General features: G+C 41.0%; 2 protein-coding genes across 2 annotated transcripts; one reads left to right on the top strand and one right to left on the bottom strand.

Moving 5' to 3' along the window:
- Positions 1 to 24,452: 24,452 nt before the first annotated feature.
- Positions 24,453 to 28,013, bottom strand: hsbp1l1 (heat shock factor binding protein 1 like 1). Its single transcript, XM_085347058.1, has 3 exons — positions 27,969 to 28,013; positions 27,804 to 27,870; positions 24,453 to 24,594 (listed from the first exon to the last, which is right to left on the bottom strand). The coding sequence occupies exons 1-3, from the start codon at positions 28,011 to 28,013 to the stop codon at positions 24,500 to 24,502; spliced, it is 207 nt and encodes a 68-aa protein (XP_085203184.1). The 3' UTR covers positions 24,453 to 24,499.
- Positions 28,014 to 31,691: 3,678 nt separating this feature from the next.
- On the top strand, positions 31,692 to 67,223 carry slc66a2 (solute carrier family 66 member 2). Its single transcript, XM_085346090.1, has 5 exons — positions 31,692 to 32,371; positions 34,108 to 34,241; positions 37,235 to 37,285; positions 48,055 to 48,271; positions 66,152 to 67,223. The coding sequence occupies exons 1-5, from the start codon at positions 32,169 to 32,171 to the stop codon at positions 66,360 to 66,362; spliced, it is 816 nt and encodes a 271-aa protein (XP_085202216.1). The 5' UTR covers positions 31,692 to 32,168; the 3' UTR covers positions 66,363 to 67,223.
- The last annotated feature ends 4,866 nt before the right edge of the window (positions 67,224 to 72,089 follow it).

Below are 72,089 nucleotides of genomic sequence, written 5' to 3'. Positions count from 1 at the left end.
GCAAAGAAAACATTCGAGTTTTAGTCGATCAGAGGGATAAAATTTTCCACCAGCTTTGATTTTTTTTAGGGTTAAGTATTAAGTCAGGGTTTAGAATATGAGTTTGTGGTGGTTAAACTTGGGGAATTCATGTCAATCTGTGTCCTCACAAAGATAAAAACTAATATTTTGGTTACTATCTATCCCCTACACATGGTGGGTAGTTGTAAGACTGCACACCTTTGGAGCAGGAGACGCAAGTTCAATACATGCCCGGCAGCAGTATCCAGTAAGGATCCTGGATAGACCCCCATGCTAAAACCAAGCCCTGAGATGGTCACGTCTGCAGCCTCGGACACAAGCATTTCACTGCATGTTGTTCTCTGTATGATTGTGTATGTGACGAATAAAGACAGCAGTCTTTCTTTTCTATTCAAAAATGTAAAAAAGCTATAGAAAGCATGTCTTTGTAATAAAGTGTGGCTCACTGATATACTTTCATTTTTCTTTTATTAATACTTTTATTCAGAGAGGTTTGGTAAACACATGGAGTGATTTGATCAAGCAGTAAGAACTTTTTAAATTTCTTGAAACTAACCCAAACACACAGATTCGTCCCAAGTACCAAAAATTACACTCTTCCAAATACAGACATGAGGTTAGCTCCAAAAGCAACGTTTTTAGTTTAATAGCTAATTTAAGTTAATGGACCAGATTCTTTAAAGCACACAGACTGAAACTTTTAACTTATTAAAGCTTAAAATTCACAGTGTGACAGCTTCGATGGACAAACTGATACCAACAGACGTGTCAATAGCTGGCTGGTGTCTGCCACTTCCAAATGCCGTGCAGCGTTTGTCCTGGCAGGCTATCTAAGAAGTCCGAGCTCCAGTTTTGTTAAATAAAATTCGATCATTTTCGTTGAAAGTCCTTTATTGCTAAATTAGTGCCTGTGTCTGTGAGATGCTCCTATAGAGTTGATGAATGCAACTTGCTTACTAAGTTTGTGAGCATTAGCTAATAATTTAGCACCCCAGCCTCTCATCCATGGGGGCTCAAAAAGAAACTGTCACGATGGCTGCTTCCATGACAGAGATCAGTGCTCAGGCTGATCTGTGTGATCAAACTGACTCAGAAATCACATCATGCTAATAGCTTGTTGCTGTCTGTCTGTTGTTACATAATAAATTCACTGGAGCTTTTCCTCCCTGGGTCTCAGTCCAGAGAGAATAACGACTAATTTCAATGTCAACTTGCGTCGTCACTGGGGACAGGCCCTGTTGAGGCTATTTCTGCACACTTTCACTTGAATGATGCGTCGCAGCTTTTTACCATATGGAGAGAATCCATGTCAGTTGGCTCAGTCACATTTCAGTCTCAAATACTTGTAAGAGATGTCGCGTCACTGATCTATTCAAGTCTACACTTAACCACTGAGTAACATATGACAAAATAGTAATTGTAGATGACATTATAACTTTGGTTTTTCTGCATAAGATCCATATTTCTTATTCATCCTCTCTCATTGCCTTTCCTTCTTTCCTCCTTCTTCTTTTTAATCCCCTTCTTACAAACTCTCAAGGGTGACAATGAGGGTGTGCGAGAGGGAGATGATGAGTGTCTAGGAGACATAGCAGCTAATTACCAGCACTGATGATTAAACACAGCCTTGAACACTTGGTGTGTGCGAGCGTGTGTATGTGTGTTTCAGTTTTTTATGGACTGACGGGGCAAAGTCATTGTACTTCACACAGCGCTCGACAACTTTTACTGTCACTTTTTCATGATTCAAACCTACCGCTGTGTCTGCAACAGGCTCCACTGAGACGAGAGAAATCAGATTTCTCTCGTCTCCTCTTTAGACGACCCTCGGTTTTTTGCTCCTTGTTCTCCTCCTTCCTTTTTTGTTTTTGCTTCTCCTCTCCCGCCTGTGGCGATGTAAAGAGATTACGGAAAATGTCTTGAGATGGCCTCTCCATCGCAGGTCAACTTCTGCCATTTCATTTGGCTCTTTAGACAGAAACTGTCTGCCGCAGGCAAAATGACTTCAGACCAATAAAAATGCACTCTGTGTGCAGAAATGCACAACATCTACAGAAAAGGGGGTATGTAAATAAAACATTATTATTATTACTACTTATTTTTATTTATTTATCTTAGTTCAGCCTTAACATTCCAGATAGTCATGAAGTGTGTCGGAGTTTTTTTAAAATGAGCTGACTGAGAGGAAAGCTAGAGATAGATAATGAGACAAATCGTCTCATCGTGGAAGTATATTCATTCAGCCCACAGTAAAACCTGAACGTCTGATCTGCTAATCCAGCATATTCCTCTGATATGCTAAAACCACTGGCTGCATATAAAAGATCGCCATAGTTTCCAGGTATAATAAGCAAAGCTAACGTCTATGTGCTTCTGTAATCTGTGACTGTCCTGATCAGTTTATGGTCTCAATAAAATCTCACAAAGACTGTATAAATGGTGGACATAGCCACCATGACATCACCCACTGATTTGGCGCACCACATTACCAAGTCTCAATTTTAGGGTTTTGGCTAGGGTTGCCAACTCCCTGAAAAATAAATAAGGGACACCTCGTGGCCAGGGCCGGGCGACCCAGTTGTCTTCACCCTTCCCAGTGTGGTGAATTTTCTAGCTCTTTTTTTGTGTGTGAAATTATTTTTTTTAACTATTTGACTTGAAGTTGATTTAAGTAGATGCATATTCTATTCTTTGTGATATGAACACATGTGAAACAAATGATCATTTAGCCATTTATTTTTAGCTCAAAATGACAACATTAACACAATAAAACAGGTCTCTTTCTTAAACAGAAGCCTGTCATGCTTAACTTTTGAGAATATAAGTAAATCTTTCTTTAAAAGCACTCTGTCCTGCTTAACTTAAAATAATAGAAAACAATAGAAAGAAAAATATTCTTGTAACAGTGCACATTTAGTGCATTTAGTACAATTGGCTTCAGCTGAGGTATTATTTCAGCTTTTCTAATGCTAATCAGCTGCTCCTGTTTGTAAACCCGCTTGTTCCCATGATTACGCATCTTAACTCATCATCATTATTCATCTATGTATTACTTTTATGTATTAGTCATCAATTTGTTGTAATCATCTATCCTTGCAGTTGTTTATTACACAAAATAAATTATATTATCACACTTCTGGCCACATAGCGCTGATATTCACTGCACATGCCCATATTAACTTTTTCCAGCCAGGTGTTTTCCTTTTCCCATTCTTCCCTTTCTCTGAGGGGAACAAACATTGCTGCTCTAATGCTGGGCTCACACTGTGCGATTTTTGGCCCATTTTGAGACGATTTTTGAGTGATCGGACCGATTTTGGCCTTCATCGTGCGTCGTGTAGTATACGTGGGGTAACGAGAAGTGATTAACACCTCACGACCAGCTCCTGATCATCAATCGCTCGTGAGGGTGTCACCACAGGCGCTCACACTGCTCACGCGCAAACGTAAACGTTGGTGAAAAAGACGGCGCAGCACGGCTGTGCAGCGTGTGATCTGGACACAAGCGATGGAGGCACAACTTGTAGAACTTTGGAAAGCTCATCCGAGCCTTTTCGATGTGGCATCACAAAATTATCACGACCACAACAACCGTGAAAATAGTTGGATCTACACTGCTGCTCAATCACAGCTGCCTGATCAATGTTTTTCATTAGCAATTTAGCAAAGTTGATGGTAGTGGTGTGTCTGTGTGAGTGAAAGACAGAGAGAGAGAGCGACAGATTTTCTGTTATAACCTTCATGTTATGGAGGCACAGTGTGAGCACTCAGGTCGCATCAGAGCATCGGGCGGTATAGTGTGAGAGTACATCGTGACATACGAACTTCTAACCCCTGCGAGTCAATCGTGCAGTTTGAAAATCGCACAGTGTCTGCCCAGCTTTAGGTGTACTGTCATCCGAGACTTGCACCACAGAGTCGGCGTTTGTTCCCCTGTTGGCCATGCTTCTTGTTGTGGTCATCTGTTGTCTTCCGGTATTTTCTCCGCAAGCGACCTTTCCTCGACCAATGAGATGAGCGGTAATCTGAATTGTCATACTCGAATTGTCATAAGTGTGCTGTCAGCTCATTGGTCACAAAGCAGGAGAGGGGCTGGGAATTATGTTTTCAAACAAAGTGTTAATTCCATAAACATTTATAGACTACTTTTGATTCTCACTGTATTACGGGACAAAGTGCGTCCCTTATTAGCTCAATACGGGACGTGTACTTTTGTTTCGAAATACGGGACGATTCCGTATTTTAAGGGACGGTTGGCAACCCTAGTTTTGGCCATCACCATGTTTGCATTTTTACGGGGTGGTGCTAAGTTTTAAGCTAACACTAGCAAGCTTGACTAAGATTGTATAAAGCTGGAATTGCTACTGCCTCTTTTGCAGGTTACAATCACAGAGTGTATATAAAACACGGACAAAGCCACCATGATGGCACCAACTGGTATGCAAAGGACCTAAAGCATCAAGCAAAGTGTTTCTGGCATCACCGTGTTTTTGTTTTGAAACCAGATGAGACAAGCGGTGGGTTAATGTCACAGAGAGGGACGCTGCACGGTCATAGGCTAGTGGCTCAATCACCTAATAAGGCATACCCTGATTTAGTTGTGTTTAAACTCTAATGGGGGCCATAGTGTCAAAAAACAATCATGTATATTCAACAAGACTTGAAATTTTGGCACCAAGGTTAAAAATCATCATACTGTAAAGACCGGATGCCAACCTCCTTCTGACGAGGAAAAATCAGTGATTGCATTACCTTTTTTGCTGTTGGAGACTGATTTCAAGTAGTTGCAGCAGCCAGTTGGTGACCCAGAGGTTGAGCAATTAATTGCCATCCAAATTTATGCAGACAGGTTAAGAACATGCTGCAATCAGTCTGTGCCGAAGAGCACAACTCATCTGTGATGTGTCTCTTTACAACAGGGGCTTGACTGAACCGGCTGCCAGCTGCTTGCATTCAGGTTATATTCCTATATGAAGCAAGGTTGCCAGGTAACTATGTTACATATACTGCAGTCCTGCAGCAATGACATCGCTGTTTGTGGAGGAAATTCTGAATTTTTGTTTCAAATCTGAATACAAGAAGTTAAAGTAATTTCTGCGTAAATAGACAGCAACAGATTTGTGATGTTATCATAGTAAACTGACATATTATCTCAAACAGATTGCATTCAATTGTCAACTTGGCCTCATTCAATCACAGACTGACTCCATCTTGTTGCTGTTTTTGCCATTTTATTGCCATCTTGATGCATCAAAGTTGCTGTGAAGATGGCAGCTGGCTGTGAGTGGTTGCAGACTGGGTCCCAACCCTCGAAATAACCGTTTCAGAGGCAACAAGATTGCAAATTCACTGCAACAGTTTGCAACCACTGTTTTCCCTGAAGTAGGAAAAAAGGCTACCAAGGACATCTTTTGTGTCCCCTGTTGGCAAAGTTATTGCCTGCATGAAAATTAAATGTATCCATGAGTGTATTATAGTAAGATTCCTTAAAAATATGTACTAGCACTGGTCTTAAAGTCCACATTCAGTTCTTTCACTGAAACTTTCATCTTGGCTCTCTTTTTTAACAGAAAGCTAACGACTCTCACCTCTCAAGACCTCTCTCTGTTGTTAATGACTCTGTCTTTAAGCCGACCAATGGATGTACCACCTTGGGCACTCAATCGTTAATCATGAGGGGACAAAAAGGGAGCAGACAGAGAGAGATGAATGAGGGGAGAACGCGTGGCCATGGGGGTGGGTGGGTGATGATTGGACAATGACTCCACTCCAGTGACTTAACATGGAAAGAGGAAAAAGGCATGATCAGAGAAAAAAAAAGAAGGAAGAGAGCAGAAGGTAGTCTGACAGATCCTTAATTAGCTGTGGGATGGAGCAGGGGAGGAAAAAAGAAGAGGGAAGGAGGGAGGAAGTAGCGTTATCACTGATCAGACATGACATTAAAACTACATGCTTAATATTGCGTAGCTAGGTAAGGTGCAGGTTTGCATTATGCCACCTGAAAAGCTCTGACTTGTAGGGGCATGGACTCTACAAGACCTCTGACTGTGTTGTTTGCTTACAGAAGCTTCGTAATGTGAAACTCGGGGGAATCTGGAGGTCAAGTGAGTCACAAGCCGTGAGCACATGCTTTCTGAATCTCAAAATGATAAATAATAAAGTACAAAATGACCTGAAGGTGATCACTGTCCCCATAACCTCTTCAGAAAAGTGTTTAGTGAGCTCACTTTACAAAGAATGCAGGTTTAAGGCACTACTGCATTGGCTTCACCACATCCTATACACTGTCCACGGTTGTATGTGGAAAAAGTTACTAACAGGCAGCTAGCATGAAAATGGTAAATAGAGTGGTACTTAAAAGGAGCATTCATGCACTCCTAGACAGTATTACAGCACTTTATTCTATGCCTTTTAGTACTACTTCAAGCCGATGCACTGGGGACTTTATCTGGTCTTTAAGTCTGATGTCATTAGCCAATTCTGGGCCCAAACTCCGCTGCAGGTCCCTAAATCAAATGATGCCGCACGGCATCACTGAGAGTTAAAAACTGTCTAAATTCTTTCATCTGTAATAAAATGATCAGCGTTCTGCTCTACCAGGTGTAACAATTAAGTTTAACATCCAGGCATCCATGAAAACAGAATTTATGTAATTTAACGGAGTCAGAAGTTAGCAGGGAGTTAGGTCACTAGTTTCCATCTAAATATAATATACCGTGTTCTGACTGAGGGATTTCCGAAACAAATTAAAACGTACAGCTCTGCTATCACTTCCGACATAAATGTAGACAGGAAACTAAACAGCAGTGACGTTTGTAGGGTTACTGAAGTTTGGCTAGCTGGTATATAATGATGTGCTACGTGATCGCTAGCGACACAGCTATATTAGCATAATTAAAACAGTGAATCTGGAGAATGAGCGCTAACCTTTTTCCAGTCAATAAAAGTTAACGTGAGGGTTCCCGAAGGGAAGTGAATGAATAGTGGCATTGTAAAGCGCTTTGGGTGCCTTGAAAAGCGCTATATAAATCCAATCCATTATTATTATAAAAACACAACAGCCTTATTAAACGCAAAGTAGTTTGGGCCCGGAAGCAGGATTCATCACGTCATCACTTAAAGACTGGATAGGTTTCGGTAGTTTGCCCAAGGATTCTTCAGCATAGAGATTTTCCCAGACTGGCTCTGGTAATTGTTTGTCATTATGACGATAAAACTAGCTAATGTCACCGTCCCAAACGTCAGGCACTGACGCAACTCCTACGTAACGCAGTTACAGTTTAGACTTAGCAGGTAAACTTTTATCCTGTTGCTTCAACCACTTGTAGCAGATGGCTGTCCCTCCCTGAGCCTGGTTCTCCCAGAAGCTTCTTCCTATTAAAATTGAGTTTTTCCTTCCCACTGTCGCCAAGTGCTTTCTTAAATTGCCATTATTGGGATTTTCTCTGTAGTATTGTAGGGTCTCTACCTTACAACATAAAGCACCTTGTTGTGACTACTGTTGTGATTTTGCACTATATAAATAAAACATAATTGAACTGCTTGAACAGAGAAGGAGATGAGCCACTGAGAGGTCTGAGGAGAAACACTAACCAGGCCATCCTTAACTCCTGACTCTTTTTTTTCTTCTGATAACAGATTTGTGTAATGAATAATATACGCTATGGTGACTTTGACATGCACTATGGACTGGTTCAGATTTACAGTACAGATTTCAAACAGCACTTCACAGTGACTGACACACTATAGGGCATTACAAATTTTCTAAGTTGACTGTTTGAACACAGCCATTCACATGAATGCCAGGGTCCAGGTTTCCCATCAGTTAGTCCACTGGGGACAAGGCTGGGATTGGGGCCATCTTCACTGGCAATCACACTGTTGTCAATTATCTGTTTCTAGTGCTTGTTAACGTTATTTACAATTACACTCATGAACTATAAGTAAAAGACGGGCGTAGCTTCCCGGCCCAAGAATTAAACCCAATGCAGGCGCCCTTAAACCTGCATATTTTTACAGCTGACATTAACATGGCTGACACTTCTCTGGTAAGTTTATGGGCTCAAGTCATTAGTTTCAAGTCTGTTTGAACACCACGTGAAGATAAATTTTTAGAGTCATAGATGATAATATAATAATAATAATAATAATAATATAATATAATATAATATAATATATATATATATATATATATATAATATAATATAATATAATAGTCATAGAGTCATAAATGAGGATTGACCAGGCTGTGTTCATTGGCTAATAACTCATTCACTAATGAGCACGCAGTGTTCCTCACACATTATTAGGTATTAGGTATTAGTTCCTCCTACGCCGAGCGGCGCATCGGGCAGCTAGTGATCTCCATCGATGTCGGTCAGCAGCGACTGCTTCAGCTTCGTCCCAGGCAATGTCGACAGTTCTCAGGTCGTCCATAAATGTTCGACGCCATGTGGTCTTTGGTCGGCCTTGCTTTCGCTTGCCAGTTCGTGGACGCCATGTCATGGCAATCTTAGCTGGGCGATGAGGGGGTAGGCGTAAAATATGTCCCGCAAAGCGAAAGCGTCTTTCTGCAACAACATCGGCTAATGGGCGGGTGCCTGCTCTTCGTAGGACCTCCTCATTTGTTATTCGGTCCCGGTAGGAAATTCTCAGGATTCGCCGCAAGCCACGTTGTTGAAGCACGTTCAGGTGTTGAATAGTTGCACTTGTTGAGCGCCAGGTTTCACTAGCGTAAAGTGCAGTAGGGAAGACGATAGAGTTCAGTAGTCTGATCTTGACCCTCACATTCAGGGAAGTCGAGTTCCAAATAGGTTGGAGACGTCGCAGGACACCAACTGCCTTCCCTACTCTGGCGTCGACATCCCGATCAGAGACCCCGTCATTCGAGATGATGCTGCCAAGATATGTAAAATTCTCCACCTCTTCAGCACGTTGTTGGTTGATCATGACAGGAATGCGGGCACATGCATAGCCAACTCGGAGTACCTTGGTTTTTTTGGCGCTGATTCTTAATCCAACTTTCGTTGCCTCCCTCTGCAGGGCCACGGTCAACTTTTGGAGGTCTTCCTGAGTCGAGCCCAGCAGGGCGATGTCATCTGCGAAGTCCAAGTCAGTGAGATTACGCGCTTCGTGCCAGGGCACACCGATGCCAGCTTGGTCAACTGATCGTCGCATGATGAAGTCAATTACCAACAGGAAGAGGAAAGGGGATAGCACGCATCCTTGTCGGACGCCAGTATTGATCTTGAAGAAGGCTGTGCAGCCGTCATCCGTCCGGACGCAGCAACGGGAGTTGGAGTAGAGACAACGAAAGGCATCTACAAACTGCTGAGGGACTCCATAGTGGCGTAGGATAGCCCATAGAGTCGGCCGGTGGACGCTGTCAAAAGCCTTCTCGAAGTCAATGAAATTAATAGAAATCTTCTTTTGGTATTCCAATGTTTGTTCAATGATCATGCGGAGGGTGAAGATTTGCTCGACGCATGACGGGCCACTCCGAAACCCAGCCTGCTCTTCTCGCAATCGTTCGTTCACAGCGTATCGTAGCCGATTCAAAAGAGCGAGGCAAAACACTTTCCCGGGTACCGACAGCAACGTGATGCCCCGCCAGTTGTTACAGTCACCCAAATCACCTTTTTTTGGAAGTTTGATAATGGTGCCTTTTGTCCAATCATCGGGTACATGTGATGTTGACCAGCAGGCGTTTAGGAGTCTTGTAAGGGCGGCTTCAAGATGGGGTCCACCATGCTTCAGCATTTCGGCGAGGATTTCGTCCAGGCCTGCGGCCTTTCCACTCTTGAGGAGTCGGATCCCTGTCTTGACTTCAGTGATGCTGATTTGTCCGATATCGACAGGAAGAAGAGTATTTTTTTTTTTTTTTTTTTTTTTTTCCTCACACATAAAAAATACTTTTTTTTCCTACTACAGTGGGGCAAAAAAGTATTGTCAGCCACCGATTGTGCAAGTTCCCCCACTTAAAATGATGACAGAGGTCAGTAATTTGCACCAGAGGTACACTTCAACTGTGAGAGACAGAATGTGAAAAAAAAAATCCATGAATCCACATGGTAGGATTTGTAAAGAATTTATTCGTAAATTAGGGTGGAAAATAAGTATTTGGTCACCTCAAACAAGGAAAATCTCTGGCTCTCACAGACCTGTAACGTCTTCTGTAAGAAGCTTTTCTGTCCCCCACTCGTTACCTGTATGAATGGCACCTGTTTGAACTCATCATCTGTATAAAAGACACCTGTCCACAGCCTCAAACAGTCAGACTCCAAACTCCGCCAATGCCAAGACCAAAGAGCTTTCGAAGGACACCAGGACAAGTATTGTAGACCTGCACCAGACTGGGAAGAGTGAATCTACAATAGGCAAGCAGCTTGGTGTGAAAAAATCAACTGTGGGAGCAATCATCAGAAAATGGAAGACATACAAGACCACTGATAATCTCCCTCGATCTGGGGCTCCACGCAAGATCTCATCCCGTGGGGTCAAAATGATCATGAGAACGGTGAGCAAAGATCCCAGAACCACACGGGGGGACCTGGTGAATGACCTGCAGAGCGCTGGGACCAAAGTAACAAAGGTCACCATCAGTAACACACTACAACGGCAGGGAATCAAATCCCGCAGTGCCAGACGTGTTCTGCTGCTGAAGCCAGTGCATGTCCAGGCCCGTCTGAAGTTTGCCAGAGAGCACATGGATGATACAGCAGAGGATTGGGAGAATGTCATGTGGTCAGATGAAACCAAAGTAGAACTTTTTGGTATAAACTCAACTCGTCATGTTTGGAGGAAGACGAATACTGAGTTGCATCCCAAGAACACCATACCTACTGTGAAGCATGGGGGTGGAAACATCATGCTATGGGGCTGTTTTTCTGCCAAGGGGACAGGACGACTGATCCGTGTTAAGGACAGAATGAATGGGGCCATGTATCGTGAGATTTTGAGCCAAAACCTCCTTCCATCAGTGAGAACTTTGAAGATGAAACGAGGCTGGGTCTTCCAACATGACAATGATCCAAAACACACCGCCCGGGCAACAAAGGAGTGGCTCCGTAAGAAGCATTTGAAAGTACTGGAGTGGCCTAGCCAGTCTCCAGACCTCAACCCCATAGAAAATCTGTGGCGGGAGTTGAAAGTCCGTGTTGCTCGGCGACAGCCCCAAAACATCACTGCTCTCGAGAAGATCTGCATGGAGGAATGGGCCAAAATACCAGCTACTGTGTGTGCAAACCTCTGTTTGACCTCTGTTATTGCCAACAAAGGTTATGTTACAAAGTATTGAGTTGTATTTTTGTTATTGACCAAATACTTATTTTCCACCCTGATTTAAGAATAAATTCTTTACAAATCCTACCATGTGGATTCATGGATTTTTTTTCAGATTCTGTCTCTCACAGTTGAAGTGTACCTCTGGTGCAAATTACTGACCTCTGTCATCATTTTAAGTGGGGGAACTTGCACAATCGGTGGCTGACTAAATACTTTTTGCCCCACTGTATATCAAATGTATATTCTTTTTTTCTGTCATAACCTGTGTTCTTACCTGTTTTTATACCTCAATTTCAAATCTCCTGAATGCAGAGGAGACCGTGCCTTTGCCGTTGCTGCACCCAGGCTATGGAATACTCTCCCTCTTCATATTCGCGCGTCAGATTCCATTCAGTCTTTTAAATCACGTTTAAAAACATATTTGTTTGATCTGGCATTTAAGGCGAATTAGGGAAATTTACATCTGGCTCTGTATTTAGATTATGTAATTATCTTATATTTTATATATTTGTAATTTATATTTTAGTGTGATTTTATTTGTACTGCGATTTTACTGGAAAGCACTTTGGTGTACTTCGGTCTTAAAAATGTGCTATATAAATAAATTTTGATTGATTGATTGATTGATTTTTTCCCATATGTTCAACTTAGAACACACTCAGCCTGTTTTTCAAATTGCTTTTCAAGTGTCTCCACTCTCAATTTCCCTCAATTCTCCATCTAGTCAGCTTTGATCGCCACACCTTTCTCTGATTCTTTTGTCGTTTCGTTTTTCCATCTTCTCTCCACATGTTCCCATCTTATTTCCAATCGCTTCATCCCTCTCTATCTCTTTGTGTCAGTGAGACATGGGCGTGTCCAGGGATTGGCAGCTGGCAACCGACCCCATCTCTGTCACCATGGAAACTGGGTCAATTTCTCGGTAGCCATGGCATTGAAGCAGCAGTGTGTTTCCCTGCAACAGGTGTGGATGTGTGTGTGTGTGTGTGTGCGTGCGTGCGTGCGTGCGTGCGTGCGTGCGTGTGTGTGTGCGTGTGTGTGTGTGTGTGTGTGTGTGTGCGTGCGTGTGTGTGTGTGCGTGCGTGCGTGCGTGCGTGTGTGTGTGTGTGTGTGTGTGTGTGTGCGTGTGTGTGTGTGTGTGTGTGTGTCTCCGATTCAGTGACATGACTGTGCAAGTTGGGGGGATTCTGGGAATAGACAGGCCCAGGAGATGAAAAGCACACATGTGAACAGGTGTGTGTACACATGCACGTTTTTTGCTTGAAGTTGTTAAATGTGTTAAAACATACTAGTTATTATTATTAACAGTTATTAATTTTATTAGTAATAGTAGCACATCTTTATTAATGATCATCAGCTTTTTCTTTGAACACTAAAATTCAGCCTGACTTTTAACTCAGTATCGTGTCAACAGTTCAGTCTGCTGGTGGTGGTGTAATAGAGTGGGGGATATTTTCTTGGCACACTTTGGACCTCTTAGTACCAGTTGACTTTGAGTATTATTGTTGACCATGTCCATCCTTTAATAGCTATGGTATTATCTTCTGATGATAATGGTCACTTCACAAAGCTCAAACCACCTTAAACTGGTTTCCTGTGAGGTCACTGCAGTCAAACGTTCTCCACAGGCACCAGATCTCAGTTCGTGACCAAAATATCTGATGAATTTTTCAAGCACACTGTGAAAACTGGGCCATGAAGAATGAAGGCAGTTGTGTTGTTGTACCTAACAAAGTGTCCAGTGAGTGTATACACGATAATTACCCAATTTACTTAATGGCTTTAGGACCTCATTAAATACTTTCCCAATGGTTAATGATCTTAAATGCTAGTTCCAAACTCATTTGATACATTTTGATGTTTCTATTTTAAATTATATCTTAAATATTACTTAGAGTAAAATAGATAAATTTGTGGGATCAAACGGTGAGGGTGTGCACCAATAAAAAAGAAAAAACTTGATCGCACCCTGAACTTGCTGTCTTTTAAGCATTGATTCTGTTATTGCAATAACAATCAAAAAGCACAAGTACATTGTAACAGCTCTTTCATAAGCGCTTCTCCAGAGTCCAGAGAACAATCTGGTTCATCAACCAAATCTTGTTCATCTACAACACTGTTTTATCCATTAGGCAGGAGGCAGGAGGCAGGAGGCTCCGGTCCATTCGCACCAGAACCTCTCGCCATAAGAACAGTTTCTTCCCCTCTGCTGTTGGACACATGAACAATAAACGTACGACTGTTCCCACCACTAACACATGACCCTATGCTGTGTTCACTGCATCATTCCATGTTTGGCACTGATCACCACCTGCACTCATGTATATATCTTTCTACGTAGCACTTTAATTCTTATTCTCATGTATATATCTCATGTATATCTCATGCATATATCTTTCTACGTAGCACTTTTAATTCTTATTCTTGCTTCTATTTTTTCATGCCTATTTAAGCGCAATTTATGACAGTATGTTTGCACTGAAGCACCGCAGCAATTTCCTAATGTTGTTAACCTGCTCAACATTTGGCAATAAAACCCTTTCTGATTTCTGATTTCTGATTAGTGCTGATGATGATAATTCCCCAGCAATCCAAGTCTTTTTAATGCTTCTTTGATGCAAATGAAGAGAACAGAGTCATACTTGAGAAGCATTCTTTGTATCTCTGTGCCCAAATTTCATTAGTGTGATGAGTACCACCCACCGAAACACTGCAGCAGGCCGAGCACACCTCCATTGCAGGAGTAATCCCCGGTGACGGCAGCATCTTCCGAAAAGACAGAGTACACCTCCACACATCCAAACAGCTTAGAAAAGACTTGAAGAACACAACAGGGAGCCAAAGGCACTGACCCAACCTCCAAACTCCCCAAATCCCAATCCAATCAAGCTTTCGCAAGATGCGCTGAGATTAGCTCGCTCCACTGAGGCCCCATCCCAAAACCTACAACATCCTAGTGCCAGACACAACAGGACCCACATCTGTGTCGCAACAGGTAAGAGCACAGGGGCGACCTACGCAGTATTAGCAAGCTGGTTGTAATGTTGAGGTCAATCACGTGGCTAAATGTCAAACATGCAGACTACTGGGGCACGCTACAATTTACTGATGTTCCCTGGATGCCTCACAAGCTGGCTATTTGTAAATTACTATTGAAATGAGCTGCACTGTTGGACTGAAAGAGCAGCAGGTGATAGGGAAACACCACTGCTACCGCTAATGTTGCAGTCCAACAATGGTAACTCACACTGTCACCAGTTCTCTGCTTTTCACACTTGCCTCAGAGTGGTAAATGTACAAAATAAACCTCTGACTCTTACCTTTTGATAAGGTAAACTTTAACATCCAAACAGAGAGATGTACTTTTTGATAGAAATAGACTATTAACACCTACAATGATTGTATTTGTATGTTAGACTGCTTCTTTAGAACCATTAATGGCCTTTCTTGTAACAAAAGCTAGAAATATTAAAAAATGCTTTTTTTTTTCAGTTCCTGAACTAATGTTACAGCACCATTAGCTCAACTAGCTAGCTTTTTAGCTAACCTTGCAGAAGAAAACCCCCCACAGTTCTCTGCTGACAAACTTAAATCTCTAGCACACATTATTACTTTAAAGAGCTTTAGTGCTCTATGTTTTACATTCCTTTAACAGCATCATTGACAATACAAATAACTGAGCATTAGCAGTGTAATTAAACCATGGCAGAAACTCCACTGTGTGTGTAAGAAGCAGCAAGTTGTGGTGGCTAAAGGTGACTGCTATCAGGAGGCTACCGGGCTACGGCTAGAATCAAAATGTTGGATGCCTTAAAGGGGATCACGATGCAGGAAGGTATTTTATTACAATAGAATCATGTGATTTAAAAATCCTAAATTAAACTGTATCTATTATTTCAAACACTTCTATGGAAAAAAAATGTGGAAACGTGCAAGAAGATCATTTTAATTTCCTATCCAGCATATAGAAGTTTTCTCCCCTTCTGTACTGAAGCCCTTTCCGCTTTCTGGTGCTCTTTACGCCATCCACTGCCCCTTCTTTGTTCCAGCCATGAATTGACTTTTGTCCCAGAACAAAGTTGGAAGTCTGTTTCTATTCCTGTGGATAGAAATGTATTACGGCAGACAGGGAGTGATGTATGTTATAAAGACCCTAAAATAACTGCCGGGGTAAATTTAGCTCACTGTTGGCACAGTAGAACAGAACATACATGGGCCAACATATGTGACTGTGAGTTAGGCTCCTAAATGAGCTGCGACTCTGAAATTACAATGACAAAGATAACAGGTGGTCATTTGTGGTTTGTTTGCATGTGTGTGTGCAGAGAATGAGGGCGAATGTGGCCGAGCCAGAGGCGAAGGTGACAGGGATTTTCACTTCAAAGGCAGGCAAGAGCACAGCACAGATTAAAGCACGGCAGGAATCAAAGAGCCTCAGGCGACCGGCAACACACAGGTGTCTTCCGTATGCATGTGTGTAAGCTTGTTTGTCGTGTCGTAGAAGAGGGACCCGTCCTATTATTTACCTCGGATCTTAGAACAACCTCTCTTGGTTCATGCACTCTTTGTTTTCCTGTGAAATTTAAGACTTTCAGGAGAGGAGAGCAGAGGTGATCCTCTGTGGATGTTCACAGGTGAAGCAACATTCAAGCATCCTTTATGAAACTGTTCCATTTTCCACAACTGCAAGGGAGATTTTGGTCATCCGAGGGATTACGGCTGTTGGTTGAGTACCTTCCATTTTGTGGTGATCTGACAGACAGCAGTGCCACAACGCCACAGGGGCGCTCAGTGCTCTCGTGTTATCCAAGTGGTATCAGTACAGACTAAAACAGTATAACACAAAGAACAAGGTGTCGGAACTGAAGCTGCCCACGTGCAATCCTGGCACTGACATGTGAACTAGTGCTTTTTGCACAAAAAGTAAAAAGAATATCCTGCTGCTCAACGTTTTTTAACATTATACTAATGCATTTACACAGAGCAGATGGCACGGTAAAAACTCATTAGAAATTTGTTCTGGTTCTGCCAACTTGTTGGATTTTGGGAAGTTTAACAAGCTTAAACTTCCCAAAATCAGGGCTGACCATAATATTTTGGGGCTTTCTTAATATGACCAATTATAATATAACCATTGTGGTAATTAATTTATCGATATCTTTTAACTAAGGGGACAAATTAATAGCACAAAAACTGTCAAAGGAGACATTTCCACTTGATTGTATAAAGTGACAAAACAATCAGAAACAAACAAAACACAAAGGGATGTTAATATTGATATGTCACGTTTATACTGTTAGCTTACAGACACACAGCTGTATACTTCTTACAGAGGGAAATGATTTATTACATTTAGATTCATGCTGCATGGTCACTGCACAATAAACTAAACCTGCCAAGTTACTGTTACAATAACCCAAACAGGCGCATTTCTCTATCATTGTGTCTGCAGCACTGCTGTGATGAGGTCAGAGTGGAAATTACAACACTTCTGTATCTAATTTCAACTCAACAAACAGCTCAGTGCAAGTTATCAAGTACCTAATGCTAAAACACGAACTGTCTGTATGTTAGATAAAAGTGCAAGAAGACCAGATGAATATAAACACACTTACTATTTATTGTGTGCTGGCTTACTGTGGAGATACTGTAAAAAACAAAAGCATGCAATTTCTATAGTAAATGGTGAAAAAACAGGAACTTTTCTCCCTTTTAACTGTTTCTCTCTTATAATGACTTTGGTGTAGTATGAGAGGCCATGGGGGAGATCTTAATCAACTGTAAAATCCATAAAAATACAAACTCCACAATTTAAGCCCTCCACATTTTAAAATCCAGTTTGCCGGATTGGACTCCTTGCCGGGCCAATTCTAGCCCCCGAGCCTTATGTTTGACACCCCTGCTCTAAAGGGCTGCTACTCCCATCAGGTCAGAGTGAGCACTACTGCTACTTAACCCTTTCATGCATAGTGGTCACTACAGTGGACAGCTATTCAAAGGCTGTTTTCTTGTATTTGTGTCAGCGTTGATGTATACTTGCACATAAACACAACACAGTGTAAATTATTTATTCATTTGTCAAATTCATAAGTTAAAAAGTATGCTGTCCACCTAAGTGGACACGTAAAAAAACTATTTTAAAAGTACATGTTTAAAAAAATGAAGTTCAAAAATCTTTTTTCATGCCTAAAGATGAATAAAAATACTTAAGAAAGAATCCTGATTGAGGTTGTCATAATTCATGCATGAAGGGGTTAAGGGCAACATCAGGAAGACGGGGCTGAAAAAGGTGACTGGGTTCGTAGTGATGGAGAGATAAACAGCTGGATCGTAGCTTCTGCTCCACTGCATGAGGAAATCAGAGGGAGGAAAACCTCAGGCACACGTGGGCATTTGTCCTGGATGGAAAGACGTTAAGAGAAAAGAGAGGAAACCACTTTGGATTATTGACATTTACCTTGTTTCTCACATATTAAGTGAAGTGTGCAAAAGTGGCATTACGGAGAGGGAGAAATAGGGCGAGCAATTGTACACACACTCTCTGAAGTGCCTTACCCTAACCTGAGTGCTAACCATGTACAGCCATTAAAGCCCCCCTCCCCTACCGCCCACCCGCCCAGCGTGGGCCACAGGGCTGAACCTCTCAGCCTCCAATCGCTGCCGGTCACCGCTCTCCACACACCCACTCACCACTCCACCGCTGAGGAGAAAAGTGTGTGAACTCCATTTACTGCCCCAACCGCTAAAGTAGTATCATGCAATGCTCAAAGTGTCTCATGCTCACAATGTGCCGGGAGCAGAATCCATCAGCGTGACACCCTCCCCTCTCCCCTGCCTTTGGCTGTTTCCCAAGTACACATAGCCATGCGCATGGGTAAACACACACGCACACAAATACACTTACATAGGCTGGCAAATGTCTGCTTTAGCACAGGCAGCCATAGCAACACGGTCAGCAGCGTTCTTGCTCTTTGGCTTCGGTGAGCATCACAACGAGGCCTGGCGGCATTCGAGGCGCACTCACGCACAGGCACACATGTACCCACCTCTACACACACACACACACATGCAGCCAGTGTTGTTTGATTTCTGTGTAATATTTCTGCTGGTCTCAAAGGGGATTTGGTGTCTGTCTCAAGAGGAGGAGAGAAAAGTCATGCAAAATAAAAGGGATTTATACCACTGCCATCTACAGGTGAAACACTGCAAATGCAGCTTTGTGGTTTGCTGTTTTTTGGATTCGCATGGAAAAATAGAAAGGCAAAGCTTACTCTGTGTCTGTTATGCTTACTTTTTGATCATGCATGATTAAAATGTCCAAATGTACTGTTGTGCCATTGGGTTGAACAGCTGACAACTATCATGGAAAACTACAAAAGCACAAACACCACAATACTGTTTAAGAAAGCACATCTGATCAGAGTTTTAGTCTGTTTCTATGAATTATCTCAAATATCAGCAGGAAAACTAATGCATTAAAAAAATAATGCACTGCACTGATGGTCAGAGTAACACCTGGCACGCTGTCTGTGTTCCAGTTCTTGCTAAAAAAGCTTCCAAAACAAATCATAAAAACTGTTTGTTTTTGCTCTGTGTGCAGGATTGTGGTGAAACAGCAAAAGGAACAAAACAGCAAATTCCAATAACATCATCACATGATGCTGCCAGAAGATTTCTGAGTCTGATCTAACAATTGATGTTTTTCAAATTTCATTACTATGCAGGCTAGGGCTGAACGATATATCGCATTTGCGATAATATCGCGACATGATCAAGTGCAATTTTCTAACCGCAAAGGCTGCGATTATACTGCGATTATATTATACAATTCATGGGCTGCATCCTCCTGAGGCCGCATTTGTAGACCGATTACGTCACAGCGACGCGCCGAAGGCTGTCCAAATTACTACCATATCCCAGAATTCATAGCGCGGCCCAGCCAAACTCCAGTTTCCAACAATGGCGGCCGCTACTAAGTTTTAAAATTACTCATACTAATCTTTCTGGGTCACAAAATAAACTTTTAACATATTTTCAGGCGAGAAAGTAGTTGTGTAAACATCAAATATCTGCTCGGTTTATCAAGATATCCCATATTTGCAAAAGTGCTTCGACGTTTTCAGAGGCGTCTGCTACCCACCAGCTCGACAGCTAGCCGGGAGCTCGAGGGTTACTGATGCGGCCGAGAACGGCACAACTCCCGGCACATCATTTTCAGATCACCGCGGAGTTTCGCTGCTCGGGTTAAACGTAATATATAAGTCACTTAGACAACCTAAAAATGTTATTGTTGGGCTTTTTTCAGTGTTTTGTTTGTTCGTGAGTAAATCGGTTTGGCTGAGATTAAAGTTATTAGATTAGATAAAATAAAACTTTATTAATCCCCCGGGTGGGTTCCTCCTTGGTTTTCACACAGCTGACTAAACGTCAAACAGAAAACTGATTAAACAGAAGTATGAGACAGTCGAGAATTTACACCAGTGTCTGGTTATATTTTAGATAGCAAGAAGCAGACGGCCGAGTTTATTAAACTCCACCGAGACAGCGGTGACGCTATTCAGAAGGCTAGACCGTCCAATTTCACGCCTTTAAACTTTAAAGGCGTGTTTGTGTGTGTGTTTATACAATTGCTATTATGTTTGCACTTTATGTGTAATGTTACTGACTGCAGAGATCAGTAAGATGTGTGTATTTTTTATTTATTAGTTTTATTTATTTAATATTATTTTTTAATTGAATGACTGTCTAGTAGTTCACAGATGTCGAAAAACTGAGTGTGGTAAAGCCACTGATTTTTTTTATGTATATTTCTGCAATCTGCACATTGTACTGACTTTCATTTTAATGTTTACACCAGGGTTCCTTGTCAGCACTTTATGCTCAGATGTTTGTAAGCTAAAAATAAACTATTGTGTATGTTCAAATATACTGTTGTGATTGAAGAAGTTAAATAAAAATGTCAGTCATCAATTCATGCATCACCTCATGTCATCATAACAGAGGTCTGTCTTCCAGGAAAGAACAGTTTAAAATTAATGTAATATAGTATTGGCCATACTATATTGCTTGTCTTTGTTTAATAATACAGAAGACAAATACCTTAAAAAATAATCGCATCGCAATCGCAATATTGGGGCAAAAAATCGCAATTAGATTATTTTCCATAATCGTTCAGCCCTAATGCAGGCACATGCTGCTGGACACTTTCAGCACCACAGTCAGCAACAAGAAAATGCACTGCAATGAGCACATGTGACCACTAGAGGGGAGTGTGAGTTCATTTTAGGAGCATTTAGACTTTTTAATCCCACACTTGGGATACAGCAACACAAGGGACACAAGAAACTGGGCCCAGTCCCATTCACAAACTGACCCCCTCTGAGGCTTTCCCAATGTCAAACCATCAAGTGCATGAGAGCACTGTGACTGCGATTAAGCATGGAGTGGCAGTAGACACCTTACCAAAAAACCAAAAACAAAACGTGTGTAGCAATGTGCAAGTGAAAGCTGCACGAAAAAGTCTTAGTCTGTCCATTTTTTATCCTAGTTTAAATTTTAAACATCCAATATGGAAACTTCCTCTTTTTGGGGGAGGGGGGACTTTTTATTTAGTACTTTTTTTGGTAATAAACAACCAAACAAGCAACATATCAACATTCTCTGACATAAGACCATTTAAGAGAAAAACAAAAAAGAAAAACAAAACAATAAAATGCATGTGCTGGCATTTCTCCTGCGGTGTTGCTATCAGTGTGTGAAGAGTGGGAGAAGTAGGGTTGCATTGACAATCCAACACAATGGGCAGCACATTGAACACATTTTATAAGTGGTCAGAAACTTGTAAATAACTTATGAAAGAATAAAGTTAGGTTGAAACCAAGCACACCATTGTTTTTCTTGTGACATTACCAATAAGTTTGATGTGTCACATGGCTCTCTTCCTATTGAAAAAACAAAAGTTGTATCCCAGATGGCCGACTTCTAAATGGCCACCATGGTCACCACCCATCTTGAGGAGTTTGCCCCCTCACATATACTAATGTGCCACAAACAGGACTTTAATATCACCAACCATTCCCATTTTATTACGGTGTATCCATATAAATGGCCCACCCTGTATATTGTCTCTCACTAGCATGGCTCTCGAGATGGACAAAGGGCCCCCCATTTTTTTTTCCTTATTGTTGTCCACATCTTCAGAGTATGTTTTCTCCAGTCATTCTCTATTTTTAGGGTTTTAATCAATTTTGAATTAATAAAGGGTAATGTTAATAAGGATACGTTCTTAGCTGTGCTTTGTTCCATCTGAACCCATCCAGTTTCCTGGTCATTTCTAATCCTCTTAAAAATAAAAGTTTAATCTCCACAAGGGGGCAGTGTTTTACCAGAAAAGTGATTCATCTATTTAGGTATAAACAAAGAAATGCACAGTACCTCCTAAATGTGTGTGGTCTCCACATTCTTACCCTCTAAGCTCAAGCTAATTTTAATACTCACAGTCAGTGGATTCAATAATGTGATTAAAATAATCACAAAAGCTTTTCCTTTTCTTCCTTCGCAGGATCAGGATGCTGGTAAGATTTCTATCAACTTGCTGTTCACAGCATACAACATAACTGAAAACCACATTCAGTAATTAGAGGGCACTTTTTTAAGAATATGAGTCAGATCCGGAGCAGATTTAAAGGGGTTTTCTCTTTTCCCATGTTCCACCTCTCCACACAGGTTTATGGAATTTGGATTGGTAGCAGTCGACATGTTTCTGTGGCAGTTTTGACCTTAAATCCACTGGTCCGTCCCTGGTGGGAGCCAGGGACCAGTCAAAGTTCTTAAAGACCCAATATCTGGAGTCTTCTTTGCTAATATTTAGAAACAGCTACTCTCCAAATACAACACACCACAGTTCACATTTTTACCTGCATTTCTTGCTAACTTGTTGCCTTTATAGTCCACATATTGCAAAGCAATGTAGAAAGTGTTAGCGCTACACATTCAGTTAAAGCCCCTCCTCCTCACAGGGCAGTCCGGCCCTTGTTCACTACTACAGGTTTAATTCATTTTATTTTCCTAATTTCCTCAATACACTGGATGCTGTACGTGAAACAAAGTTACACTGACAAAGAGAACATGTAGAAAAATTTAATGAGGGTGGACACGCTGATGTTGCACATTAAATGATATTAAAGGTCACAAAAAACTGCATAGATATTAAACAGCATCATCTCCCAGAAATGTTACATTTAAACTGATAATTACATTTTTATTTTATGCATAGATACAAAGTTAACAAGTGCCTTTCAGGATTTAGACTCAATGTTATAATCACAATATTTCAACAAAAAATGGAAATAAATACTTGCAGTAAATAAATGAAAAACATTTTCCTTATTTTCCCCAATGAGCTACTGTCACTGATGACACGCGTCTTAATTTGACGTGTGAATGTACTGAACAGCCTGTAAGCACTGCAGTAATGTTTCCCTGGTCATTTTAAGCATAGAGTAAATATTGTTAGTTTAACAATAACTAAAGTATCTTCACCTTGTAACTCGCCAGGAGCTGGACTATAGTCCACCAATAAAACAAAAATATTTTCTAGCTGTGATGTTTTTATCTCAGGTTGAGCTTTTTAACCAGCTCAACCACTTGTTGTGCAAGAGCACGTGTGTTGTGGACAAGCAGAACTGAATGCACTGCTGACTATTCACTGATATTTGTGTCACACTGTGATAAAGCAGTCAGAATGTTCAACACACAGCCATCAGAGCAGACCAAACCTGCCCAATTCTGATAAGTGCCACAGATATATAACAGCCATCGTACTAATAGGTGGGAACCTGCCCAGGTGCATCACTGTTGCAGTTCAGTGCAGAGCACCATGTTCCTCTGCCTCGATGTTCAGCTGCTTTGTGAGAGAGGATCTTTTCAGTCAGGTGGACATACTGCAACCATGCTGGACTGCAGATCTGCTGCAACATTCAGAGCTACCAGAACCGCAGCAGGTAAACAGCTGGTTCATGTGCCGCTAAGTGTCAGAGACTGTAGAGCAGAACGCAGACTGCTGTCAGCAGTGCTGTCCATGAAGGTGGCCCTCTTCATCCACACGATGAGACACTTGTTGAAGAGCAGCTGGTTTATTGCTCACTGAGTACTTTCTCATAAAGTACTCAGTACCAAAGTAAAACATTTACAGACGAGAAACTTAGAAATCTCACTATTAACTGATTTGGGGGTTTTTTTCCTATTTGGGTGTTCAGCCACATGTGTGAGTGCATGTAACCCCAAACTGATGCTACAAATAGAATCAAAATCTCTAGAAACCAGTGAACCAGCACAAAAATTAAAAATTCCAACATAAACATTGTGCACCTACACATTACAAACACTACAACTGTGTAATTTGTGCATTTGTCATATGGAGAACCTGCAATTAGCATTAAGACATCAAAACTTTGAGAACTCCTGGTCTCCACATCAGTACAACTCAAGGATCCAGAATTCACATCCACAGACGTTACTGAGGTGAAGGTTGTTAGAGATTAAGGGTAGTGATGTGCCAGTTAAAGTAAAGACAACCACCGAAACAAGCAAACAATGGTGTTTTAAGACGTTAATAAAGCCTTTATAAATGCACCATGCTGTTGCTTTATTAGACTTCACTGTAGATGCATTTCTGCATAACAGCTTAGCCATCAACCCAGCCTTGAATAAGACAGGCTTGCTTGTAACTGGCTGAGGTTCAGAGAGGTATTTCATTAATTACATGTTTAAAGCCAACACAGACGGTCCTGAGGAGAAGCACACAGCTGAAGTAAGACTTCTGTGAACGCTTCCAGTCACAATGAGAGAGGTCAGCTTTGTCATGCTGGAGTATAAGGCAGAACTGTTGGAACTGATTGCCCAGATTGTACAGGTGTACCTAATGAAGTGGTAAGAGGCTGTATTTTATGAGTTGGAAAAGTGGAAAATAAAACCGTCTGATTGGAGGACATTGCTTCCAATAAATCTCCGAGGTAACCCTGATTGGATATGATCTGAACAGCACATCATAGCAGCTGGAAAAATAAGGATATGTTAACATGAGATTCACTACTTCAGGTGGGACTTCACCATCTGAAGTCCCGCTTCAAGACCGATGAAGTGTGAGGTCACAACAGGAAACAGCTCATTGGACAGATGAGGTGTCAGCCTGGCGTCACTTTGAAGATGCCTGCGCCTCCATACCAGCCTGCGTCATGAGCTCAGTGACGTTTCTCTCAAGGTCGTTGATGCGGGTTCCCATCTGATCAAGTGTGAGCATTAAGAAACAAACAAGTCTGCATTCATGAAGCTAACTACATCTACAATATGTTCATTTTTTCCCAGACGTTTGAATAACACCACCTCTGAGACCAGGAGCGGAGGTCAGAGGACACATTTGTCAAAACTGCCAGTTATGAACAAAAACACTGATAACGCAACAGCAGCAGTGATGATGACGCTGGCACAGAGTCTGTTTACACACTGCAAAGAGGCAGCGCTGTTACTGACACTGTGAGCTCAGGTAGAGTGAAAGAAAACTTGCTTCTAGTGCCTAAAACAGCAGCGCTGTTCCTGTGATCGCCATTAAAACCTTTACAGGGAAAAAGCAAGCGTCAGTCATCAAAGCACCTGACCAGCAAACTCCAACATGAATAAGAGCAAACTTTGTAGCTGCCCCATCCTCGCTGATTGTTTGACACTCAGAAAAATCTGCAGTAAGGCTCCAGAAGTTGTGTTAAAACCTGCAAATGGACTCTTCACTTTATTCATTCATTATACAGCTCGCTGAAGCAAACAGGGGTGAGTCTAAAGGGGGGCATGGGGTGTACTAGACCATATTTATTTCAAGGCTTTTGTAACATTTTTCTGATTGAAAATGAAATAATATAAAATATTGTGTTAATTAAAACCATGTTAATATTTAAAAATATAAAAATAAAAGCTTTTTTCATAGCTAATAAAACATACAAGAGCCATTAAACTGAGAGCCACTGACCTGAGGGTTGTTCGGTTGGACACTGAATTATAAATAATATTACATAATGTCTACACCATCATTGGCTCCTGTTAACATCAGAAAGTCTTCCAAGAAGTAAAGGTACATTTTTATGCTGTTGTTTAAATACTTGAGATTAATATATATTTATAGGATTTAAGAAAATATTTTCTTTTAAAATTACATTTCAACATGGCACATAAATACAATTAAAGGGCTTGTTTGGGGTTTTTGACAGATGTTGTATGCAGTTAAACTTTAAAACACTGCAATTTCTAAAATAGAAACCACTGAGCATTTTATTGTGACAGACCCATGTTTTCTCTTTTGTCTTATTAATTAGCGATTATAAATATTCAACAGTATTTCTTATCCAATTGCACGATCTGATATCCTTGTGTCTGTGTTGTTCCCACATCATCAGAATAATAAATGTTGTTCCAGGTTCAACATTGCAAGTGAGCAATCACATTGTTGTGACATCATACTTTTGTGACTTTGGAAAAAAACGTCTTCTTAACGTGCGAGAAACCACCGCTGTCCGCCAATCCAGCAATTTGAATTCGTTGCATTTCAGGATACTGTTCTTTAATAAACGGTAAGCATTATACATATCGTTCTTGCAACATTGGAATTTCATAAATGAATGAATCGCTTGGTTTGCAAAAGTATGACGTCACAACAATGTGATTGGTCACTTGCAATGTTGAACCTGGAACAACATTTATTTTGATGATGTGGGAACAACACCAACACGAGGATATCAGATCATCCTATCCAATTAGTCAATTAATCGATGGAACAATTGACAGATTACTCCGTTACTAAAATAATCAATAGCTGCAGCTCTGTTAGCTTTTAATAACTATTTGATCCCCTGCTGTAAATTTGTAAGTTTGTTCATTTAGTTGTAAGTGAACAATCTTTTATTTTTATGAAATAATATCAATCAAAAATCCAGGAAAACACATTAAATAAACGTTAGAAATGATTTGCATGTCACTGAATTCAAACATAATATGACTCAGTGCTCGGTGGAGAAGCCCTTGTTGGCGATTTTACCCATTTAGAATTAATGCATCTCACAGCATACAGAGTGTTCAGAGCACAAGTGACCCGCATATTGCAGCAGGGCACTTACATCCAAACTTCTCAGGGCGCTTTTGTTTATTTTTGTCTGAGCTTCGATTTTATTGAAATTGCTTTTCAATAAATGATTTACTGCAATTTGAAGCTGCATCTTTATTTCTGTGTGTATTTTCTGACTACATCAGCAACAGCTTGAGTGTTTAGTTTTGGGTCACTGCCATGCTGTAAGACCCTTCTTCGGTGTTTTTGCTGAGAGAAGGGGTTTATATGTGGAACATGGCTCTGTCCTTTGGCCCCTCTATCTCAAAGTCGTCCTGTGCCCTCAACAGAAAAACACCCCCAAAGCATAATGTCTCCACCTCTGTGCTTGACTGTGGGGATGGTGTTCTTCAGGTCATATGCAGCATTTCTGTTCCTCCAAACACAAAGAGCTCGACTTTGGTTTAATCTGACCACAGGTTAGATGTTCAGTGGTAAACTTAAGACAGGCCTGTACATGTGTACATGCTGGTCCATACCCTCCTCAGGATAATCCTCATCCAATGATGCAAGATCTTACATGCAGCTCCAGACCCAGGGTGAACAGCTGTCACCTCCTCACCAAACTTCTTGCTGTTGGTCTTGGGCAGGTCTACAAACTTGTCATCGATGTCCTTTGACAGGACAGCTCTGGTCTTGCCAATGGTGGCGGAGAGGTTAGAATGGAGGACACTGATTTTGTGTGCGTTATACACTGAAATAGCTGAGACCAGGAGTATCTGTAACTGACTGACTGAGGTGTGCACCACATTTATAACCACTCATTTCTTCGTGAGTGAGCAAACTTACAAAGGATCAAATAATGATTTCTCCAACCACATATCAAAATCACCCCTCGTCACTGACACATTTTCTAGTAGACAAAGCTTAATTTCTGAGTATATTCCCATCTTTTAACACACATTTCACTGTTGACTCTTTTACAGGAAGAAATCTCATTACTGGGTGCCAATGTGCCTTAAATAGATAATTATTATTTAAACATATACAGTAGCAGAAGTCACAGGCAGAATGTCACATTTGACAGAGGTTTGTCTCATTTGATTTTCTTCATACTGCACTTTTAAGTGATTGTTGTATGAAAACCAAAAACGACGTGATTTTTAAAGAAGACTTATTTTACCTTCAGTAGCAGTGGCGCTAAACTTGTACAACAGTTGAACAGTTCAAGAGTCTCGGTAGCGGTCGGTCGCCCTCTAGTGGCCACGTGTTCATTGACAGGAGTCAAAGTGAAAGTCTCATTAGTGAGCTCATTGCTCTCAGGTGTGTCTTCGCAAGCAGAACTTTGAGCTGACTGACTGCGTGGATAAAACGCGCCTGAAATGGAAGAAAACACGGCTGGAAAAAAGGATATGTTTGGACTCCAGCTGTTCAGAGATGCTCTGGAATCTTTGCTCAAGTCGCTGCATGGTTGCCTCCATCTAAACGGACGAGAGAAGGAAACTCGTTCTTACACAGATGTTTGCCTGCCCGGGTTGTGCTTTTTACAGGACACGTAGGTCACATGAAACAAACTCACCGCCTCGGTCATGTCTTCAGCTGCTTTGCACTCTGTTTTAGACATGGTGTCTCCAGACACACACACACACAACCCGCTCAGCTGCACTCAAACAACACACACACGCCTGCCTGGGACTGTTTTGCCGCACCGGCCTGTGACACCCAGGTTAAAAAATCCCAAATGAGTTTCCTTTCTGTGACGCTGGCGGTGACTCCCTTAACTTTGCGGTATGCCGAGTTGACACAAACTTCCGCTTGTGGCGCTCGTCCCTTCAAAATAAAAGCGTCGCAACCTTCAAGTCACCACATTTTTTTTCAGCTACAGACAATTTTATTTCAATATGATTTTTTTTTCTAGAAGATTTTTTATTTTTTAAATTTGGCACAAGGGTGAATAGCTATGGCCTAAATGTACACGGTATATGTAAGTTGCATAATTGGCTCATAATTGCAAGGTTTGACTCTTAAATCTTTGTGCCAATCTGTGATATTACCAAGGTGTAAATGCCAACAGCTTTGACATGAGGGTAGGATCATTTAGTCTTTTTGATTTGGATATAATTCACTCATCAGTGTTAACTGGTGACCATTCTGGATAAAATAGACATAGAATAGGAACATGTCTAACACCAGAGATTTCTAAGAATGGGTGGATTCATCCTTAAAGTTGTCCAGAAGAGCCAGCGTGGGTTTAAGACGACTGTAAGATTAAGAGGGGCGAGAGGTTGAGGTTGTTTCTCTCTGTTAGCCCTGAGACAGGCTGGTGATCTGCCCACGGTGTACCCCACCTCTCACACCCTATCTCACCCTAAGCCAGCTGGGATATACCCAACCCAACCCTGAATTTAATAAGTGGGAAAAATGGATAGATTGGAATTTATGCTAATAAAGTCCACTTAATTTAATTGTTAATAATGAGGCAGGTCGCATTCAGGGGGGTAATATTGATACAATGACCATGAAGACAAACTGTGAGTTTGAATTTAAGCAGCAAATCTGTAAAAGTAAAACTCTTCACACAAGTAAACAGATTAGAAAACACACCACGCCACACGTGTGAGCTAGAAACTCTGTTGAATTCAGTCTTGTGCTGTGGCAGGATGTCTACAGTATAAATGTCCACAAGGCATTTCATCCAGGTAAAGGCGCAAAGCAAAAAAACAAAAAACGAAAACCCACTTTTTTTCCCCAATTTCCGCCTTTTATTTTGAAGGCGAATATTGTTACATTTCCGTTGTTGTAACAGCTGCCTTTCTCATCCTTAACTGTGACAGTGGCGGAGATTTGTATGCGCGCAGCACATGGGACAAACATTTTTTTAACTCTTTGTAAACTGGTTTATCCTGGCAGTCAGGTCGCTGTGGGTTTTGTTGCTGCGCCCCCAGAACGAGGCTTTGGTTTTTATGTAATACATTATCCTGCTCACTGTGAGAGATGAGAGAAAACAGCTGTCTGCCATGAGGGTTACATAACTTTCATTAAGCCTTTATAAATCTTTCTTTATTTCGGGCAGTGTCTCTTTCACTCCTGCTGAATATAATACATTTATACTGTATAACATCATTACAAAGGCTTGTTAAAATGGACTGCAGTGATTAAGGGATGGACTGTACAAAGGAAGAAGTCAGCTAACATAAACCAGGTTACATGAAATATTGAAGAAGATGTTGCTCTACAGTCAGTGCAGAAAACAGGCAGAACCAGATGTGTCACTTTGTTTTAGGCCTCTTCAGTTGCAATTGACTAAAATATTCATTGTCTGCAGCAAGGCCGGATTAACCTGCTTAGTGTTCTCGGGGCAAAGACTGTGGGTGGGGGGCTGTAGTTGTAGCTGTATGATGCACACTGAGAACTGCGTTAGAGATTTGTGAAAGCGAAAATGTTTCTTACTGCTGTTAGCAAGTGATAGAAATAATTAAAACTGTCCACTGCAGCTTGTGTCTGTGAAGCTCATTGAGCATCTTTGTTCTTTGTTCTGCTCCCCTTTTCTTTCATCTCTTTCCCCTAGTTCACCCCCTAAAAAGCTGAGGCAGACTGCCCAGCGCTGACCCTGGATCTCTTCTGAATGTGAATGTGTTAGTGCTTTGTAACGTTAATGATAACGTAATGTTATCATTTGTGCCCCCTGCGTACCAAACACCCAGGCAGTAGGAGAGCACGCAGTGCACCGAGGAGCGATAGAAGGCCAACAGCAGCTTCTGGTACAGGTTATTCTTCCTTTGCCCAGGTGAGATCGCCAGAGATGTAGGTGCCCAGAAACCTGAAGATAGAGACAGAATAAACACACTCACCATTTATAATGAGAGTGGAGAGAACCTGTCTGTGCCTCCTGAAGTTCACAATAAGTTCTGTTGCTTTAAAGATGCTTAGTTTCAGGTTGTTTTCTGAGCACCAGTGAGAAATATCTCTACCTCTACACTGTCTCATCTCCATCAGAGATTGATCAGAGATCCGTCTGACTGACCGAGGCTGGTTTTTGAGGAGGTCTTTGATCCAGGAGCAAGTAGCAGGGGGTTCTGAAGGTGGTCTAGTTTGGTAGTAAGGATGTCTGGTATTATGGTGTTGAACGCTGAGCTGTAATCCACGTAAAGCATCCTCACGTAGCTCTACCCATTCTCCAGATTTCCCGCTGCTCTGTGAAGGGTGATGGTGATGGCATCCTCCATGGACCGATTTGCTCTGTAAGCAAACTTGTGGGGGTCAAGAGAGGGAGGTAGGTAGTCTCTGATGTGCTGAGACACTTCATGACTACAGACGTGAGAGGTATAGGTCTGTGGTCATTGAGGCTTTCTATTCCAGTCTTTTTGGGGATGGGAATGATGGTGGAGGCCTTCAGACAAGTGGGGACAGTGGCATGAGTCAGGGAGAGGCTGAGCAGGCTGGTGAGGATTCCTGGCAGTTGGTCTGCACAGAGTTTGACCACTGGCTCTCAGTCTCCTCCTGACCTCATGTTCCTCATGTTGCACCTCAATCAGATGTTTTTGGTAGCCATCAAAAAGTTTCTGGCATAATTCTGTCGTGTTCGTGGCAGAATAGACTGAAACTGGTTGGTTTTCCTGGTGCTAACCTGTTTTTTTATGAGCAGTCCAGGTTGAAGTGAGGGCCTAAATTTTTTAATCCTCAATTTCAGAGGCTTATGTAACCTGAGGTCATCAAACCAAAACCTTTTAGTGGTCCCCCACACTCGTTTTAAAACCCGAGGGGACCAATCCTTGCAAGCTGTTGCACCCAGACTCTGGAATGCACTTCCCCTATTTCTACAGGGTTTGGACTCAGTGGAGACCTTCAAAAAGCAGCTAAAGACATTTTTATTTCAAAAAGCTTTTAATTAGACCAGGGTATTTATGATGTATTTTATAACTGTATTATGTTTTTACCTTGTAAAGCACTTTGTGACATATGTCTGTGAAAGGTGCTATATAAATAAACTTTACTTACTTACTTACTTTTGAAGCTTATTTCTACGTAGCTACAGAGTCAGAGCCCAAAATTACCATAACATTCACGTTCTGCCAAACAGCTGACACAAACTATATGTTAAAATTCTTTCTTTTATTTATTTATTTATTTTCTTTTTTTTTATTCTTTCTATTATTTTTTTTAGCTAACCTGCTAGATAGCTAGCCACATACAGTTTGCCTGTGTGTGAACTCTCTTGATCAAGTTGGATAATCTTTGATTGAGCGCGTGACGTGAGACGTTCCAGGAAGTGTTGGGAAACATTACAGACGGGCAGGACAGCGAAGAAGAAACAATGGTGATGTAGGGACACCGCAAACAAAAAATGCTGTTTCATTTCAGGGGCTTTTTATACATTTTCAGGAGAGTCGTGTGTTTCCTATAACGACTTAAGTTCAGCCCGTGCTAAAACGCTCACAAGCATCAGCAGTGTTGAGTCAAGGAAATGGGAAACGCAGAGTAAATGACCGTACTGCAGTGACTGCACAACCGCTGCTTTTGTACGGAAGCTCATTGTTTACTGCTCATTGTTTCCGCTATTGTAACGTCAGCCCCGGATACGTCGTTTGTGCTTCATTGCTCTGTTTATGATGTCGTGGCATTAGCTGCTGTTTCTCAGTCATGCGTGGAAAACACGGATGCTTCTCTCCCGATCTCAAAGCCACATCGAGGAACCGGAGGAGGATCAACAGCCAAAAATAGTCTCTAGAGCCACTGACAGCCAGCTGACGTCTCTTCGCTTATTCCGCCGACGAACAGCATGGAAGATGAGTTGTTTGACCAGATCCTCACCGTGTTTAACAACCTGGTGGCGTGGGTCGCTGCCGGTGCCATGGTGTTCGGTGGGGTGGTGCCCTACATCCCCCAGTACAGAGACATCCGCCTGACCCAGAATGCAGAGGGCTTCTCCACCTACGTATGCCTGGTGCTGCTGGTGGCAAACATCCTGAGGATACTCTTCAGGTAACAGACTCTCACATCCTTTGAGAGCTTGTGAGGTTGTTATGGGGGGCTTCGGATATTCTCTTATATTCAGCTTTTAAAAAAAAGAGATCCTCTTACACTGCATGTTAACCGACTCATAGAGGAAAAGCGGCCTGCTGGGTTGAATGCACTGCAAACAGTCTGCTGGTTACTGTTAAACACCAGACTGTAGTTTACCTCTGAACAGTATTCAACTTATAGCAGACAAGACTCGCTTTTCCTTTTATTTTTTTATACAGTGGTTATAATGGTGGATATTAAATGAGGCCACAGAAATAATGATGTAGAGACTTGTACATATAATGTGGATAACCCGAGGCACAAAAATACACAGTTTACGATAAGAGCCGTGCATTGTGGCTCTGTAGTGCAGTAGTTTGCATGTTTGCCTAACAAGCAAAAGTTTCCTGGTTCAGTCCCAGGATGAGATACAGATCCCTTGGCGGTTGTGTCAGGAAGAGCACCTGGTTTAAAAATCCAACAGGTTAAGTATGCAGCGCTGTGGCAACCCTGTGTGAATAAGTGAGCAGCTAAAAGTAGCTTTAATCATGCAAAGCTACTCTATTAGAGTCCAAGCATTAATACACTGTATTGCCAAAAGTATTTGCTCGTCTGCCTTCACACGCATATAAACGTAAGTGACGCCCCATTCTTAATCCATAGAGTTTAATATGATTTTGCCCACTCTTTGCACCAATAGCAACTCTTCTAGGAAGGCTTTCCACATGGTTTAGGAGTGTGTCTATAGAAGTTTATGATCATCCTTCCAGAACCACATTTTTGAGTGCAGATGCTGATGTTGGACAATAAAACCTGGCCCACAGTCTCCGTCTAAGTCATCCCAGAGGTATTCTGTCAGGTTGAGGTCAGCCAAGTTCTTCCACACCTTTTCCACACCGCTTATCCTTGGTATGCTGAAGCAGTAAGAGTTCCTTTTGCTGGAGCTAAGGGCCCAAGCCCAACTCCTGGAAAACAACCCCACACTATAATCCCTCCTCCACTGAACTTTACATTTGGTACACTGGAGTCAGACAAGTATCGGTCTGCTGGCAACTGCCAAACCCAGACTCGTCCACCAGGTTGTCAGAAAGACAAATGTGATTTGTCACTCCAGAGACCTTACTGCTCTAGGATCCAGTGGTGTCCTTTACACCACTGCATCCAAGGCTTTGCATTGTGCTTGTTGATGTAAGGCTTGGATGCAGCTGCTGGGCCATGGAAACCCATTCTGTGGAGCTCTCCATGAAATGTTCTTGAGCTGATCCAAAGACCACATGAGTTTTGGAGGTCTGTAACGACTCTACACACTATGCCCCTCAGCATCTGCTGACCCCGCTCTGTGATTTTACATTGCCTGCCACTTCATGGCTGAGTTGCTGTCATTCGCTTCCTTTTTGTTATAAAACCACTAAAAGCTCAGGAAAATTTTACAGCTGGACATGTTACACAGGCGGTATCCTATCAGTGTACTACACTGGAGTTCACTGAGCTCCTAAGAACGACCCGTTCCTTCGGCATATCTAGCCTCTTGATTTTATACACCTGTGGCCTTAGATGTGATTAGAATTCAATGATTTGAATGAATATGGTGTAATATGCACTTAGGAATGAGTGTAATAGGTCCCCTTGAAGGTCTGGTGACCAGCAAATGGGTGAGAGAACCATAGGGTAAATATGAAATCTTAAAATCCACATATTGTTTTCTTCTTCTTTAGATTTGGACGCTACTTTGAGACGCTGCTGCTGTGGCAGAGCATCATCATGATCTGCACAATGCTCATCATGCTGAACCTGTGCACCAACGTCCGCATGGCCACTGAACTCAGCACGAAGAGGCGCTCCTTCTTAGGTCAGAACACCCAGGCGGTGCCACTTTACCGTGCAGATAAGGCTCAGATTAGTGTGTGTGAGTGTGTGAGAGGCTGGTGATTGTTGCCTGTGATCTCCTGTGCAGGTTTTTCTTTCTAAAACTATATAAAATAAGCTTTCTGAAGCTGGTTTTATATTGCGCTTAGTTCAAATAAGTGATATAGGATGATGGGGTAAAATATATTACTAACCATGAAACTTTCCAGGCTGATTACTGACATTAAGGTGATTACATTTTGTAATGTTTGTCATAAAGTTATTCATAACCCACACAGGGAAACGCTTGATTCTGTTTTGTGACATTTATCCCTTTGTAAACAAACACAAACAGCTGCCCTTTGTTGTCTGATACGCCGTGCTGGGCATGCTACAAGTTCCTGCTTACTTTGAGGAAATTTGACTAAACCTGGCTGCTAATATGAAGAGGCTCAATGTCAGATAATGGGAGAGTATCAGTTAAACTAGCGTGGGCAGGATTAAATATAATCCTGTGTAAAAGGAAAACATGGAGACACTGTTTTATAATCAGAGCCTCACACATTTCTTTTTAAGTCGATAACAATAGTTGGCGACTCTAAAATCTGATACTTCAGCGAATATACATAGACAGGTTTGCTTAAAATTCGTATTGTGTACTTCTATCTTTATGAGTCAGTGCTAAAACAGCACAACAGTACAGTTTAAATGCACAGGATCAGCTGGTTGTGGCATTTGAAATGCTGTTGCTAACAGGACAGTTGCCCTCTGGTGGACAAACTGTGCAACATCAACACAATGTTTCTCCTGTCAACTTTTTTTGGTTCATTTCTCAGTTGTTATAAATGCTGATAATTAGCAAAAGCTAATACCGGCCAATACCATCAGCCTGTCAATATAACTGGAGCATATGTCAGGAAGTGCAGTGCAATAAAACAAGTTTTATCCATCAGCCTTTAGGATAGATTGTTAATTTTACTAAATGTAATGACATTTTTGAGCTTTGTTATTTTAACTGAAGCTTCAGACTCATGTCTGATTGCAAAACACGAGAAAAACAATAGCTGTCCTGTGATTCTGCTATCTGACATCTAAAATGATCACACAGAGGAAGTTTGAAACAACAGGAAGTCTCTTGTCTGTCTCTTCTCTTCCACAGCTGGTCTCCGTCAGTCACTGATCATTCACTCAGTGAACAGCACACAGAGAGAGACAGAGGGACCGTTTAGTGCCAGGTTTTTTTTGTATTTTGGCCAAATGTGTAGTTAGTGCATTTTGCCTCAGTAGGGCAGTGTAGCTTCATGTTTAAGTGTCTACACCAAGCAGCAACTGTCAGAGAAATTCCAAACTTCCAGTGAAGTAAACCTAAGATGTGAAAAACAAAGTAAAAAAAAAAAAAATTTAACTGCTGAGTTAGATTAGATTGTTAGGCTTAGCTTAAATACTGAAGTCAGGGCTAAAGGCTTTATTTTTCAGTTTTTGTACAAATGTGTGTATTTAATCCACAATCATTCACTGCTTCCTGTAACCCGGAGGACTGTATAGTGAGTTTATCTGCAAAATTGAAGGAACAAATACATTGGAGACTACAGGGTTCATTTTCTCAGCATTGTGAACTTTATAATTGTAGTCACGCAATTAAAATGTTACCAGTCAACGTTAACTTGATCAATAAATACACACCATGCCAAGCATATTCATTTAAATGAAAAGACACAAATACTCTGGTAGATTATATCGCGCTGCTCTCTTTCATCTTTGGTCTGCAATGCTTGGGTCGTGGCCATCGACTGTACTGTAAACTCTTTTTTGTTTTTTTTTAGAAGTTTTGAGACACAGTACGGTCAGACGACACCCTAGGAGCAAGCATTAGGTGACAGTGGGATGGAAAAACTTCCTTTTGACAGGATGAACCCTCTGGCAGAATCAGGGTCAGTGCGGGGCGGCCATTTGCTGCGACCAGTTGGGGGGTGAGGGGGCGGCTGTTTTCCATTGTGGAAGTGATTAATGCGAATGATTAAATGCAGAGTGGTGTATAAACACAGAGAGTGAAAGGGAGTGAAGAAGAAACACCAGGAAGCTCCCAGCAGCCTAGGCCAACTGCATCACAACTAAGTGATGGTTCAGGGTCACCTGATCCAGCCTCAACCATATATTGAAAAAAGGAAAGTTTTAATTTTTAGCTTAATCTTAAAAGCAAAGAGCGTGTCTGTCTCCTGAATCCAAACTGGTTCAGAGGTGAAAGCAATGTTTAAAATAATTTTCCCAACATCACATGTTCCTATAAATGTGTGTGTATGTGTGCGTTTGTTTGTGTTTTGTTTTGTGTGGGGAAGCTAAAGAAATATTTGTTATTGAAAATATAACTGAAAAGTTTGAAAGCGTCACAGCTCTGCATCACACCATCTTGAAATATTAAGCCCGTGTCAGGTACATGTGACACTACAGATAAACATCGTCCTCACTAAGCCAGATGTCGGCTCATTCCAAGGTCTGGCTAATAGGTTTGTGTGTGAAATATGCTTTTATGGAGCTTTTATGTATCCTTTGGTAGTAACGGCTACGTTTAAAGAATAACATGACGAAGGCTATTTTATGTCTTCCTATGGAACAAAAACTGTGCAGCAGAAGCTGTGAAGATGAGCAAGCTTAGTGCAATAAATGCTAAAACAAATAAAGTAAAAGGAATGTAAGACGATTGGAAAAATAGAACTTTGGACTTTGCAGATGTCACCAGATTTGTGGATTAAAACACCTTGAATTAAGTTACATTACTGAACTCAAAATTTTATTGATTGTTTATTAGCTATAAAGGTTATGCATCTGAGGAAGCTAAGCAGGTGGGAACACTCCTAACCTCACAGATCACTGGTGTAACAAATCACAGAATCAGTGAGTTCTGTAATTTGACAAAGATCAACTCCAGCTTTGCTGAAGAAAACCAAGCTCTATTTTTTTCTTTTTTGTCTATATATTTTTTGTTTTTTTTGTCTGTAGCCACAGACATTAAGGACGAGGAGGTCAGAATCCCTAAGAGGCTCTTTCTGGGTATGTACTTACTGTGTCTGTCATGAAACATCAGTCGTAGTTCATCTGCCTCTCCCATCTCCACTCCCGTGTGTCTTGTGCATGGTGATAACCCTGCCTGGCTCTCATTCACAGCCCACCCGTCTCACTAACTGACACCGACTAACAGTTTCCAATGAGTTGACGTGAAGCATGAGCCCCTTTCTCTCGCATGTTTTTGAATGATCGAGCACATTAACTGTTTGTCGATTATAGAAACTGTTGTGATGCTCTACAGCATGTTTCACTGCACGCCCTTAGTGCACAACAACGTAGGAAGAAAAAGAAGCTAATCCTGTTAGACCTGCATACTGCCACTAGTTTACAGTAGTTACTGTACTCATGTCATTGAGTTACAGTATGAAGTAACTCAATGAAATATACTCATGTTACTGTGATGTTTATGTATTTTGAAAAGCAATAATTGATCTTGACGAAGTGCAAAAGACAAAAAGGAAAATCACTGCATCATGAAACACAGTCACAAAATGTTGTTGTGTTTGTTTTGTTGTTGTGATTTTGTTTTCTTTTTCTGAAATGTCGTGTTTTCTGATTTGTCTTTGTGTTTCGCACTTCAGGGCCAGCATACAAGCAAAATTAACTTTTGTGTATGAATAATAACCTTTCAGCTGCGGCATGTTGATTTTTATTCTGGACTAATACAGTAATGTAAAGCACATTGTTGAAAGGCTGCAAAATCAAACACTAATGACTTTTAATTAATGCTTAATTAATGATTTTGAATTAATGCTGTCTTCCTACTGGCTGACTTCAATACTTTCAGTACAGTGTAAACCCAAACAGAACTCGACACATTTAAAGAGGACTCAGGACTTATGTTGCTGAACTTACAAGTCAAGCTGCATTTAAAGTAAACTCAAATATTCTCATTTGAATTGACGAATCCCAGCGTATTACTTGGGATTAAATTAAAATGGTGAGACTCGTATCCGCTATCTAATACATTTAAAGTATATTTTGTACTTCTTTATTTTTCTGTTGACCAAAGAATTACTCCATACTTGTTTTTCTGACATGGTGTGGATCGTCAACTCGGCGACCCACTGCACTCTTTGTGTCACAGTTTTGCTAATCTAATATAAAGGTAAATGACACGCAGTCTGAACTGAACCCATATATTTTATTTAAAAAATAAACCATAGGAAGCATGTGAAATGTTTAAGAAAAAAAAAGTAAAATATATGCTTTCATAGTTTAGGTTATTTACATATTTGTCTAACAAGTGAAAAATGTCTGGTTGAATCCAAGGAGGAGATACAAACCCCCATTTACCAGTTTACCACTGTGTAGCATCTCCTTTTAACAACAGTCCAAAAAAGCATGGGAACTGATGAGACCAGTTGGACTTCAGGAAGATTAATTTTGTTACATTCCTGTGTAATTTAGGATTCCAGCTAATCTACAGTATTTGCTCTGCTTATTGCTATTTGTTTCAAGATCACCAGATATTTTCATTTAATGAGAGAAATTTTCTTCTTTTGTAATAGTCTAAACGACTGTGGCATATAGAGTCCTGCCTAAAAAACTTTAGCCACCCTTCATTTCTTTGTATTTTGATAGGAAAATGGAAATTATGATATATCAAAATGTGCAAACACATATGGAAATTTATTTTTCATAGATTCAATAAAAGAAATGGGAACAAATTATTTTCTCTGGAAACAGCATGTTGGTATCAAAGTGCCTAAAGATACAATTTGTTCTCTTTAGGGTATCTGTAGACACAACACCAGTTCACATTTTAGTTAGGTGCCTTTTCTGTGTTTGAATGATTGATAGGTCAATGTTAAGTGGCCTAGCAAACAAAAGCAGTCCTCTGAAAATGATCAGAAAGTGAGTGGAATAAGCAGCCAATGTTCAAAGAAAAACTTCAGAAAGCCTGGAGAACTATTGCTCAAGTCCGCTTTTCTATAAAGACAAGAAATTCTGGCTCCTTCTAATTAAAATACTAATAAATGAGAAGTAATCAAGATTTGTACACAGTCATATACATATGTTTAAATGTGTATATACTTGCAATTGGTATACACAGTTCAATTGGGACACAGCATGAAGAGAGGGCTGTTGTTTTTGCGATGGACACTAGATGGCAGAAGGAAACCATAGATGTGCGAATTGAAAAGGCAGCATGCACTTTTAGTTCAGCGTGTCCGAATACAGAACAAACTTCCCTGTTTAGTTTGTAGTGCACAGTAGACAACATGGACAGAATTGCTGTTTTCCTGTCATGAAAAAGTCAGAGCGCAGAATCGTTTTTCATTAGCGTCATTGCTTCTTTGATTCAGTGTGTTCTGACCTGTGTGTGTTGCTGCTGTGTGACTTTGACCACATGTGGAAGCTGCCATCGCTGGGCTCTGAATGGTCATCGATCAGTGAGCTCTGCCAAGTGTCATTAGACCCTTGCTGACAGAAAGCCATGTTCTTTGATCGCAGCTTTGCTGCCTTGCTGCTGTTCATTGATTCACTATTGAAAATATCAAGAGCAAGCATGCTGTAGTCCACCGTCGATAAAAAGTGAGAAAATACACAGGGAGAAAAGACTGTTAGATCAAAACTGCGGCACAGAACAAACACATTAGAGAGAGCAGATATTCGGTTCACACCATGTCGCTCTGTAGTGACTCACTGTGGTGCTGTTTAGTCCTCAGGACAGTTTCTCAACCTGTGCATTTGTCTGACTGTCCAGTTTGTTCCCTTTGCGTTCTCGGAGCCTCAATAATACCTCATTTGTTCTCATAAGAGCACAGCAGCATTATCACACCAGGCACCTTCATGAAACAGCAGGACATTTGCACCTAGACAGACAAAATGTAGGTGACTTTTAATAGAACTTCCCAGGACTGCCCAAAGGAAGCTGCAATAAATGTGATAAGCTGCAACCTTTCTATATACAGGTGCCTCAGACTCACTCACATATGTGTGCGTCGGTGCTGGACTGTAAGTCTTTTGTTGTGGCATGTGTAGTTTTGAGAGAGAAGTTAAGTCCTGGTGTAATAGCAGCTCAGTGTGATTTATGTGCAAGACTGCCTGCTGCAATCCTTTAAGAAGATTAAAAGATCAGATCATTTGGCTGTGTCTGAAGCAGAAATGCTGGCAATCACTCAGGTGGGGGAAAAAGGATTTGGGGGGAAAAAGCAGGAAGACAGTGCAAAAGTTTGTTTTTGAGTCAAACTTTTTAGAGGATCTATAAGAGGAGGCAACAAGGAAACCAAAATGTGAAACTCTACTCCACCATGACAGGAACTGTGTTGGTTCCCTAAAGGGTGCAGCTCTCTCCGTCACATCCACACTTTCATTTGTTTTGAGCTCCATTCAGTCATCTAAGTCATTTGATTTTTATATTAGGCCTTTTATTACTTCTGTGAATGCAAATATCTGACATTTTTGCATTTGTTCCAGTCAGCACATCTACACAGAGCTCCAGGGTTGGAGCAGGGGAAATTAGTTTAGTATGGAAACCCGAAAGCTTTAACAACAGTTTTAACAGATGGGTCAGTGTACTTGTACTTACTTTAACTCCTGATTTTTACTCGGCTATCAGCTACAAAGTTACATATGCAGGGTGTTATTATGAAGAAGCTGAGTATCTATCTTCAACCCATCTTTACTTTGATGGTGTTGTCCTTTCTTTTGGAATCTCATCATCATGATTAACTTGATGATGAAGAACATTCTGCTTCCTGACACATCTTCTTAAGGCGCATCCACACATGAAGCAACTAGCAGTCACATGGCAACCAGAGACTACTGAAAGTCAGTAACACCAAGAGACTTCAAATGACTGCTAACAGAATAACCATTGATGACATGAACTGGGTCGAGCTTTGAGACAAGCCACTGAAGCACCAACCAGTGAGAGCTAAGAAGATATATGACATATCAGTGAATGCTAAACACATTAGAAGAGTACCAAGGCAACAGAAGCCTACAATGTCCACTAGCGACTGGCCATTAATGACAAAGCGATGAGCAGATCACTTCCCTGACATCCTACTGTGAACTACACTGGAAAATGGAAACCTGGCAGTGTAAAGGGAATGCTGGGTATCAGTGTTGGTGACTTTTAGAACGTCTACATCAGGGGTGTCCAACTCCAGGCCTCAAGTGATTAGTTCATTATCAGGCCTCTGGAGAACTACAAGACATGAGGAGGTCATTTAGCCATTTAAATCAGCTGTGTTGGATCAAGGACACATCTAAAACCTGCAGGACACCGGCCCTCGAGGCCTGGAGTTGGACACCCCTGGTCTACATAAACACAAATTCATTCAGAGTCCAGTCACAACCACACATTCCTACACAAATAGTGACAAGGTTGCTGCAAAATGACTGTCACCTGTACAGTGCTGCAGACTGAATAGAGTTGGAGAAAATGGACTGGTAATATTAACTAGGCAATTTTAGACTCCATGGCAAAACACAATATATATCTTAGTATTTCTATGAAGTCGGCGAAACACAAGCCGTTCTGGGTTCTTTATGTTCCTTCTCAGTCATGTGGCTACACCCAGATGGTATACAATCCCAAATTCTTTTTTTTAATTTAAGATTTTCTTTGATGTAAAAAAAAAAAAAAAAAAATTAGTAAAAGTCCAAATGTAAAAAGGAGTCTCTTTTTGTAGCATTTTTCCCACAAAAAGAAAAGCGTCCCTGTGCTGATGTGGTGAAGAATTTAATAACTACAGTTATGTTATGTGATTATGTCACAATGATTCAGTGGTCCCATATCACAGAGATGTTGGCCTAATGATGTTATGGAGGTACATGGCAATACAAAAGATTTCCATTTCTTTCTATTGTCTGGGAATGGCTCATTGCTCATTTTGGTCCCATGGGGGTCTGCACCTGTATAGCTTCATTGGGTTTGGCAGCTTAGAATATATCACCTTATCCTGTAGGTGAAGTTATCCATTCCCTACAGGCAGGAAGGAGCTGAACTTTTAGACTGAATGTGGAGGAAGTTTCTGTGACTTGGCAGTGAAAGCCTATTAGTCACCGTGAAAAAGCTACCTGTCCAAATTTCAGAAAATGAAGCCCGCTGCGATCCAGGTTCAATTTCCCAGGTTGTTATAACCGTCTTTTATAATAATGTTCTCGCTTGTCCCACGGGTGCTTTTGAGTGACAGCCATTATTTCAACTACCCCCTTAGACTTTTCTGGGGCCTAACTGAAGCTGGCAGGAAACAGCCGGTAAACAAGCGATTGGAATCGCCAGCTCTGACCCGTGCCTTCCTACACATGTACCGCAACCCTGCGGGACTACAAACTGAGACATTCGGCCACCGCAGGGAGTCTATTGTGTGCAGCTTCAGTCTGTTCCCACACAATGCCACAACGGCTGCCACACAGCATGGGGATTAAAGGGGAAGGCAAGAATTCCCCCGGGCACGCAAGTGGCACAGCAAGAGAGGGTGTATGGTAGGGAATGGCCAAGGTACACTACAGTAATAAACATCCATTTGTGGTCGCTGTGAAGTGGGCCGACAGACTACTTTTAAAAAATGTTTGCTACTTTTCAGTGCTGAAGGCAAATAAGTCTCCAGAAATTGCACATGCATGATTGAAAGCTGATTACGAGGCAGCACCGACGTGAAGGAGCGCATTTACTGAAATAGGAAGCTGAAATTGCACAACAGTTAAGATGCATGTCCCGGTCACAGTGTTTGCCTTTTATTTGCGAAGGTTAACAGTCTTCATTTGAAAGGTGTTGCAGAATCGGTGATCATGCAGTCAGGTTGCAAGATGGAAAAAAATGAAGCTTTCATTTCATGCTAAGGCATGAAATGAAAGCCTCTCCAGCCCCCGGTTCATTACATCAGTGAAAACTGGGAGAGAAGTCAAGAAAAAGAAATCCTGTCGATACATTAGTGCTCACACATTTACATCGAGAAAGAGAACAAATGATGTTATGGCTCAAAAAGGTTAGGGTGCAGTATGAAATTACCTTTATTAATTAGCCTTACACAGTGCAGCTTTCAGGTTTCTTTTTGGGGGGTTTTAACTCGATTGTATAGGTAACAGTGAGGCTACACACTGCACTACTACTAAGTAGCAGAAGAGCTGATATAGGAGACGCATTCCACTGCCTATTAATTACATCTATACATCCATTTTCTTAACTTGGTGTATCATGCAGTCTTTCACAGGACTAACAGAGAGCATCCACACTCATGTTCACATCTGTGGCTAATTTTGAATTACTAATGGTTATGTGATGCAATGCAAAATACTTTATTTATACTGTATTTGGAAAATTGTTTCTTACAGCAGCTGAATTTATTGACGTTTTTATTTTTATTATTATTATTATTTTCTCATTTGCACCTACGGTCAATTTAGAATCACCAATATGTCTAACCCCATGTATGACTTTGGACTGTGGGAGGCGAGAGTACCTGGAGAGAATCCACTCTGACACAGGAAGAGCATGCAAACTAAGCACTTTTTATTTTTCAATTTCCTGAATAAGATATATCCTGATATATCTGGAATCAAACAAAACCCCACCCTTGTTCTTTAGATTATCTTGCAGGGAAGCCAGTTTTCCTCATAAAAGGTCAGGATTCTCCAAATACATGCCGATATACATCCTGCTGGTAAAGGATGTATATCGGGACATATACTCTTGATGGTTCCATTTCCAAACCATAAATGCAACTTATCACAACAGGAATGTATCTGAGTTGAACATGGACATTATACTTGGTTACAGACAACATTGAAAAGTAAATATTCCTGTCATAATTCTTTGAGGTCTGCTTAAAGTCTGTTTGAAGTGCATATGCAGAGCTGGTGCATTTTGGTAGACAGCCAAAGAAAAGCTTACCACAAAACGGAAAAGTTATGACAAATCAGACTATAAGGCAAAAAGAAAGTGCAGCTTTATGGTTTCATGGACAAAAGAATTTCTGTGGCTGCAATATGACGAGCTAAATAACCAGGGCTGCACCTAAGTGGTCCGCAGGTGCGCATTCGCTGTCAAAATAAAAAACACGCACAAGGGTTAGGGTTAAATTTAAAAACTGTACTTTTGAGTTAAAATATATATTTATAATTTTAATAAATGACAAATTAAAAAGGCATGAACATTTTTTTGTATCGAAAAAATATTGAACCGTGACACCAAAGTACCGAACCGTGAATTTTGTGTATCGTTGCACCCCTAATATATATATATATATATATATATATATATATATATATATATATATATATAACTCATTCAGTTAAAAGCATGATGGAAATTGCCTAAATGAAGAATTTTACGACAAGGAGCAGGTGCATCTAGTACAGGTTAAACTGCTGCAAAAACCCACAGAGCCCAGCAGCCAGTGCAACAAATTCTGGATCTTTGGCTTTTCGTTAGCATTAGCAGCACATGCTGCGTCTGATGTGAAAGGACCTATATGCTGCGCACTGTGACTCACAGCAATGGTCCCGGGTCAGCCCTGACTTTGTGTTAAGCTAATCCTAAAGTAATAATGGTTTTTCCAACCACTGACATACCACAACTTTATCCTTTCAACAGCTGCTGAAAGTTAGGTGACCTAGCTTCTATCGGATATTTATATAGAGATCCTCCTCCAGCTTCAAACTGTATTACCCTTCAAGGACCTGAAGCTCCATAAAGCACCCCTCCAACAGCCAAACCCATCTGTTCCCTGATTGGTCAATGTCATGTCAATCACAAATTTAACTATCCAATCAGATGAAAGGAAGAAAAATAGGGTCAAAATTCGTACTTGTAACTTGAAACTTGAGTGCAGAGTTTGACACTTATTTTTTGGCAAAGTCCACACACAAATCTTTTTTACGCATACACATCTTTTTTACACACACACACAAATTCTTTTTACACATACAAATCCTGATTTACAAGTACAAAATATTTATGACCACAATTTGAGCCCATACTGGCACCCATTGTTTTCATTACCGGCAGTCACATGTGGTTCCTACCATATATTCAGTTTTGTACTTGTGGTGTGATGGCTTTAGCTCTAGGTTGGTGTTGAACGATGTTTGATTGCCCTTCATCACTTCTGACTATATTTGGCTGTTATCACAGAGTGCCAGCCTGGTGCTGGCTGGCCCAGATTCATAGTCCTTTGGCTCAGCTGCAAGCAGGGCTTCACAACCACACCAGATATCTACGCCTGCAGTATAAACACTGCTTTAGAGCACACATAACAGCTGTCTGTGGGTATTCTTAATTAAACTCAGAACAGGAGTAAGTACATGCTCCAGCGTACCACTGAAAGCTCCACTTTCCTTTTGTTCAATACTATATTGTGTTACCATCTTGGATACTGATTTTTTTTTTCCATGGTAAAATCTTAGTGTGTGCTGGATTGGCAGGCTATGACCTGCTTTAAATGGCTCTTTGAGAATTCAATTACATTTGTTGTATTTGTTTAGCTTTGCTTTCAAAGAGATACAATTGAATTGGCTCAGTTTTAAAGAGCTGGGTTTCTGGCACAGTTTCGTAAATATATGTGGAAATGCCATCGAAATGTCAGAATCGGTTGCCATTAATTCTGTAATGAAACAACCATCCATTCACTCTTAAACTCAAATGTCATAAACATTCCCACTCTTTTACTTCAGATTTTATCAAGTCTGTGTGAAATTTAAAAAAAAAAAAGAAAAAAAAGAAAGGGATTGTCCAATTCAGGCATTTGGCTAAGCAATGGTTGGCATTTGGTATTGTTTTCTGTTTTTCTTCTGCAGTTCATAGGCTTTTCTCAGGAGGCCTATACAGGCCTATGCAGTTGGCCTTCGTGGAGCACTTAGATGTGCCATTTAGATAAGCAAAGCCTCATTTAGACATGATTAAGTAAATCAGCTCGATTACATTTGTTGCTTGTAGAAATTGCATTTGCGATGCAGCAGTGGGAGTTCAGCCATGATTGGACTTTCATGGTTAAAGCTTTCACTCTCCTAATTTTTTACTTGTGTTGTGGTTTCACTGCCTTAATACAATAACGATATATCGCATGTGTTTAGTCATCAAAGACTTTATAGGCAAAGTTGAATTAATGTCACCGTTTCCTTCAGTTAAAGTTGAGTCTTGGGCGATGAAGCCGGGAGACATAACAGTGTGATTAGTATTGGCTTGTTTGCTTATTACAGGAAGACAGTGCTGCTGTGATCAGATTCTTTACCTAATAATTACATACACAAGAATGTACATGAGAGGCACTGGGACTGATAACAGGGTTTAAATCATTCATCAGTGTCTCTATTCCCATTCATCCCATTACTACAACGGAAAAGAAACACAACCTCGGCTGACCGTCACACACTCCTTTCACAGTTTTTCACCACATTCTCTCTTCCTCCCCCTCATCCACTCATCAAGACCACAAGTAAAATGTTTCTGTTTTACAAGAATCTTAATGAGAACTGATTCCAGTGGGGACCGGCTCAGATATTTGTTGCATGGTAACATGGTGTGTGTTCTGATTATGAGAAGGGAATTGTGACATATTAATTTTTGTAGTTATTTAATTAAATAAAAAATAACAGCAGTAGTTTGTTTGATTTTATCAACTTGAGGCTTCAATAAATAAATAAATAAAAACAGAGAGGATTAGTAGATGATCCCTTGTCTCCAGTGCTGGAAAACAAGAAATTGGCACCACAAAATTGCCTTTGACTATTAAACGATGAATCGAACATCATTTCCAAATGGTAATAAGCATTTGGGATTTTAATTATGAATGTTAAAATTCTGCCCTACCTATAAGAAAAATACACCTTCTACACAAGAAATATTACAACTTAATGTGCAGATTACTAAAAGGTTTGCAGAGCTCATCCACTGAGGATGAAGCTTTTTTTTAATTAAATTACAAGTTACAAGAACATTTACCCCAAATGCAACGATTTAATGACGTATTCTGGGGTACTGTTTTCAGAATTTTGGCAATAAAAATATCCTAACAGAGTAAATCCAACTGAATTCACCTGATTAGGGTCATGTATTTAAATTTCATTTAATTACATCAGATGAAAGTGTCTCCACAGTAAAAGAAGGCCATGTCTTCCTGGTCAGGGGCTAATTTAACTCCATCTGATTAGGTGTAGGTATTTTAACTCACCTGGTTAGGCTTAGGCACTTAGCAATTAGGATCAACCCAGTGGTTCCAGTGGTGACCATTGGTGGCATGGTGGTGCGGTGAACAGCATTTCCTGGTTAAATCACCGACTCGGGCCTTTTGCATGGAGTTTGCATTAATCTATATGTTGATGTGAGATAAATAATGAGCTTGAAGTGTACAGAATAAAGCACTGCATCAATGCATAGTTAAATGTGGCCAATAGTCTGAAGGACTTTGAGTATTCAGTAAAGCTGCATCAAAACATGGAGGATTGCTTATCACAGATCACTGTGAAGCCTGACGGTTGGTCAGTAGTGAACATTCCAGGAGCCAGTTATCTGGGAAACCATCGAATGTTTTTATTGGCCTGTCAAATATCAGTCACTGGTATCGTGTGTGCTCATTGGTTGCCAGCATAATTTTTTAAAATCGTAATCACATGAATTTACTGACTTTTTATAGTCTCTGGTTTTAACGGATGCATCTTAAGATTGGAAAAGCAGTATATAAATAAAAGTGCCTTCCATAGTTGGGATTAGACCATTAGGAACCATTTTTTTAAATGAATCTTTTTAGAAGAATGATTTTTAAACTCATTTCTGTGTCTCTCATGTTATGCACCTTTAGATTTTGACTGGAACTACTTCTGGTCATGGAGTCGTTTTGTGGACTATGTGCAGTGCGTGCTGGCCTTCACTCTGGTGGCAGCGTACATCACCTACCTCCTCCTGGACTCGGTTTTGTTCGTGGAGACTTTGGGATTCCTGGCAGTCTTCACCGAAGCAATGCTGGGTACACCGCAGCTCTACTGCAACTATCAGAACAAATCCACAGAAGGCATGAGGTACATCTGCCATTTTCATAAAGAATCCACTTTATGTATTCAGTCATGAGGGGATGCAATGGATTAAAAACTTGGATCTTGAAAGCAGACTCAAAGCAAGCATTGTGGGAATATTTGGATTAGAAGAAAGGCAGATGAAAGCAGTACTGAACTCTTAGATCTTTTTCCCAATTGTATCAGCAATGACCTTCTAGAGCTCAGTCAAAGTGCTTGTGAAGATTTTATTAAGATTGGTATTCTCATATATACATCCCAGTGACTGAGCCCTACCAAAACACAAAGCAGACAGTTATTAGACAATACATATGTGCTCTGCTGTTTTGGCGTTGAGCTCAGATGACAAGTTGAGGTATCTCCATGTGTTTTTTGGTCAAATTCCTGAGCAAAAAGCTTTGTTTGTGGAGAAACCAAAGAGTAGCTAACAGCATTTGGAGGGCTTGGAAGTCATTTTTACCCTTACCCTTAGCCGCTACAATACTTGCAGCTCGTTTTATGAATGCTCACCATTCGAAATACTGTAACAAAAAATTATTACACCAGGCAGTGACTTTGAGCCACTGTAACACCCTTATTCTTTTCTTCTTCTGACGTTCTGTTGTAAATCTGCTGCTGTGTGTGAGATGATTATCCTGTTGCATGAGATGACCCCACATTTGACTCTAGAATACTTTGGTAGACAGAGGAGTAACTCGGGAGCTGCAAAATAGCCCAAATCATCACACTTCCACCGCCGTGCTTGACAGTGGGTTAGGGTTAGGGTTTGCGCTGATGTGCTGTGTTTGGTTTTCGACAAACGTGCTACAGTGCATTATGGTCAGACATCTCCACTTTGATCTCGTCTATAAAAGGAACATTTTTCCAGATGTCTTGTAGTTTGTTCAGTGCAAATTTGGGACGATTTATGTTTTTTAAAGATCTTTGTTACAAATAAGCTGCAACCATTAAGCTTGTTCATGATATAATTAGCCAGTTGTTTAATTACTTGTTGCTTAGACATATAAAACAGCCAGCAAGAGTTTGTAAAACAAATGTACTTCAAAAATAGAAAAAAGGAATCAATCTTAAAAACTACTGAACCCATCAGTTGCTCAGCTGACACTGGTCTATTTATGTATGCAAGCCTGCAATTTTCAACAACACTGTCATCATGAAAGACACATTGATCCGGGCGGCTTTTTAAGCTTGTTATTGGTGGTGCAAATCTAAATGGAAAAAACATCCCAGAAGGTATGCAGTTCTCAGGAAAGCACCCTAATTGGCAGTTCCCGCTAGAGGGTCCCAAGAAATCTTTTGTCCAAAAATGCAGTATGACACTTTGAAAGTTAAGCCACGCCCCCAAATTCAATTGACAGATGTGTCCTGCAGGGACCTGGGATTTTAACTGGATAACAAACATTTGACCCAAATGTTCTCACCACTAAAATTTCAAAAGTTCTGACATGACGTAAAGGTTCAAATCTCTCATCTTAGAATGGAAACAAGGAACCTTACACACTGTATTCCTATTCATTTTAGTTGTTTATCAGACTGTATTAATGTTAGACTACAACCCCCCCCCAAAATCAGAAGATGGGAGATAATAAGACCCAAACTTAGAAAAGGATAGACTCAGTCTTCAGGCTTCTTAGAGAAGTTTGCCACTATAATCAACTTTAAATGCAGAATGGTTATTGGCCAACACGCTCTTATTTTCATCAACTACTTAGGTCTTCAGTGTAATTTATCGAGAGTCAGCCCAATGAAAATTAAAACAGATTTAGTCCTGTCCTCGATTAATGATACTGTCTTTGCCCTGTTAAATAATGTTTCTTTTGTGAGTGCCGCTTCCATCACAGACAGCTCTGTGGCTGTACAGCAGCACACCGTAATGATTCCAGATGATATTGTCGCACATGTGATCATTAACACTGACACATGCTTATTAAGTATCTCTGGCACCTGAAGTAAGAGCACGGCTCACAGCAACCATGTGTTAATTCAGCCTGACAATTGGCTATCTGAAGTTTTGCCTGAGAATCAGTATGGTAATGAAGTATTCTGTTTCCCCACGTCAGTTGCTAATGTGTCATTTAGGCTCATTAATGAAGATCTGCATCAAGCCTCAGGCTGTAATTAGAGACTGTGATATAATATTGATTTTTTGAAAGCATATACAGTTTCAGAATTGGCCCTAGCAGCTCTCTGATCTGTGGCCAAGCCCTGGTAACTGCTTTTTGGAATTGTATACTTTGTTACAGTAATTGCAGGCATGGATTTAAAAAGAACCCACAGAGAATCCATATGATTAAACTAGATTTAGATAGAGATGTTTAAGTTGCTAAAAGTACTTGGAAAGATTAAACTGATGATGTCCATATGAAAAGACCTGTTCATCTGAGATTGTTCACAGAACATGCAATAAAAAGCTTTCTCACAGTGTGTGTCCTGCCTTAGAGCAGAACCCCACACACGCACACTCATATACCCTCCTCTCTGCTGGTTGACTTTCTGCGGCAGACAGATAACAGAGCTCCAGCAGGGCTGCCTGTCCACTTAACCGGCCATGACAGCTCCCACGCTGGGCCTTTCCATACCCTCTCTGTCCAATGCCTTATTTATTTTTGATTTCCTTATATTTTCTGCCCACCCGACACTCTCTCCACCACCAACATTGTCCTTTAAGCTCTCTACACTGTGTGATTGCTGAAGGACCCCACACTCAGTTGTTCTTATATTGCTAAATCTGGTGCATTTTGTGATTTTTGTGTGATTAGAAAGTGTTTCTTACTTGTTTGCTAGGTTCCTCTTCCCCTGACAAAGTTAGCTGTTTTCTACACTGCATTTCGACAAACCTGTAGGCAAAGGTTGTAAACATTATTTTGGGTCAGGGCAGGCATAATGGTATCTCTATGGTGCATTGGAGACTGTCTGTGCTCTCAGTTGTACTCTGTAAAATATATTTTAGATGCTCTAAAGGAATATGTTGGTTTTTGTGCTGCTTTTATGACTGAGTTTCTTGTTCTGGCCTGTAGAAAAGAATTTTATTCTTCTGAAGTACTGACAGCACACAGAAATGTTTGTCATTGATGTTGATAGGAAGAACCATATATGCTGCTGTCAAAACAGGAGGAAAAAAATTTTGTGGGAAAATACATCATGATGGAATTACAGGCAAATAGCCAACAGCCGTTTTAATCATAGATTTAATCGGGCTCTACGACGTGTTCCACTATCTGTATTTACAAAAAGATTGCAATGGCAAGAAGTGGGAACTCTCTTTTACGCAGTCTTGTCATTGCAGTTACTGATTTTTGTGACTCACCGTGTTGCTTATGAATTTCTAGGAGTTTCTTTCTCATCTTGATTCATTTAATTAAACTCGGCCCTATATGTTACACACTGTTATGGCCCGTCTAGGGGTGGCCAGACCACAACATAAGGGTGATCCATCCTCGTCAGACCCCGAGCAGCCACATCACACAATTGGTGGCATTAATAGTAGTTTAATAATGATTTATTTACAATATGTTGATTCATTAGGTCATTTGACACAAAAGAACTAGCTGGCTATAGCTTCGGGGTGGACCTAACACCAAAACAACAAACAAAAGGAGCCTATCTCGAGGATTTACCAAACTTAACTGACCAAAAGAATCAAACTAAATGAAAGCAACTTGCCTCCCTAACGACGAAAAACAGGAGAAAACTATAATCAAACAAAAAGGCAGTCCACCCCTACATGCTCCTGTACTCCTGGTCTGCTGGTTGGAATGAGGTGAGGATGAATGACTGGCCGTCCATGGCGGTGTCATCATATGAGCCATCTCCAGCTGGTTAGCCAATCCGTATGATCCTTCTTCTGGTTCCACCAATCACGGAGAGGTACCTGTACACTGAGATTTGCATATTAAACAGCATTACATCAGGAGTCGTAACACACATAGTCACATGACAAAGAACATTTATTCTGAGCTCTGTACAGCCCAGCAAAGAAGTAAGTACACTCTTACTACTTCCTTAGGAATTAAGAGGGCAGATGCATGTTAACACAATGCTACAATCTCACCAGGAGTGGTTATCCAAGCAAAATGACTTCAAGATCACATCAGAGGAAAAAAAAAACCCCAAAAAAACAAGTGCTATATCTTAGCATGTTAAATTTTAGGTTTATACCTTGTTAGATATCAGGTATGAGCTGTCAAACAAGTGACCAGTTCAGATGTTGTCGGTAGAAAGAAAGCCTAACTACAGAGGTACTGTAAACACTACTGTAAGCCGGAATAGTGTAGCTAGCTAGACTTCTGAGATAAAGTAAATTTTGTTGTCTTATATTGTAGATTAATGCTTTCCAGTAAAACTAACCAAAGTCTCCCCCCCCTCATTGCAGCAGATGGCTGCCTTTCCCTTTGCCCTAGTTTTGCTCCAGGTTTCTTCCTGTTAAAAGGGAGTTATTCTTTCCCACTGTCACGATTCCCTATAAAGTGCCTGTACATAGGGAATGACGACTCTTACTTTGAGATTAATAAAATGGAACTGAATTAAACATCAGTTTCATTAGTTTAAAGTTTTTCACTTTAACCATATTACCTTGCCATGACAACAGATTCCTTTTTATTTTCTGCTGTGTACAGTCAGTTCAGTGAGTAATCGTATAGGATCTTTGTCGCTGCATCTACATCTAACTAACCACCACTATGTTTTCATGGGATCACAAGTTATTGAATAATTAACCGATTAAGGTAAATAGTAGGGGTGCAACGATACATAAAATTCACAGTTCGGTTCGATACTTTGGTGTCATGGTTCGATATTTTTTCGATACAAAAAAATGTTCATGCTTTTTTAATTTGTCATTTATTAAAATTATAAATATATATTTTAACTCAAACGTACAGTTTTTAAATTTAATGTTGCTGAAACAAGTAGTAATAAAAAAAAATAATTCTATCTGATCGAGAAATCACTCATCTTTGGAAAAGAGAGTTTATTACAGAGAAATGGCTCTTTCCAAAATAAAAGCTATACTACAGTATACGCTTCTTCTGGGCTATATTCTCAGCAGCATATTAAACATATCAGGTCCCCATAAGGAGAATCATGTGCTAACGGCTGTCTAAATGACTCGGGTAAAGTTTGTAGCATGCGTGCTTGTTGTTTTTGTCTCCTTCCACTTGTCTTTGCACTAGGATGATGTCGGAGTAAATGTGCAGTCATATTCGTTGTGTTCCCACTAGTGCTGTCAGCGTTAATCTGAAATGACGTTAACGCCACAACACGGCAAATCTCCGTTAACGAGCTACCGCGGATCACCCCGTGCGTGGGGCTGGATGGGTCAACACGTTAACGAGCAAACTGCGCTAACGCAGTAGTTCCCACCCATGTAATTGAGCATTGCGTGGCACATCCGACATACTGTTTTACTTTTGTCCATGACACACTTACCTTCAGGGTCATACGTCACATGAAAACCAAGATAGTTCCAAACGCCACATCTGAATGAGGGTGGGGGGGGTTCAATGTGCTATGTTGCAAGGAGCTTAGCTTCTGTCTTGCTAGCTTGCGCTGCGCTCAGTGGATCTGCGCTCGACAGTGCTGCCTAGGCGGAGTAGTCGAGCGCAGATCCACTGAGCTCTCAACACAGACAGCATCGTCAGAAGAAAAGTTGATAAAATAAATTAAAAATGTTGTATTGTTCGATACATATGCGTACCGAACCAAAAGCACTGTATCGAACGGTTCAATATTGATACGAGTATCGTTGCACCCCTAGTAAATAGCAGACCACGTGTGGTCTGCTATTTATAATAGTTGGAAGGATTGCTCTATAATAGTTGGAGCAATCCTTCAAGAACCAAGTTTACATGGAAGACGGTGCCAACTTCTAATAATAATGTCAGTTTATGTGTTTAAATTTAAAGAAATCTATTAAAGATATATGCAGACAAATATTTTTTTCTCCATGAAGCTCAAACTCCAACCATATCTGTTAACCCATTCAATTACATTATATTTATATAGCACAAAATCACAACAATGATCTCCTGCAGTTTATACTGGTATAGATGCTACAACAATACAATTCCAAGCATCATAAGAAACGAAATCTCATTTTGACCATCGAGATCATGGAGTGTATCATAGTTTCAGTAACAACGCTGGCAGTATTTAACATCAGTGATGTAGAGTAAACAAAAAGCACTGGTGCCCAGGATGTTGTTCTCACTAGAGAAAACTTCAAAAAGTGCATTTTGGTAAACTTTCAAGGTTATATAACTATGTGGGAAACCAGATTATAGGATATGAAAGGTCTCTGCTTTTAGACCAGGCCATATGGCCATATATGATTCTTACTCTGTTAAAAGAATCTATTTATTTGAAAGTTTTACTAACACCAGAAATCAGTATAACTAATTGCTTGTTTGTGTGGGACCAATGGTTATATTAAAGCTTTTTCCACTATTTAGCAGAATTCAATTATTAGTATAAAATATAAACCTGCTAATAAATTGAGATCATATAGATTAAGCTATATGAAGCAGGGGGAAATTGTCAGTGATACAGTCTCATTAGTTCTCAAATGATAAACACAGTGTAGTCCCTGTATCTCTGTTATCCATAGAGTTAGTTCAAATATAGCCAAAAGAACTCCAGCCCCCAGTCTGTGAGAACATGAAGCTTCCTGTTAGTTCTGCTTTTTCTTTTGTTACCCTACTGCACAGTCTGAAGCTAAATCTTCCTCAAAAGGAGGACATTGTCATCTCCAGTCCTGTTTATTGTTTGTCCTCTCCTTCCCGTGAGCACAACCTGTTGAGTCTGGCAGGCTGTTGCTAGGTTACTTACCTCAGCCAACAATCAAGGTGTGTGTGTGTGTGTGTGTGTGTGTGTGTGTGTGTGTGTGTGTGTGTGTGTGTGTGTGTGTGTGTGTGTGTGTGTGTGATATGAAGCGAAAATCTATAAAGGAAGGATGTTGTGTTTCAATTTACAATTTTCAAGGTTAGAACTCGGCTGCAGTGTTACTATCAGGTTTGTTCTTGTGTTCGGGGTATGTGTAGTTAAGAGGAAGTAAGAAATGCACACGTGTAAACAAGAGAGCTACTTTCTGTAAGTGCCTGGAACTAAAAAGGAAAAAAAAACATGTCCACATGGTAAAGGATAATGCTGACTTCCTCTCAATTAATGGCCCAGGCAGCAAGCTCCCACTCTGACTGTAGGTATATTTTAAGTTACACCACTTTCTAGTATTTATATATTCAGACTCACAGTAGTGCACGTCTCCACACTCCCCAGTAGGCAGTGGGTGGAGTTGAAGCGGGGTAGATATTGCTATGAATCATTTCAGATGTACTCAGCGTGTAGACATACACCATCGCTGCACCAGACAGGAGGTAGCAAAGCTGTTTTGTTATCGTTGTTGTTGTTGTTGTTGTTGTTGTTGTTGTTGTTGTTGTTGTTGTTGTTGTTGTTGTTTTTAATCATGAAGGGAACTCGGGAAGACATGGCTCATGTCCATGAAGACAGATCTGAAACCATGTTAGTTATCTGTTTATTTACCCTCAGGTGTTATATTAACCTCATCAATCATAATCGTATGTTTCCCAGTATACATAACTTTAAGTTAAATGTCATTCTTTTAATTCGAATGCTAAACCAAATTTGTCATTGGCAGCCTCCAGTAGTTATGATTTTTTTTTTTTTTATCATAAGGATAAAGTGAATGCTCCCCATCATCTTCGTCAGCCTCGTCTTTTATCAGCGAATGTTTATACTTCTTATTCCCTCCTGCAGCCAGCTGCTATTTGCTAAAACTGAAAATTTCACTCTGACTGGGTTTTTTTGTTTGTTTGTTTTGTTTGTTTGTTTTGGGGGGGGGGGGCTTTTTAGGGGCTAACACAACATTAATCACAACAGGTCTGCGTAAAAGAAAGCAAGTTTTAATTTTTGACATATAAGTGTTTTTTGGGGGGTGGGGTTGCATAAATTTATTCTAAACAAAACCTCATTTTAATAAATGACATTATGATTAATATTTAATTTTAATTCAGTTTTTTATTGTTAATTATGAAATCCTAATTAATCAAAAATTAATAAAATCATGAATTAAGACATGCATAAATTTAAAACAGTCTGAATCTGGAGCTAATTTTCTCCTATGTTATTCTTTTAGGCAGCACGGTGGTTAGCACTGCTGCTGCACAGCAAGAAGTCTTTCTGTGTGGAGTTTGCATGTTCTCCCCGTGTTTGCGTTGGTTTTCTCCGGGTACTCCGGCTTCCTGCCACAGTCCAAAGACATCCAGTTAGTGGGGATAGGTTAATTGGAAACTCTAAATTTCCCGTAGGTGTGAGTGCAAATGGTTGTCTGTCTGTATGTGTTAGCCCTGCAGCAGACTGGCGACCTCTCCAGGGTCCAGGACCCTGAAAAGGATAAGCGGAAGAGAATGGCTGGATGGTTATTCTTTTATTCATTGTACTCTAGAATTTATAACCATTTATTTTTTTTATTTATAATATAAAACACAGTGTTCAGTTCTTATTAGTGTTCTCGGAAAGTGGAGTATTTGCTTACATAATATACATAATTGGCTTTTTAATCCATTTTCTGACATTTAATTCTAGAAAGTGACAGAAGATATGTTAATACGAGTTTAAGTGCTGCTTAATAGATCATTTAGATGTTTTCTTGAATCATGTGGGTGCCACTGGTCTTGGAACCAAGTGAAACTATCTCAGCCAGTCTACAATAAATATTTGTGAAGGCAGATACTTTAAGGAGGACATTAGGCCGGATTAAAGGGGTGTTTGTGGCATGTGTATCCTGTGTTTTGAGGGGGGCTGTGGTAACAGTTTTCAAGCTGCTGCTATTATTAGATGGTACATACTGATGCTGACCAGCCCACCATTAAACAAATAAAACGCAACAACACATACAGGCTCACACAAACACAAAACACAGAAATGGGACATCCAGACAGCCAACTGCAGCCTTATAAGGTTTGTGATTTTGAGCTGCATCCCAGTATGCTAGATAACGGTGCCAGAGCCATATTTAGCCTGCAGGCTGCTGTCTGCACACACTGCCACGTGCCTTGGGTAGATCTGAACTGACTGCTGATGCAGCCAGGCCATCACCTGTGGTCTGGTGCATGGCACCGCTTGTGTGTAGCAGGGCTGTCAGGCAGAGCTTCGGATCACCGCAGCTGGAGGATCCTCAGATCATTCGTCCAACACGAAATCTCTCCATCTGATCCATCACTCGGGGTCCTGCTTTCTCTTTCTTGGATGATTAAATGATAATGGGATTGTTTCTTTTCAATCCTTCAGGGTTACAGCTCTTTTGAGAATGAACTGTTGATCTAAAGTCATATTTTTGTAAATAAATGTATGAATGAACAACCAGACAGCGAAGACCACAAAGAACAGCAAAATGATACAATCTTGAGCATCGTTATTTAAAGAAAATTAGTAAATTAGTAGTTAGTTGTGTAAAATGGTATGCGGGCCTTCATAAACCATCTTCTGATTGAATTTTGTCTTTAATGGCACTTAAATATCAGCAGATAGTCTAATCTTTGCTTTTAATAATAATAATGGATTGCATTTATATAGCGCTTTTCAAGACCCTCAAAGCACTTTACAATTCTGCTATTCATTCACTCTCACATTCACACACTGGTGGAGGCAGCTACAGTTGTAGCCACAGCTGCCCTGTGATAGAACTTGGCATATTTGCTCGACTCAGCATTTAAGTTGAATAGAAATAGTATTTTCTTAATGTTTGGATTAAAACTTGATGGAATGACCCCACTGTTTTTGTTTTGTCTTGTAAAAATGCAAAAGTTCTAAGTTCAGCTGAGAGAAGTACCGGGCTTTGACAGTATAACTTTGTAAGAGTGAGTCAATATAGAATCCAAATGAAAAATCTCATAGGCCTAGCTGTACATCTGTAAGCCACTTGGCAACCCGCCATCGGAGAAGCTCCTCCTGTAATGCTACAGCTCTGTTGTCACTGCTACTCTGTTCATCATAGTCAATTTGTTAATGGTTTTTTGCCTCCAGGTTTCCACAGTTTCATATCCTTGCCTTATGCTTTTTACAAATTTGTGCCAGACAGTGAATTGAAATTACATTGTGTGAGTGAAGCACAAAAAAGAAATGTGCTAAAAAACCAACTAAAAATAGATCAGAATCAGAATCAGAATGGGTTTATTGCCAGATGTTGAGGTTTACAACATTAGGAAATTGCTGCGGTGCTTCAGTGCAGACAATAAGAATTAAAGTGCTATGTAGAAAGAAAGATATGTGCATGAGATATACATGAGATATATACATGAGAATAAGAATTATGAGTGCTACGTAGAAAGATATATACATGAGTGCAGGTGGTGATCAGTGCCAAACATATATACATGAGAATAAGAATTATGAGTGCTACGTAGAAAGATATATACATGAGTGCAGGTGGTGATCAGTGCCAGACATGAAATGATGCAGTGACACAGCGTAGGGTCATGTGTTAGTGGCGGGGACAGTCATGTGGTTATTGTTCATGTGTCCAACAGCAGAGGGGAAGAAACTGTTCTTGTGGCGAGAGGTTCTGGTGCGAATGGACCGGAGCCTCCTGCCTGAGGGCAGCAGGTCAAACAGACTGTGTCCAGGGTGAGAAGGGTCAGCTGAGATCCGGGCTGCACGCCCCAGTGTCCTGGAGGTGTACAGGTCCTGCAGAGATGGGAGTCTGCAGCCAATCACCTTCTCAGCAGAGCGCACAACACGCTGCAGTCTCTGTTTGTCCCTGATAGTGGCTCCAGCGTACCACACGGTGATGGAGGAGGTGAGGATGGACTCGATGATTGCAGTGTAGAATTGCATCATCGTCCGTGTTGGCAGGTTGAATTTCTTCAGCTGCCTCAGGAAGTACATCCTCTGCTGGGCTTTCTTGATGACGGAGGTGATGGTGGGCTCCCACTTCAGGTCCTGGGTGATGGTGGTACCCAGGAAGCGGAATGAGTCCACAGAGGTGATGGGGGTGTCAGTCAGGATGATGGGGGGGAGTGGGGCTGTGTGCTTCCTGAAGTCCACAATAATCTCCACTGTCTTCTGGGCATTCAGCACCAGGTTGTTGTGGCTGCACCAAGACACCAGACGTTCAACCTCCCTCCTGTAGGCAGACTCATCCCCGTCAGAGATGAGCCCAATGACGGTGGTGTCATCTGCGAACTTGATTAGCTTGACAGACTGGTGGGTGGAGGTGCAGCAGTTGGTGTACAGGGAGAAGAGCAGAGGAGAAAGAACACAGCCCTGAGGGGAGCCGGTGCTGATGGTCCGGGAGTCCGAGACATTCTTTCCCAGCCTCACATGCTGCTTCCTGTCCGTCAGGAAGTCAGTGATCCACCGGCAGATGGGATCAGGCACATTCATCTGGGAAAGCTTGCCTCGGAGATGGTCTGGAAGGATGGTGTTGAAGGCAGAGCTGAAGTCCACAAACAGGATCCTGGCGTAGGTTCCTGGGGAGTCCAGATGCTGCAGGATGAAGTGTAGGGCCATGTTGATGGCGTCGTCTACAGACCTGTTGGCTCTATATGCAAACTGCAGGGGGTCCAGGAGGGGGGCCGTGAGGGTCTTGAGATGGGAGAGAACTAGGCGCTCAAATGACTTCATGACCACAGATGTCAGAGCCACGGGTCTGTAGTCATTTAGTCCAGTGATCCTAGGTTTCTTGGGGACAGGGATTATGGTAGAGGACTTGAAGCAGGCAGGCACATGACATGCCTGCAGTGAGGAGTTGAAGATGCCAGAAAACACTGGGGCCAGCTCGTTTGCACAGTGTCTGAGGGTGGCAGGAGACACACCGTCTGGGCCGGGAGCTTTCCGAGCATTCAGACTCTTAAACTGCTTCCTCACATCTGCTTCATGAATATGAAGAGTTGTGGTCGGAGGAGGTGGTGTGAAATCCTCTTTTGTGTGGGGTGAGGGGGCGGGTGTTGCAGGTGAACAGTTTGAAGGTGGTGATGGCTCTATGGAGGGGGGAGAGGTGGGGGAATGAGTGTCCAAAGTGCCTCTATTGTTGGGGTCGTTGGAGGTGTGAAGGCTGCCTGATGGCTCGTCAAAACGGCAGTAGAAGTCGTTGAGGGTGTTGGCTAAGAGCAAGTCATCAGTGGAGTGGGGGGTTTTAGGCTTGTAGTTTGTAATATTCCTAAAACCTTTCCACACAGAGGCCGAGTCATTCTCTGAGATCTGCTGCTGCATCTTCTCAGAGTGCTGATGTTTGGCAATGTCCACTTCCTTAGTGAACCTGTACTTGGCCTCTCTGTAGCAGTCCCTGTCTCCGCTTCTGAACGCCTTACTCTTTTCCAGCCACAGCTTTTTGAGTTTAGGAGTAAACCAGGGTTTGTCATTGTTATAACTCACCCTGGTACGTGATGGCACGATGCTGTCCTCACAGAAGTGGATATAGGAGGTGACAGTGTCCGTAAACTCGTCCAAGCTGTTAGAAGCAGCCTTCATTGTGTCCCAGTCTGTGGTCTCCAAACACGTGCGAAGCTCCTCCACAGCCTCGTTGCTCCACAGTTTTTTGGTCCTCACGACAGGTTTGGAGAGCTTCAGCCTCTGTCTGTACGCGGGGATTAGGTGGATCATGACGTGATCAGAAAGTCCGAGTGAAGCGCGCGGCACCGCGCGATAGGCCCCGCTGATCGTGCTGTAGCAGTGGTCCAATGTCCTCAACAGATCCTCTGTTTTAACATAAACCTTATAACTTTATACTAGTTTACTGTATACATCATATTGTGGAACTGAAATATGCTTTTCTGATTAGCTGTTGATGTCAGCACGCTGTGCTCTGGGCTGAAATGGCAGAAGTGGAGAACTACTGTGGCGCTGAACCAGACAGTTTCTACCCTGGCCTCTGCATGTGCTGGGTTTGTGCTTTGTCCCAAGAAATGGCAAATAGCACAGCTGAGGTTGAAGCGTGTGCCTGATTTATTTATAGGCTTTTTAAACAAAGATGAATGAATTGGCACAGAACTGCTAGCATTGTAAAACTGCGTTTTAGAAAAACACACTTTCATTGACAAGGAAAGATAAATCAAGTTTTGTCCATTGGAAGGCAGTGGAAGTTTGTCTTAAATGTGACTCTCAGTATAAACAAATAAAACAGTAAAAAAAATTCTGAGAAAAGTCAGAATTATGACTTTAATCTCAGAATAATGACTTTTTCCTCAGAATTATTTTTTCTCAGAATTCTGAGAAAAAATAAGCTGTAGAAAAACTTGATGCTTTTCTACAGCTTATAACTACTCTGTTTACAGTCTTTGCTGGTTTTATTGGTGCACCATGTTGAAAATGGATACAAATAAACAGACAGTTTGTACTTAGCCAGTGTTACCATACCATGCATCTGCAACCCAGTGTAGAAACTGTGTGGTCAGTGCAGCTTATACTTCTCCACTGCTGCCATTTGAGCCCAGAGCTCAGTTGGCACTCTCCGCCCCTCATTTGTCTCAGAGAAGGTGACAGATAAGTAGCCAGACACCCTCTCCCCACAGCCCTGCCTTTGCCACATCTTATTAGAGAACCACCAAAGGAACTGGTCAAACAAGAATCCTCCCTCTCTTATCTTTACATCCAGATTCAGCACCATAACTAAGACAGCAGCCACTGAGGGAGGTGTGGGTGGTGGGGTTTTTTGGGGGATGTTTGGAGGGGGTTGTTTTCACAGTGCTAACAAGCTCCTCGTGGAGAAAGAGCGGTGTGAGGACAGCAGGTATAGGGAATGCAAATACAAACGGGTATAGAGAGTTGATGGGAGGCTGAATGGATGAGGAGAGAGACATGCTTAAAAAAATGGAGAAAACGATGCCAGTGCAAACATTTTGAAAAGATTCAGGGAAGGAGCTGGAGAAATGTTAGAAAGGAGTGTAAGAAAAATGACAAAATCTGCAACAAAAAAACCCAACAAAAAAAATCGTCTTAAAAATACATAAGTCTAAGGTGAGGTTGGCGATATAAATAATGCAAGAAGGGATTTGGCTCCAAAGCTTTTTGGGCAGTGTGGCTAAAGTGCACACAGTTGGGGTGACAAGCCACTCCTCCACCCCATTCCCTTTTACATTTGTTAAGCGGCTTATAGAAAGGCAGGAAATCTGCTAACACAACGATTCATTGTTTCTTCTTTATCTTCATATCACCATGATTCACCTGCTGCAGTAATCAAAGCATCACACTGCGACATGTTTAATCAGGATGCTCTATCAGAGGATCCGCGGGGCACTGGGAACTGCAACTAAATGTACTTTACTTTCTTAGTGGAACATTCATATCAGACGGTGAAATATGCCCTGAACATCAGCCACAGGTCAAATGTTTCTGGGTTTTTTCATAACGTTCACAGTAAGCACACTGCACTTTATTGCTGTTGTGTAACCTAATGGAGACCGTATTTTATAAAATCAGCATCGTGTTGAATTCAGTAAGACTAATGCGGTGAAAGTGTTTTGTTGAGATCACAGACGACTAAGACAGAGTTGTTTTCCCTGGACTGTGGAAAGGTGTAACCAGTTTAGTGTACAACACATCAAAGCTACTTCAAGGTTTGACATCTTGTACATACCTTTTTTGTAATGAGTTATCTATTCTGCCCATTTTCACCCAGAGAAATGCCCTCACTGGATATTTTGTCTTTTTCAGACCACTCTCTGTAAACCTTTGAAATGGTTAAATATATGAATCCCATACAGGACAACAAAGACATAGATTTAGTGTCTGCTTTCCAGAATATCAATAAGAAGTTTTTCAGAATTATAGCTATTATTTGATTAACAAAAATAAAAGCTGGTCAACACTTAAGTTTAATGGTTCTCAGTTCTAGAATATGTGAACGCTGATTCTAGGGGAACGATGTCACAGAATTTTTTTAACATTGATGGAAACACGCTGTGTCCTGGCATTACACACTGAAGGCCAGTTTGGCTCTGTCTGATTCAGCTCAGTAGGTGACATTGATTGAATGCTCATTGGTAATCACATTCATTGCCTAGCAGTGTCAGGGAAGAAGAAAACCTGATTAGCTTTTACAAGTTGATAAAAGTAAAGGCAAGCAGCCTAATGAGTCACAGTCAGGAACTGAGTTCCAGCCATCAATCCATCCTGATGCTTAACTGGGTCTGGATCGCAGGGAAGCAGTCTAAGCGGGAGCATCCTTAGTCCCTCTGCCTAACCGGTCCTCCAAGAGGGACACAAGCTGCCCAAGAAAGAAGGAAAAAGAGCGTTATCTGTCCAGCATGTGCTCTGTGTGTCCCGGAGCCACTTCTGGTAGAGAGCGATCCAGGACAGTCACCTAGAGGCTTTCTAGTCTGATGTCCAAACATTATTTTGGTCACTACCCAGATGAGGGCAGAAATGTGAAAAGCAAAAAGGTAGTGCACTACAGATCAAATACAAGGCTAATACCACAAAATACCACAAAAGGAAATGCTTTCTTCTACTTTTTCACAGTTTTTAAATCTCAGATAAACATATCTCCAGACCCGGGCAATAAAACTCATATCCAGCAGTATCTCACAGAGTCAGATACCACTGGATATATACCAGCCCTTCAAATTCAGGGTAGCAGTTGCCTCAGTGGCAGAAAAAAAGATATCTGCAAAGCTCATTCAAATAGTGCTGACCAACCAAGCTAACACGCTTGAGTGAAAGGATTTCAGATATCGCAGCATGTGTTCACATTGTTGTAGGCTGGTAGCTTTAGGAGGCTCATCTGACAAGACCTCCTTCTGTACGTCTATGAGTGGATTGTGGGCACACTGCTGGTTCAGTCCTTTCTTTGTCTGCATTGCCTGTGTGTATTTCTGCCTCAAACAAATAATAAAAAAAAATGCAACAAGCAAACTAAAAACAGATTCGAGTGTACCTGAGCTCTGCAGAAGGCGATGGATTTGTTGATGCTGTCATAAAAGAGAGCGGGAAACACCCATAACCACCAAGCCAAACTTTTCAGAGAGCTTTACAAGCAATTTTGAACTGATGTCCTCGCATTACTTGATACGCAGCTGTACATTGTGTTTTTCTATCTTGGGAGAGGATAACATGTATGAGAAAGTGTGTTTTCAGACCCCAGGCCTTTGTTCTTTTTTCGCTGACTCTTGTTTGGCTTCCCTTTCCATCTCATTAGTTGAGTTCACAGTGCTTTCCAGTGCCAGTGAGAGGATGATGATTATGCTTAGAGGAACTTTGGCTCTTCCAAGTCATGTGGGCGCTCATCTCCAGTCACTTGTAGAGCGATAACTGCATAATTCATGTCTGGATTGTCTCACGTGCACTCTGTGAACAGCTCGGTATGAACCGGAAGCAGAATTTTATAGTTAGAAATGTGCCACAGGATGCAAAGTTAATAAGAAGCATGCAACCTGAAGAGATTCATTACTTCAATTTACCCTGGTACTTATTGTGTCATATTTCCTATTTCTTTGCTGCCTGCATCTCTCAGACCTCGTGTCCTGCTGTCATTAACATGTGGTTTTGGTGACCAAATGGAGTAAAAAAAAAATCAGTCCAAATAGAAATGAAGCCAGGATGCATTAAAGGTCTGGTCAAAATGCTAATGTGGAAGTTGATGTGCGGACAGGCCCTAAGTGTTCAATATGAGAACAAATTATTCCATCAGTAATTTGGTTTCCTCTGTAACAGCAGTCTACAACTCATTAATACTAAACAGTTTCATTTTGCACATATTCTTCAGGATTCTATTTTTATTTCCTAATGACATTTTTTGCCATTGTTGTTTTTGCAACAACCATGTTGATGCAATAACAGTATTATGGAAAAAAAGTCTCTCATTTCTTTATTCTTTCTTTGGATGATGGGAAATGGGTGCAGCTATTTACTGAAATATGTGCAACGATATATGGAAATACCGCATAGAAGGCAAAAAGAGTTTATACAATTCTAATGAGCCTAAACGTCAATATTTGGTATGACCTTCTTCATTCCTCAACACAGACTGAACTGTTTTATTAATTTACGTAGTCTTCTGGAATAGTTCTCCAGGCTTTTTGAAATACATTGAAAGTTTTCCTTCGGATGTAGATTATTCCAATCTCTGTCAAGATGATCCCACACTGCTATTGGGGTCCAGGCTCTGGGGGATGAGAGTCCATGACCGATAGTGTTTAATTTTGAGTTATTATATCCGGGTATGTTTTTACTGCACTGGCAGTATGTTTGGGATCATTGTCATGCTTAAAAACCAAAGCCTTTGCTAATCAGATACTTTCCAGATGATATTAATTGGTGGATCAAACTCTGGTAGTACTTTTATGCATTTCAATTCCATCAATTCTGATAAGATTGTCAACACTATTGGCAGAAAAACAGCCCAAACCATGACAGAGCCTCTACCGTGCTCTACAGATGTCTTTAGGCACTGTTATACCTCCCTCCTGATATCCTCTGTACATACCTGCTCCCACCGATTTTCAGTGCAGTTCTTGTGTAGTTTGGCATACCTCAGCATTTTCTGTTTCCCTTTCTTAAGAGAATAGTCACTAACAGCATTTCTGATGCAGCACCCCTAGACACCTAGCCTGTTACTAATCACTTTGCTTTTATTGAGAATTACCGCAACACGACTTTTAAAGTCTATTAATCATGTTTTAAATAGGAAGTAATGTATTAACCAACTTATACTAAAAAGAAAAACTGGACAAAGGCTGGTGAAGGCACGACAAAGCTCTACAACACTGTTGTCATGTTGTCAGAAGTGCTTGTTAGAAAAATAACATTGAAAATAATTTAAAGAAAATTAACTCCAGTAAATCTGGTAACAAAAGAATGATACAGAATGGTAGAGCTACAGTAATGGGCTACAATATTAACATTGTTTTCTCTTCTTCTCTTCTTGTTTCCATCAAGCATCAAGATGGTTCTGATGTGGACCAGTGGTGACACCTTTAAAACGGGGTACTTCCTCCTCACCCAGGCTCCGGTGCAGTTCTGGATTTGCGGCCTGCTGCAGGTCTTTGTGGACATCACCATCCTCTTCCAGGTTTACTACTACAGCCGCTACCCGCAGAAACCAGTGTCACACACAGTTTCTCACACCACCAGTGCCAAAGCCCTCTGAGAACATCGGCATAATCTCTGAGGACACTACAAAGCAGCAGCGAGGAAGGCCTTATCGAGGCACTGTGGAAATGTATAAACACACACGCACCAAAGCATCTTGAGATGATGTAGGCTGCTGCTCCCCCTCACCTCCTAGTATAAATGAAGACTCCAACGCACTCATAAATAAAGCAAAGATACACAGACACCAGGTGGTGGCAATGTCTCCAGTGATACCCGAAGGACACTTGTTACACACAACGTCAGCCTGTTTTATTTATTGTCCTCTTGACTTATCAAAGCGGCCCAATGCATGCTAATAGGAATGCAAACGTCTCTGAGAATACACCTTGAGTCATCCTGTGCATGTGGAGAATATTATGCACACACAGCACATGAACATCCAGCGTATGCAAACTGCAGATGCACGCACTGAAATCAGTGCTCAAGGAAAAGTGGACCAGCTTGTGTCGTCCTCAAGATGAATGTTGCTTGGAACTTCTGCCTTAAAGCACCCACATTTTCAACATGGATTGCTGCATTGCCAGTAATGTGTTACAAATCAATCAAAACAAAAAAAAAGAAATGTTAATATACAGCATTGCTGAATGTACATTTGTTGTTTTTTCCCAACACAGTGGAGGAATGCCAGTCAGTCTCCTGCTTGTTGGGCGACATATGCTGTCATACTCAATCTTGCACGACAAAAATACAGAAAAGCAAAGTCACCAAATGAAGAAAACTCCTCACGTTTGGTCATGAATGTGAGTGGCCTTGAGACTAGCAAAAAGTTGAGCGACTTAGCCTTTGTAAGCAAATGCCAAGACTTTTATACTAAAGCCCTTGACGACATTTTATATATATTTCCATCATTTCCAAAACGTCCTAAATAAATGCTCAAAGATGTGTTAACATCATTAAACTTATCCTGCGAGCCTACAACTGCGCTTCATAAAGGTAAAGGAATAATTTAAGCTGCCAGCATGATGCAGCCAATTTTCTATGTGTGGGACTAGCAGCTGAATCATAGCTCGAGGCGCTAGTTTAGCTTCGCGTTCAGTCTGAACTCATCTTTATGATGACGACCGCATCTTGGGCTTAATTTAGTGATGTTTGCGGCTTCTGTTTCATTTTGAACATCATCCTACATTCATGCTATAACTGCAGGATAACAAGAAGCTGTTTTTCTGTCCTGAATTGGATCATGTTTTATTCTAAGGCCTCATGACAGCTTTGCATTCACCACAATAGACTAGATTTTCTGTTTCTGTTGTGTTGCAAGCAAGTCTCGCCAACTGACGGCCAGAAGCTGAGCGCTCTAAAGCTTTTTCAAATTATATTATTTTTACATTTGCTTGCAGCTTGATGCCAATATTTCACTGAGACTTGTGTGACAAAAAACAAACAAGAGCACTCAGAAAGCGCAGCTCCCTCCGAAGAGCAAGGGCTAAAATGTTTTTATTACAATATGCTGACGTCAGCCTGTTACGGCATTGTTGTGAGGTGTTATAGTGAAAGAAATATGTGCGTTATACAGCTTTCTCCATGTCTTTTTATGTGATAAAGTATGATATGGTTTCAAGAAACTGGAATCTGGAGCGGGCACATCCTCTTACAGCACCACGTTCAAATTCATCAAGCTCTTTAGACCGATCCATTCTTTTACAAACATGTGTAAAAGCACACGGCGTGGATAGGTGTTTGATTTTATACACCTGTGGTAATGGCACTGAACACACTCGAATTCAAACGTTACTTTTGTCCATATCGTCTATCTTGCTGTGGCATTGAGATCCATCGATCTGCGCTAGACTGTGATTGTATAAAAAAGACAAACTTTGTTGAGTTTGATGATGACCACTATCAGGAGGCTGCTGCTAGAAATGCTCTGCTGCTGCTTGGTTCCTTCCTGAAATCAGAATCATGGATGCCCTAAAGTGGCTCGTGATGCTGTGCCACTCCTAATTGTACAATCATAATCCATAACATATCTAAAAACTGAGCTACATCAATCCCACATAGCAAAATTGGTATGGCCCAGATCTGGCCCACACAATGGGCTTACACATGGCCCACATACCGCAGAGAATGACGGCCCTTTGGTTTGCCAGAGGTGGCACACATGGGCCAGCACAAGGCCAGTTGCAGACACACTGGTGGTCCTGTGCCAAAGGGCCGTCATTCTTTGCGCTATGTTGGCCATGTGTAAGTTGTGTGCAGCCACAGGCCAGTTGCAGACACACTGTCAAGCCATGTAATAACAACATGTGCTGGAACATGGTAGCATGAAAAGAAATATGACAAAACTCTGTTCATACAGTGAATGGACTAATTCTGATATAGAGCTTTTCTACTTTCCCGGATTACTCATAGTGCTCTATACAACATGACGCATTCACTCTGCCATGACACCAGTTAGTCAGAAGTGCCAGCTTGATGCCGGATCCAGGGAAGACCTGTTTTCTATGAGCCTGGGCCACATACACCAAACCACAATCGGGCCAGATGTGGCATGCCATCACATAAATAGTGCCATCTACACCAGGCCTGGCCCATATCTGAATGACATACCACTTACTATGCCAGAAGTCAGCCAGCAGTGCCGGCTTGACACCAGATCTGGCCCAGACCTGTCTGCTATGTGGGATGATTTTAAGCCATTCTGAAATAAACCAACAATGACATAGAGCTTCATAGAGCCCCATTCATTCTAAATTATTTCACAAGTAGTCCCTATGAAACCAGAGCTCCCATGAATGGGAGTTCTCAGTGTTATTAGAATTTTTTCTTTTTTAAATGTTCGGGATTGACCAGTAAGTGTAAGTGCACAAACATCATTTCGCTCCTTACAGCAATAATAATGTTAAATACATTTTATGAAAAGGTTTTTATGCAGGACCAAGTCGATATGTTCTGTGAGCGATGTTGTTCACAAAGCCCAAGCTGTAATAAACTGGAATTATGCCTTAAAGAGATGAACTTCACAGACTCACAGTTCAGAATTTGCTCAGCTAAGATCGTACCTCTTCCTCATATTGGCTGCAGAAAGCACTGACTGGCCAGTTTATCATTTATGACAAATCCAATAACATCCTTTAATATCCCCCCTGCTCATGACCCCACATCATTGTGAGGTCCTCTGTGAGGGCAGGTTCTACTCATCGTTTTGTCATATGAAATTCATTTCCTGTTAAACGCAGAGGCAGCCATATGATTTTTTTTTCTTTGTGTTACTGTTGTTGTTTTGTCATTTCTCTCTGAGGAGGAATGCCAGACCATAAGGTGCACGACTGTCAGCCCTTCAGTGACCTGTGTACCACAGCAGACCTGTCCTCGTCTTCAAAAAGAACAAAACTGCAACAAAAATAAATCTTTGTGTTCTGCCGAGAAACGACTATTCTCTGCTTCTTCTTTTTATAAACATGTTGGGTGAGAATCGGGTACTGAGGGATCGGTGGGGGTATTTTTTTATGTTTACATCTTTTTAGCTTACGTATTTATTTTGTCCTTTTTTATATTAACTCTTCAGGTGCCAGTGTAAGATTGCCTGTTCTCTGTCCCGACAGTGCTGAGCCCGAGTGTGTTGTGTGAGTTAATGTGAGATACCTGACAGGGTCCTGTTGTGCGAAACAAGATTAAACTGACCTCGGAGTTCCACTTCTGTGACTGTTTCACTGCACGTGATGATTTATCTTTGTTTGCTCCGTGTTTTGTATCTTTTTGCTCATTTGTCATGTGAACGTGTTTTCATGTTTTTGTTTGTTACTATACCAAAAATATCATTCTGTAAGTATGTTTATTATGTGTTTTTGTTTTTTTTACCCTAGTACAGCGATTTATGTCTCTATTTTTTTTATCCATTTTCCTTTTAAACTGGCCACACACCTGTAGTTCCTGAGGCTGTTTAAACCCACCCAGTATTGTCAAGCATTTAATGTGGCGTTGTCCCCCAATAAAAAGGACTCAGACAAACTCTTGCGCCATGTCTTTACTTATTGTTTTTTTTTCCTTTTGATGGAGATGTTTTTGGGACTTGTGACGACATCCGTCGTTGCTCTGATCAACAGTGTCGCTCTGGCAGGCATCAGTTGTCAAAGGAGGTGTAAGCCCACCAGCCGTGGTCCTTCTTTGGGCTTTGGGCACATGCCATCTGAAGCAATAATAAAAACATAAATCGTAATGTGCTTGGCTTTCCACATGGAGCTCTCTGCAGGCACAGAGAGGAGGCACAACAAAGATAAGAGTCACCAAACAAAAAAGGATCAAAAAGATGGATTTGAAAAAATGTTTTCTAATCCAGATTCACATTCAAAATGTGTTCCTATTTATGCCTTTCACTGCACCACATATGTCTCTCATAGATTAGGCCTGATTCATGCACACACACATATGTACTGTATATATAAACTGAAATGACACATGGACCATAACTGACAGAAATGTGTTTGAAACTTATCTAATTTAAACTCAAAGGTCAGGACCTCATACACACAGGCCTGGAAATAAAATTCTTTGTTTTCAGTGCCTCTGGAATTTGAGTGAATGTGAGAGAAAGAGGCTTCCCTTTGTGATAAATACTGAAAACATACGAGGCACTCACTTTTGAAACTCCTCTAGGGCCTTGTGTTGTGAACGTTGTCGCATCAAACCTCTTCACAAGTGCACCGCTGCGTCAAACCGCCACAGACAGGTGGCTTCTTACCAGGGTACTCCTCTAAGATTCAGTTTATCTGCATGGAATGAATATATTTTAAATAAAGTGACTGCGCTGCTTCACAGAGAGCCACTCAAGAGCTTTTTGAATGTGAGTGGTGGTGTTCACAAGCAGCATGGCTATTGTTCAGTGCTGGAGATAACAATTGGCCCAGGTATTAGAATGCCTATAGAGCAGTAATAGGATATAAAGTGGGCCAATTATGGTTTCCTATACTGTTACAGTGGTAGATACTCATTTCAAACAAAATGACAAATAATGAGGTTTGCCTACTGACAAGTTGTCCATATTAGCTGCAATCTCAACTGTCAGACTGCTTTAAAGGCACTGTTTCCAACCTTTTCTGTTCTATTAGACTATTAGCTATAGATTATAGTTTTTATAGATCTAAAATATGGATTGGACATCACTGTGACATCACCCATTAGTTTTGAAGCTTCTACTTTAGTGTTTTGACCACAGTCATGTCAAATTTTTTTGGACTGATGAAAGGTGGAATGCTAATTTATCAGTTAATGTTAGCTAGCTTGTTAGCAAGCTGTATTCTTGAACGGTATCAGTGCAGCACACAGAAAGCACCAGGCTAATAAAACATGAGAATTTTACTCACCAAAACTGAAGCCCAAATTTCTGGGATGGTCAGTTAACAAGACAATCGGTCATGTAGTAGCTCGTCCGCAATCGCTCTCAATTCACAGGTTATTACAACCAACTGGTTAAACTACAGGAATGTTTATGAGACATAAACCCCTGATTGACCTCTAATTTCCTACTTCTAATTTCAGACAAACCTGAGGATATTATGTTAAGCTTTATAGTTTGTCTTGCATATAAACACAACCATATCCATAATCACATACTGTGTATGCTACCATTGTATATAGTGTATTATCTTACTTATATATGTATGTATTTTATTTTTATTTTTTTGTATTTTCCTTCTGATATCTGTACCTGAGCTGAGGTAACGCAAAAATTTCCCTGTCGTGGGATCAATAAAGTCTCATCTTATCTTATCTTATTACCTTGGCC

The sequence above is a fragment of the Diplotaxodon limnothrissa genome, linkage group LG22, assembly GCF_057381915.1.
Source record: "Diplotaxodon limnothrissa isolate DT_005_m linkage group LG22, D_limnothrissa_male_GT1.1, whole genome shotgun sequence".
In the NCBI taxonomy this organism is placed as follows: domain Eukaryota; kingdom Metazoa; phylum Chordata; class Actinopteri; order Cichliformes; family Cichlidae; genus Diplotaxodon; species Diplotaxodon limnothrissa.
This window is presented reverse-complemented; position numbering and strand designations above follow the sequence as displayed.

What these genes read in the sequence shown, in the direction of transcription:
- hsbp1l1 (XM_085347058.1), bottom strand. Translation starts at nt 28,013, where the DNA reads ATGTCTAAAACAGAGTGCAAAGCAGCTGAAGACATGACCGAGGCG. An exon ending in CTGAAGACATGACCGAGGCG is followed by an intron (nt 27,871 to 27,968) that starts GTGAGTTTGTTT and finishes TCGTCCGTTTAG; the next exon opens with ATGGAGGCAACCATGCAGCG. An exon ending in TGAACAGCTGGAGTCCAAAC is followed by an intron (nt 24,595 to 27,803) that starts ATATCCTTTTTT and finishes TAATGCTCACAC; the next exon opens with TTGATCAGATGGGAACCCGC.
- slc66a2 (XM_085346090.1), top strand. Translation starts at nt 32,169, where the DNA reads ATGGAAGATGAGTTGTTTGACCAGATCCTCACCGTGTTTAACAACCTG. An exon ending in CCCTAAGAGGCTCTTTCTGG is followed by an intron (nt 37,286 to 48,054) that starts GTATGTACTTAC and finishes ATGCACCTTTAG; the next exon opens with ATTTTGACTGGAACTACTTC. An exon ending in AAATCCACAGAAGGCATGAG is followed by an intron (nt 48,272 to 66,151) that starts GTACATCTGCCA and finishes GTTTCCATCAAG; the next exon opens with CATCAAGATGGTTCTGATGT.